Source organism: Coregonus lavaretus, assembly GCF_964263955.1.
Source record: "Coregonus lavaretus genome assembly, chromosome: 33".
NCBI lineage: Eukaryota > Metazoa > Chordata > Actinopteri > Salmoniformes > Salmonidae > Coregonus > Coregonus lavaretus.
Window position 1 is genome coordinate 1,474,283 of NC_140020.1, and position 59,836 is coordinate 1,534,118.

The 59,836-nt window shown below is 42.3% G+C and overlaps 1 protein-coding gene across 3 annotated transcripts; it reads right to left on the reverse strand.

Annotated features, from left to right (window-relative positions):
• Window positions 1–7,172: 7,172 nt before the first annotated feature.
• LOC311108338 (homeobox-containing protein 1-like) lies at window positions 7,173–54,935 on the reverse strand. 3 transcript variants are annotated; one of them, XM_084150967.1, is made up of 10 exons: window positions 54,718–54,935; window positions 53,879–53,993; window positions 43,072–43,719; window positions 37,533–37,618; window positions 32,262–32,372; window positions 31,695–31,848; window positions 31,273–31,355; window positions 29,689–29,784; window positions 24,731–24,909; window positions 7,173–11,915 (listed from the first exon to the last, which is right to left on the reverse strand). In XM_084150967.1, exons 3-10 carry the CDS (start codon window positions 43,716–43,718, stop codon window positions 11,772–11,774), a joined length of 1,500 nt encoding a protein of 499 aa, XP_084007093.1. In that variant the 5' UTR covers window position 43,719; window positions 53,879–53,993; window positions 54,718–54,935; the 3' UTR covers window positions 7,173–11,771. The 3 variants fall into 3 exon arrangements, with proteins under 3 accessions (XP_084007093.1, XP_084007092.1, XP_084007091.1); XM_084150966.1 differs by lacking the exon at window positions 53,879–53,993 and having other exon boundaries at window positions 24,731–24,906; XM_084150965.1 differs by lacking the exon at window positions 53,879–53,993.
• Between the last annotated feature and the right edge of the window lie 4,901 nt (window positions 54,936–59,836).

A 59,836-nucleotide genomic window follows, 5' to 3' on the forward strand; every position in this document is an offset into this window, starting at 1 on the left:
GCTCCCCTGGACTACTGTACCTTACTGATGAGAGCACTGAGCACCCCTGGAATGAGGTCACAAGCAGTGAAGATGGGGATGGAGACAACAATGTAGCTGAGGATATCACCCAGGTAGTCAAAGGTGTTCACTCCAACTGAGAGAGGAGAGGAGGAGAGAAGAGAGCAGAAGAGAGGAGAGGAGAGGAGAGCTGTTTAGAACCATTTGCATTAGGGAACATTTATAGGCCTTAATTTCAGATGAAGGGGAACATTTAATTTGAAACACAATCAATCAGTTGTGTGTGTGTGCATGCACGTGCGTCCTTACTGTGGAGAGTTCTTTGTTCATCAGACTCTTTTGACAGCACAGCAGGGTCTGCAGTCTCCTGTCCGTATTCATCTGCTCCACCTTACCAGCTCTTTATTAAAGTCAAACAGCAAAGACCACTAAGTCATACCAGCTCTGTACTCAAGGCAAACAGCAAAGACCACTAAGTTATACCAGCTCTTTATTCAGTTTAAACAGCAAAGACCACTAAGTTATACCAGCTCTGTATTCAGGTTAAACAGCAAAGACCACTAAGTCATACCAGCTCTGTACTCAAGGCAAACAGCAAAGACCACTAAGTTATACCAGCTCTGTACTCAAGGCAAACAGCAAAGACCACTAAGTTATACCAGCTCTGTATTCAGGTTAAACAGCAAAGACCACTAAGTTATACCAGCTCTGTATTCAGGTTAAACAGCAAAGACCACTAAGTTATACCAGCTCTGTATTCAGTTTAAACAGCAAAGACCACTAAGTTATACCAGCTCTGTATTCAGGTTAAACAGCAAAGACCACTAAGTTATACCAGCTCTGTATTCAGTTTAAACAGCAAAGACCACTAAGTCATACCAGCTCTGTACTCAAGGCAAACAGCAAAGACCACTAAGTTATACCTGCTCTGTATTCAGGTTAAACAGCAAAGACCACTAAGTTATACCAGCTCTGTATTCAGGTTAAACAGCAAAGACCACTAAGTCATACCAGCTCTGTACTCAAGGCAAACAGCAAAGACCACTAAGTTATACCAGCTCTGTATTCAGTTTAAACAGCAACGACCACTAAGTCATACCAGCTCTGTACTCAAGGCAAACAGCAAAGACCACTAAGTTATACCAGCTCTGTATTCAGGTTAAACAGCAAAGACCACTAAGTTATACCAGCTCTGTATTCAGGTAAAACAGCAAAGACCACTAAGTTATACCAGCTCTGTATTCAGGTTAAACAGCAAAGACCACTAAGTTATACCAGCTCTGTATTCAGTTTAAACAGCAAAGACCACTAAGTTATACCAGCTCTGTATTCAGGTTAAACAGCAAAGACCACTAAGTTATACCAGCTCTGTATTCAGGTTAAACAGCAAAGACCACTAAGTCATACCAGCTCTGTACTCAAGGCAAACAGCAAAGACCACTAAGTTATACCAGCTCTGTATTCAGGTTAAACAGCAAAGACCACTAAGTTATACCAGCTCTGTATTCAGGTAAAACAGCAAAGACCACTAAGTTATACCAGCTCTGTATTCAGGTTAAACAGCAAAGACCACTAAGTTATACCAGCTCTGTATTCAGTTTAAACAGCAAAGACCACTAAGTTATACCAGCTCTGTATTCAGTTTAAACAGCAAAGACCACTAAGTTATACCAGCTCTGTATTCAGTTTAAACAGCAAAGACCACTAAGTTATACCAGCTCTGTATTCAGGTTAAACAGCAAAGACCACTAAGTTATACCAGCTCTGTATTCAGGTTAAACAGCAAAGACCACTAAGTTATACCAGCTCTGTATTCAGGTTAAACAGCACAGACAAAAAAGTCTAACTAAAATGCATAAATAGAAGATAGACAAAAGAACATCCCACTGACTAGAACGGCTGACTAGCATGTATACGGCTGACTAGCATGTATATAGTTGACTAGCATGTATATGATTGACTAGCATGTATATGGTTGACTAGCATGTACAGTATGGTTGACTATCATGTATATGGCTGACAAGCATGTATAAGGCAACCAAAACGAGTTAAACTATGTGAACAGAAAACGCTTCCACTCTTAAATGTGCAGGTTAGGTCATCTGATGCGCAAAAAAAAAAAACGCTGCAGAATGTGGTGGCCAGGTGGAAAACGCACAACTCGTTTATTCTGCAGAACAGCAATGTTGGCCTAAACACCTACAGGAGGGAGCTGTTGAGGATGGATGGCTTATTGGCCTGTTGCCTCCTCATTCAACCTGGTCTCAGAGCATTTCGTATTATTATGTAAGTAAATCCGAAACAGTACATTTATACAGAACAAAAATATCAAACGCAACATGAAACAATTTCAACTACTTTACTGAGTTACAGTTCATATACGGAAATCAGTCAATTGAAATAAATTCATTAGGCCCTAATCTATGGAGTTCACATGATTGGGCAGGGGCGCAGCCATGGGTGGGCCTGGGAGGGCAAAGGCCCACCCAATTGGGAGCCAGGCCCAGCCAATCAGAATGAGTTTTTCCCCACAAAAGGGCTTTATTACAGACAGAAATACTCCGCAGTTTCATCAGCTGTCCGGGTGGCTGGTCTCAGACGATCCCGCAGGTGAAGAAGCCGGATGTGGAGGTCCTGGGCTGGCGTGGTTACACGTGGTCTGCGGTTGTGAGGCCGGTTGGACATACTGCCAAATTCTCTAAAACGATGTTGGAGGTGGCTTATGGTAGAGAAATGAACATTAAATTATCTGGTAACAGCTCTGGTGGACATTCCTGCAGTCAGCATGCAAAACTTGAGACATCTGTGACATTGTGTTGTGTGACAAAACTGCTCATTTTAAAGTGGCCTATTATTGTTACCAGCACAAGGTGCACCTGTGTAATAATCATGCTGTTAAATCAACTTCTTGATATGCCACATCTGTCAGGTGGATGGATTATCTTGACTAAGGAGAAATGCTCACTAACAGGGATGTAAACAAATTTGTGCACCAAATTTGAGAGAAATAAGCTTTTTGTGCATATAGAAAATTTCTGGGATCTTTTATTTCAGCTCATGAAACAAGGGACCAACACTTTACATGTTGCATTTATATTTTTGTTTAGTACACTGCTCAAAAAAATAAAGGGAACACTAAAATAACACATCCTAGATCTGAATGAATGAAATAATCTTATGAAATACTTTTTTCTTTACATAGTTGAATGTGCTGACAACAAAATCACACAAAAATTATCAATGGAAATCAAATGTATCAACCCATGGAGGTCTGGACTTGGAGTCACCCTAAAAATTAAAGTGGAAAACCACACTACAGGCTGATCCAACTTTGATGTAATGTCCTTAAAACAAGTCAAAATGAGGCTCAGTAGTGTGTGTGGCCTCCACGTGCCTGTATGACCTCCCTACAATGCCTGGGAATGCTCCTGATGAGGTGGCGGATGGTCTCCTGAGGGATCTCCTCCCAGACCTGGACTAAAGCATCCGCCAACTCCTGGACAGTCTGTGGTGCAACGTGGCGTTGGTGGATGGAGCGAGACATTATGTCCCAGATGTGCTCAATTGGATTTAGGTCTGGGGAATGGGCGGGCCAGTCCATAGCATCAATGCCTTCCTCTTGCAGGAACTGCTGACACACTCCAGCCACATGAGGTCTAGCATTGTCTTGCATTAGGAGGAACCCAGGGCCAACCGCACCAGCATATGGTCTCACAAGGGGTCTGAGGATCTCATCTAATGGCAGTCAGGCTACCTCTGGCGAGCACATGGAGTTCTGTGCGGCCCCCCAAAGAAATGCCACCCCACACCATGACTGACCCACCGCCAAACCGGTCATGCTGGAGGATGTTGCAGGCAGCAGAACGTTCTCCACGGCGTCTCCAGACTCTGTCACGTCTGTCACGTGCTCAGTGTGAACCTGCTTTCATCTGTGAAGAGCACAGGGCGCCAGTGGCGAATTTGCCAATCTTGGTGTTCTCTGGCAAATGCCAAACGTCCTGCACGGTGTTGGGCTGTAAGCACAACCCCCACCTGTGGACGTCAGGCCCTCATACCACCCTCATGGAGTCTGTTTCTGACCGTTTGAGCAGACACATGCACATTTGTGGCCTGCTGGAGGTCATTTTGCAGGGCTCTGGCAGTGCTCCTCCTGCTCCTCCTTGCACAAAGGCGGAGGTAGCAGTCCTGCTACTGGGTTGTTGCCCTCCTACGGTCTCCTCCACGTCTCCTGATGTACTGGCCTGTCTCCTGGTAGCGCCTCCATGCTCTGGACACTACGCTGACAGACACAGCAAACCTTCTTGCCACAGCTCGCATTGATGTGCCATCCTGGATGAGCTGCACTACCTGAGCCACTTGTGTGGGTTGTAGACTCCGTCTCATGCTACCACTAGAGTGAAAGCACCGCCAGCATTCAAAAGTGACCAAAACATCAGCCAGGAAGCATAGGAACTGAGAAGTGGTCTGCAGTCACCACCTGCAAAACCAGTCCTTTATTTGGGGTGTCTTGCTAATTGCCTATAATTTCCACCTGTTGTCTATTCCATTTGCACAACAGCATGTGAAATTTATTGTCAATCAGTGTTGCTTCCTAAGTGGACAGTTTGATTTCACAGAAGTGTGATTGACTTGGAGTTACATTGTGTTGTTTAAGTGTTCCCTTTATTTTTTTGAGCAGTGAATAATATGTTACATTTTGTATGGTATGTATTAATTTGTGGATGTCCATCACCCATTTCGTATGATATGTTACAAATTACAATACGTGTTTTATGTTATGAATTTGCAAAACGTAGAATGTTACAAATTTGCTAAACATACAATATGTTACGAATTTGCAAAAAGTATGATATGTTACAAATTCTATCTAGGTGGCTAACTTTAGCTAGGCTAGGTGTTAGGGTTAAGTTTAGGAGTTAGGGGAAGGGTTAGCTAAAAGGGTTAAGGTTAGGGTTAGCTAAGTAGTTGCAAAAAAGTAGTAAGTAGTTGAAAAGTTGCTAATTAGCTAAAATTGTATGTGGTGAGATTCGAACTCGCAACCTTTTGGTGATACTCACGTCTCTGACACTACCACCTCTATTTCAGTAGTTTGTAGTGAAGATGGGTGTTGTAAAAAAACAAAGTAATCAGCGATTGGATCGTCTCTAACCAATCAGAGTATCAAAGACACATTGGCGGCAGGTAGCTTAGTGGTTAAGAGCGTTGTGCCAGTAACCGAAAGGTCGCTGGTTCTAATCCCCGAGCCGACTAGGTGAAAAATCTGTCGATGTGCCCTTGAGCAAGGCACTTAACTCTAATTGCTCATGTAAATCGCTCTGGATAAGACCGCCGATTTACTCACCTTTGTTCTGGCTCTGGCCCAACCCATTGGTTTCCAGACCAATCAGACGGCCTGAATGTGTTGACGTTTTGGTGAAGTGTCTGGGAGGAACTAACATCCACTCATTACAGTGGGCGTGGCATAGCGTTCGCCCCGCGCATGGAGCCTGGGTAGCTAGGCAACCCAAGGGGTGCCCGTTTTGGTTTTGGCCCTAGCGCTACACAGCTGATTCAAATAGTAAACTCATCAAGCTTTGATTATTCAAAATCAGCTGTGTAGCTAGGTCAAAAACCAAAACGTGCAGGCCTTGGGGTCCCCTGGACCGTTTACTTGAGTAAATTACAAGTAACAGTACTTTAACTTTTTTTTTCTCCCGAAAACCTCTACTCACCCAATGTCCTCTTCAGTCTGGGTAAATATGAAGAACAGACCATCTACACTGACGGAGGTCCCGCTGAACAAGCGAATGCCATTGCTTTTGGTTGATACATTTTGATTTTGTCTCCCTCCTTCAGATTGATCCTGTGATAATCTACAAGCTCACAACCTCTCCCCGTTTCCCGGATATTGACGTGCACTACATAGAGAACGTCGGCTACTACGCGCTGGTCTTCTTCTTCACGTTCACCACCTTAAGAGCACCAAGAACAAAGGTTGTTATACCTACCAAGGTAAAGTCATTATCATCCCATAATACTTTTGCATAATTGCGGAAGAACTCTAAACAAAGGGACCAGCGATGCAAGCAAAAATGACGGTGAAATTAACGGTAGCAGCAAAGAAAGTTCGCCATCAAAGTGGATAATAAACAAAGTGGTAGTGAATTTCGGCTAACTACTCAGCAAACACATAGCATAACCGCTTCAGTGTCACACTTCATTTAAACGGTTTTTCTAAACATCTACAGCCACTTTATTACTAGATTTCCCGAACGCTGGTCACATTATCAATGCTCATCCTGTAGAGTCTTTAGCTAAATTAGCAAAGTCGCTGGTCCCATTAATTAGTAAATTTTTTGAAAACTTCTGCATTGTATACAATTGTCTTAACCTTGTGATGGGCCGTTCTGGCTTGGACAAGGCTTACTTGTCTAAGGTTTATTTAGTTAGTCAGTCAGTAATGAAGTAAGTAGCCTTGCACGAGTCATGGCTTGTTCGAGCTTGGAGGCTTACCTACTACTAACTAACCTTGTGACCCTGACCCTGACCCTAGACCAAGCCGGGCATGGACCAGGCCCAGCAACAGGGGACAGGCACCAAGCTCATAGTGACGGTGGTGGGGCTGCGCTTTCTGCTGGGAATCACCTGGAACTTTGCCTTCTCCTAACCTAGGCCAAAACCACCCTGGAGAAGCCTTGCCCTGACAATAAAATCAGTCTTAGCCTAGACACAGTGCAGAGGAGGCTGGTGAGAGGACGAGGACTCATAATAATGGCCGGAATGGAGAAACAATGTGTGTTGGCTACCATTCCATTCATTTTGTTCCAGCCATTACTATGAGCCTATCCTAGGATTTTGTAAAGTGATACTGGAGAGCAGAGGGAATTAATCCTGTAACTGAATTATTACATTTACGTCATTTAGCAGACGTTCTTATCCAGAGCGACTTACAAATTGGTGCATTCAATTATAGTTCTCAAATGTTTTAACTCAGAGCGTATGGACATCTGTAGCTTTGACTTACATTGTAGCGTAGACCTAGTCTACTACATGACGTGGCAAGGAGTTTGATGGTATCATTAACTTTATCTATAGTTTTTCGGTTCTTAGCATTTGGTATAAAAAATGTTTATATAATTTTATTATCTTGTGTGTGTGTATATATCATACAAAATAAAATAAAAGAAACGGTAGAAAAACTTAAATATACATTTTAATTACAGAACAAAGTATACTGTCCAAAAAAAGGCACTCGATTATTTAATGGGCAATACAGTAATTCAGAAGACTATCGGAGAAAGATTGATAAAACAGCATTCAATCTTGGACTTGTCATTTCAGAGAGCTATATTGACAGTTGTAATTTAATGTAGTTGATTATATTTACTGGGGACAGCAGACATGGAAGGAACTGTAGATATAAGTCTGAGCCTGGACCCTGACACAGCACAAACACCCCCCTTCAGGGGCGGAGTGGGACCAGAAATCGACCCTGGCATTTCCAACACACTGGCCCATTATTTTCCTTGAAGCTCCCACACCGGTAACATTTTTTTTTTTGCTTTAGGCCCTCATTAGTAGCCAAATAATGATTATTCTATGCAATAACCCCAATTTAGCCAGACCCTCTGGGCTAAAGATGGACTGGCCCATCTGGCATTGGCCTGAATTGCCCTATTGCCAGTCTGCCTCTGATCCCCTTGCACAGTGCCCAATGGAGGACAAGGAGAGGGAGTAGAGGTTACTTTCATTTGTCTGACTTATTTATTATTAGTTTGTGTGATCAGACAACCATTAGAATAACATCATTTACATTTTGTACAGGATACCTATTTGGCCTTGACGACTTTGTTAGATCCCTGAGCTAACGCCTAGGCTGTAAGTTGGTGCTTATGGCGTGTAGTGGACCTGGGTTCGAAACCCCAGTCGGTCACACAAAGTAGTAAAATGTTTAACATTTCTAGCATACAGGACCTGTACCACAGCACCACTTCAGGTTGGGAGGCGCTACTACAGGAGTAGCCTTTATAACAGGACAGTTCACCTGCAATAGAGGACTGCATTGCTATTACACAATACAGTATCTAGTCATCTCTTGACATGAAGACGGTTCTTCATCAGGGGATAAACACACAACAGAAGCATAAGAACAATAAGAGACATTGATTGATTTCACAATAAAAGCATAATTTCCAAAACAGTATCATCCTCATAATTTTACACTAAGAACATACAAAATAAATAATATAAATACACTTGTCTTTAAAAAAAAATCTCTTTCTTTCTTCAAGGACAGTGAACCCAGTGCAGGGTTAGGGCAAGACTAGATCCTCTCAAGCACCAGCAGAATTAAATATAATACCCGTCAGATAAATACCCTTTTCACACTATCGTATGTCCACCCTATCGTGCCAAACCAAACTGGCTCAGATATTTTCCTTTGGCATTGTCCTTTCCAGCACGGTTCCAACAAGAATGCTTAGCTCTGCTCAGCTAGACTCAAGTGTGTGAAGGATCAAACTATCTTTTAAAAGCACATGCAGTGCCACCAGAAAGTATTCACACCCCTTGACTTTTCCCACGTTGGTACAGCCTGAATTTAAAATGGATTAAATTGAGATGTTTTGTCACTGGCCTACACACAATACCCCATCATGTCAAAGTGGAATTGTGTTTTTCGAAAATGTGTACAAATTAATTAAAAATGAAAAGCTGAAATGTCTTGAGTCAAGTGTTCCCTTTGTTATGGCAAGCCTAAATAAGTTCAGGAGTAAATATTTGCTTAAGTTGCATGGACTTGCAATAATAGTGTTGAACATGATTTTTTTTTAATGACTACCCCATCTCTGTACCTCACACATACAATTGATCTGTAAGGTCCCACGGTCAAACAGTGAATTTCAAACACAGATTAAACCACAAAGGCCAGGGAGGTTATCCAATGCCTCGCAAAGGGCAGCTATTGGTAGATTTGGTAAAATAAAAAGCAAACATTGAATATCCCTTTGAGCATTGTGAAGTTCTTAATTACACTTTGGATGGTGTATCAATACACCCAGTCCCTATAAAGATACAGGTGTCCTTCCTAACTCAGTTGTCGGAGAGGAAGGAAACCACTCAGGGATTTCACCATGAGGCAAATGGTCACTTTAACAACAGTTAGTCTAATGGCTGTGATGGGAGCAAACTTCGGGACAAGTCTCTGAGTGGCCCAGCCAGAGCCCAGACTTGAGCCCGATCGAACATCTCTGGAGAGACCTGAAAATAGCTGTGCAGCGATGCTCCCCATCCAACCTGACAGAGCTTGAGGATCTGCAGAGAAGAATGGGAGAAACTCCCCAAATACAGGTGTGCCAAGCTCGTAGCGTCATACCCAAGAAGACTTGAGGCTGTAATCACTGCCAAAGGTGCTTCAACAAAGTACTGAGTAAAGGTTCTGAATACTTATGTAAACACAATATTTCAGGTTATTTTTAATACATTTGCAAAAACTTAACTTTTTGCTTTGTCATTATGGGGTATTGTGTGTAGATTGATTGGGGGGGGGGGGGGGGATAATCCATTTTAGAATAGGGCTAAAGTAAAATGTGGAAAGAGTCAAGGAGTCTGAATACTTTCTTAATCCACTGTCTGCCAGTTAATCTAACACAGGGGTGTCAAACTCAATCCACGGAGGGCCGAGTATCTGCAGATATTCACTCCCCCCTTTAAGCAGAGGTGGTCCTCTGTAGCTCAGCTGGTAGAGCACGGCGCTTGTAACGCCAAGGTAGTGGGTTCGATCCCCGGGACCACCCATACACACACAAAATGTATGCACGTATGACTAAGTCGCTTTGGATAAAAGCGTCTGCTAAATGGCATATTATTATTACATACGGCCCGGGGGAGGTTTGAGTAAAAGTAGTGTTGGGTTATTATTTTTTTAAGGGGGGGCGAACTCGATATACTTAAAAATGACTAAAACCAAATGGTAACTGTGTAGAAATAATAATGGAGCTACATTTATACAGTCCCTTGACTGTGTCCAGCTCGCTATTCATTACTGAAATTAAAGCTAGAAAGTCAGGGAGTATCGAATTCAAAACGAGGGTTAGAGGACTATCTTATTGCAAATTTTGACAGCGAGGAAATATACTTTCAGGATATATAAATATACCTCTGGACCTCGTTGAACACCGACTGCGGATCGGGGGGGAAAAATTAGTTTGACACCCCCGACTCAGAGTGACGCTCCGGAACTTTTGTATAATTTCAGCCAGTAGTTTTGAAAGTAGTGCTCATCCAATTGGGTACTACATCATCCATTTCATATGATATGTTACGTCCGCCAATGAGGGTGAGTTACCCAAAAGCTTTGTACGGTCTGTAGCACTGAGATCATCTTTCACAGGTTGCCGCCATTGGACGTGATCTTAGTGCTACCAAACCTTAAGGAAACTCACCCGCTGTTAATTTACTTTTGATAAAACTGAACCATTAAAAAGAATAGACCCACCATCTCTCTGTAACACAGCTCTCAGGTCAGTTTGAGCAGCTCAGACAGCAGTCCATAAAGGGGCAATCTGCAGTACAAACAAAGCATCACCCCGCAACTTTTGGTAAACAGCTGATGGATGGAGCTGGAGAAATGTAAACATAGACAGAGCTACGGATGCAAGGACTGACCGTCCATGAGAAAATTCTAGTTTTAACCATGTTTTGACGCTACTCAGTATTCGTCTACAATTACATTGTTTACAAAGAATTGAGTAAAACATTTTGTGTTCTGATGGGGGTTAAAGCAAGCGCATGAGGCATTTTATAAATTATATTATTCCAAAAACAAATGGGTAAATATATCATTATTTAAGTCAAATGATTTACCAATACCAGATTGTCCCTTTAATACCCAGTGACCTACAGAAGTTAGCCCTGTGTCTCATCTCATTTGGCTTTGGGGTGGTACTGCTTGGTTTCAGATTGCTTTTTGCCACCTGCACGTAACCGTCCGTTACAGAAGGCAACTTCTGTATTTCTGGTGGCCGTTCGATTCAAAGAACACACGGACATGGGGAAACTTCATAACAAAAAAATCAATGTTTACAAACGAAACTTTAAGATTCCAGTAGGAATGGAAGCTCTAGACTGCAGGATACATTGAACATTTAGGGAACAGTCTAGTCCAATCAGAACAGTCCAATCCACAAACAGGTAGTTCTCAACTGACTGTTCTGGGGCAAGGTGATAAACTACATCCATCCATCCCTCTCTATCTCCATCCCTCCATCCATCCATCCATCCATCCATCCATCCATCCCTCCCTCCCAGAATTGTTAGTAAGAGGCCACTGATGCTCTACCAATGCATTGCACAAGGAAAAGGGTTCAGGGCAGCACAAGATTAAGGAGCATGAGAACCATTCTGTGTCTCTGAGATTAGATACCATATATACACACACACACAACTGCTGCTCTCAGGTGGGAAGAGGGGTTGACCAGGGCCCTAGGCCAGCACCACCATGTTGGGGGGGGGGGTCCAGAAAATACAGCCATTTATTTTCCCCCCACTCAACTTTTTCACTCCGAGCAGGGCAGGGTACAGTACACTGGGGCAGTGGAGGGGCTGAGAGCACAAGGGGAACGAGGGGGGCTGGAGGTGGATAGCTTCATTTGGTCATCTTCACATTCCTTGACCTACTCAATCACTCATGCACACACGACATATCCTCTCTCCATTATTACCCTTCGCTCTCCACTCCTTCCTCATCCTCTTCCTCCCTTCCCCAGTCACTGTCCAGTAACCCCCTCCCCTCCTCAGTCATCGTCCAGGGCCTCGGTCTTGATGTCGCTGGGCACCCCTCCGGTCCGGGACAGAGCCAGGATGGTGTGGTTGACTGCAGCCATCTCCACAGCCAGAGAGATGGGGTCCTGGTGGTCCCCGTGACCAGTACCATCGTCCTGGAAGAAAGGGGAGAAACATAGATGTATAGTTCTATTTTATTTCAGTTTTTTTAAGTACATTGAATTAGAGGGCTGAGACTGATTTCTTCATCCCCCTTCATAGCACCCTCGCTGGCTTCTTGTCCGACTCACGCACACTCCCACAAGAACTGGGCCCGAACCCGACTGCAGTCCCGCAATGTTATTTTAGATGTATGTTACTCAGTTCGCTTTGCAGCCCCAGTCCCAGCAATTTTGCCACCCTAGGCAAGATCAAAATGTGGCTAAAAATATTGCCTGAGATTGACGTGGTATTATCAACCAATATGTTATACGTACACTACATGACCAAAAGTATGTGGACACCTGCTCGTTGAACATTAATTCCAAAATCATGGGCATTAATATGGAGTTGGTCCCCCCCTTTGCTGCTATAACAGCCTCCACTCTTCTGGGAAGGCTTTCCACTAGATGCTGGAACATTGCTGCGGGGACTTGCTTCCATTCAGCCAAAAGAGCATTAGTGAGGTCGGGCACTGATGTTGGGCGATTAGGCCTGGCTCGCAGTCGGTGTGTGTGTATATATAGTGTAGTTTGAAAGAGAGCAGTGTATATATATAGTGTAGTTTGAAAGAGAGCAGTGTGTATATATAGTGTAGTTTGAAAGAGAGCAGTGTATATATCGTGTAGTTTGAAAGAGAGCAGTGTGTATATATAGTGTAGTTTGAAAGAGAGCGGTGTGTATATATAGTGTAGTTTGAAAGAGAGCAGTGTGTATATATAGTGTAGTTTGAAAGAGAGCAGTGTGTATATATAGTGTAGTTTGAAAGAGAGCAGTGTGTATATATAGTGTAGTTTGAAAGAGAGCAGTGTGTATATATAGTGTAGTTTGAAAGAGAGCAGTGTGTGTATATATATATATAGTGTAGTTTGAAAGAGAGCAGTGTGTATATAGTGTAGTTTGAAAGAGAGCATTGTGTATATAGTGTGATATGAAAGAGAGCATTGTGTATATAGTGTAGTTTGAAAGAGAGCAGTGTGTATATCGTGTAGTTTGAAAGAGAGCAGTGTGTATATATATAGTGTAGTTTGAAAGAGAGCAGTGTGTATATATATAGTGTAGTTTGAAAGAGAGCAGTGTGTATATATATAGTGTAGTTTGAAAGAGAGCAGTGTGTATATATATAGTGTAGTTTGAAAGAGAGCAGTGTGTATATATATAGTGTAGTTTGAAAGAGAGCAGTGTGTATATATATAGTGTAGTTTGAAAGAGAGCAGTGTGTATATCGTGTAGTTTGAAAGAGAGCAGTGTGTATATATAGTGTAGTTTGAAAGAGAGCAGTGTGTATATAGTGTAGTTTGAAAGAGAGCAGTGTATATATATAGTGTAGTTTGAAAGAGAGCAGTGTGTATATATAGTGTAGTTTGAAAGAGAGCAGTGTGTATATATATAGTGTAGTTTGAAAGAGAGCAGTGTGTATATATATAGTGTAGTTTGAAAGAGAGCAGTGTGTATATCGTGTAGTTTGAAAGAGAGCAGTGTGTATATCGTGTAGTTTGAAAGAGAGTAGTGTGTATATAGTGTAGTTTGAAAGAGAGCAGTGTGTATATCGTGTAGTTTGAAAGAGAGCAGTGTGTATATAGTGTAGTTTGAAAGAGAGCAGTGTGTATATATAGTGTAGTTTGAAAGAGAGCAGTGTGTATATCGTGTAGTTTGAAAGAGAGCAGTGTGTATATATCGTGTAGTTTGAAAGAGAGCAGTGTATATATATAGTGTAGTTTGAAAGAGAGCAGTGTGTATATATATAGTGTAGTTTGAAAGAGAGCAGTGTGTATATATATAGTGTAGTTTGAAAGAGAGCAGTGTGTATATATATAGTGTAGTTTGAAAGAGAGCAGTGTGTATATATATAGTGTAGTTTGAAAGAGAGCAGTGTGTATATATATAGTGTAGTTTGAAAGAAAGCAGTGTATATATATAGTGTAGTTTGAAAGAGAGCAGTGTGTATATATAGTGTAGTTTGAAAGAGAGCAGTGTGTATATATAGTGTAGTTTGAAAGAGAGCAGTGTGTATATATATAGTGTAGTTTGAAAGAGAGCAGTGTGTATATATATAGTGTAGTTTGAAAGAGAGCAGTGTATATATATATATAGTGTAGTTTGAAAGAGAGCAGTGTGTATATATAGTGTAGTTTGAAAGAGAGCAGTGTGTATATATAGTGTAGTTTGAAAGAGAGCAGTGTGTATATATAGTGTAGTTTGAAAGAGAGCAGTGTGTATATCGTGTAGTTTGAAAGAGAGCAGTGTGTATATCGTGTAGTTTGAAAGAGAGCAGTGTGTATATATATATAGTGTAGTTTGAAAGAGAGCAGTGTGTATATCGTGTAGTTTGAAAGAGAGCAGTGTGTATATATAGTGTAGTTTGAAAGAGAGCAGTGTGTATATATATAGTGTAGTTTGAAAGAGAGCAGTGTGTATATATATATACAGTCATGGCCAAAATTGTTGGCACCCCTGAAATTTTTCCAGAAAATGAAGTATTTCTCACAGAAAAGTATTGAAATTACACATGTTTTGCTATGCACATGTTTATTTCCTTTGTGTGTATTGGAATAACACAAAAAAAACAGGAAAAAAGCAAATTTGACATAATTTCACACAAAACTCAAAAAATGGGCCGGACAAAATGATTGGCACCCTTAACTTAATATTTAGTTGCACACCCTTTGGAAAAAATAACTGAAATCAGTCGCTTCCTATAACCATCAATAAGCTTCTTACACCTCTCACCCGGAATTTTGGACCACTCTTCTTTTGCAAACTGCTCCAGGTCTCTCATATTGGATGGGTGCCTTTTCCCAACAGCAATTTTAAGATCTCTCCACAGGTGTTCAATGGGATTAAGATCTGGACTCATTGCTGGCCACTTCAGAACTCTCCAGCGCTTTGTTGCCATCCATTTCTGGGTGCTTTTTGAAGTATGTTTGGGGTCATTGTCCTGCTGGAAGACCCATGATCTCGGACGCAAACCCAGCTTTCTGACACTGGGCCCTACATTGCGACCCAAAATCCTTTGGTAATCCTCAGATTTCATGATGCCTTGCACACAGTCAAGGCACCCAGTGCCAGAGGCAGCAAAACAACCCCAAAACATCTTTGAACCTCCACCATATTTGACTGTAGGTACTGTGTTCTTTTCTTTGAAGGCTTCATTACATTTTCGGTAAACAGTAGAACGATGTGCTTTACCAAAAAGCTCTATCTTGGTCTCATCTGTCCATAAGACGTTCTCCCAGAAGGAATTTGGCTTACTCATGTACATTTTGGCAAACTGTAGTCTTGCTTTTTTATGTCTCTGTGTCAGCAGTGGGGTCCTCCTGGGTCTCCTGCCATAGCGTTTCATTTCATTCAAATTTCGACGTATAGTTCGCGCTGACACTGATGCACCCTGAGCCTGCAGGACAGCTTGAATTTCTTTGGAACTTGTTTGGGGCTGCTTATCCACCATCCGGACTATCCTGCGTTGCAACCTTTCATCAATTTTTCTCTTCCGTCCACGTCCAGGGAGATTAGCTACAGTGCCATGGGTTGCAAACTTCTTGATCATGTTGCGCACTGTGGACAAAGGAACATCTAGATCTCTGGAGATGGACTTGTAACCTTGAGATTGTTGATATTTTTCCACAATTTTGGTTCTCAAGTCCTCAGACAGTTCTCTTTTCCTCTTTCTGTTCTCCATGCTTAGTGTGGCACACACAGAAACACAATGCAAAGACTGAGTCAACTTCTCTCCTTTTTATCTGCTTTCAGGTGTGATTTTTAGATTGCCCACACCTGTTACTTGCCCCAGGTGAGTTTAAAGGAGCATCACATGCTTGGAACAAACTTATTTATCCACAATTTTGAAAGGGTGCCAATAACTTTGTCCGGCCCATTTTTTTAGTTTTGTGTGAAATTATGTCAAATTTGCTTTTTTCCTGTTTTTTTTTGTGTTATTCCAATACACACAAAGGAAATAAACATGTGCATAGCAAAACATGTGTAATTTCAATACTTTTCTGTGAGAAATACTTCATTTTCTGGAAAAATTTCAGGGGTGCCAACAATTTTGGCCATGACTGTATAGTGTAGTTTGAAAGAGAGCAGTGTGTATATATATATATAGTGTAGTTTGAAAGAGAGCAGTGTGTATATATCGTGTAGTTTGAAAGAGAGCAGTGTGTATATATATAGTGTAGTTTGAAAGAGAGCAGTGTGTATATATAGTGTAGTTTGAAAGAGAGCAGTGTATATATAGTGTAGTTTGAAAGAGAGCAGTGTGTATATCGTGTCGTTTGAAAGAGAGCAGTGTGTATATATAGTGTCGTTTGAAAGAGAGCAGTGTGTATATATAGTGTCGTTTGAAAGAGAGCAGAGTGTATATATAGTGTCGTTTGAAAGAGAGCAGAGTGTATATATAGTGTAGTTTGAAAGAGAGCAGTGTGTATATATATAGTGTAGTTTGAAAGAGAGCAGTGTGTATATATATATAGTGTAGTTTGAAAGAGAGCAGTGTGTATATATCGTGTAGTTTGAAAGAGAGCAGTGTGTATATATCGTGTAGTTTGAAAGAGAGCAGTGTGTATATATCGTGTAGTTTGAAAGAGAGCAGTGTGTATATATAGTGTAGTTTGAAAGAGAGCAGTGTGTATATATAGTGTAGTTTGAAAGAGAGCAGTGTGTATATAGTGTAGTTTGAAAGAGAGCAGTGTGTATATAGTGAAGTTTGAAAGAGAGCAGTGTGTATATATATAGTGTAGTTTGAAAGAGAGCAGTGTGTATATATCGTGTAGTTTGAAAGAGAGCAGTGTGTATATCGTGTAGTTTGAAAGAGAGCAGTGTGTATATATCGTGTAGTTTGAAAGAGAGCAGTGTGTATATATCGTGTAGTTTGAAAGAGAGCAGTGTGTATATATCGTGTAGTTTGAAAGAGAGCAGTGTGTATATATAGTGTAGTTTGAAAGAGAGCAGTGTGTATATATAGTGTAGTTTGAAAGAGAGCAGTGTGTATATATAGTGTAGTTTGAAAGAGAGCAGTGTGTATATATAGTGTAGTTTGAAAGAGAGCAGTGTGTATATATAGTGTAGTTTGAAAGAGAGCAGTGTGTATATATAGTGTAGTTTGAAAGAGAGCAGTGTGTATATATTGTGTAGTTTGAAAGAGAGCAGTGTGTATATATAGTGTAGTTTGAAAGAGAGCAGTGTGTATATATAGTGTAGTTTAAAAGAGAGCAGTGTGTATATATAGTGTAGTTTGAAAGAGAGCAGTGTGTATATATAGTGTAGTTTGAAAGAGAGCAGTGTGTATATATAGTGTAGTTTGAAAGAGAGCAGTGTGTATATATCGTGTAGTTTGAAAGAGAGCAGTGTGTATATATAGTGTAGTTTGAAAGAGAGCAGTGTGTATATATCGTGTCGTTTGAAAGAGAGCAGTGTGTATATATAGTGTCGTTTGAAAGAGAGCAGTGTGTATATATAGTGTAGTTTGAAAGAGAGCAGTGTGTATATATATATAGTGTAGTTTGAAAGAGAGCAGTGTGTATATATATAGTGTAGTTTGAAAGAGAGCAGTGTGTATATATATAGTGTAGTTTGAAAGAGAGCAGTGTGTATATATCGTGTCGTTTGAAAGAGAGCAGTGTGTATATATAGTGTCGTTTGAAAGAGAGCAGTGTGTATATATAGTGTAGTTTGAAAGAGAGCAGTGTGTATATATATAGTGTAGTTTGAAAGAGAGCAGTGTGTATATATAGTGTAGTTTGAAAGAGAGCAGTGTGTATATATAGTGTAGTTTGAAAGAGAGCAGTGTGTATATATATAGTGTAGTTTGAAAGAGAGCAGTGTGTATATATATATAGTGTAGTTTGAAAGAGAGCAGTGTGTATATATCGTGTAGTTTGAAAGAGAGCAGTGTATATATATATATAGTGTAGTTTGAAAGAGAGCAGTGTGTATATATATAGTGTAGTTTGAAAGAGAGCAGTGTGTATATATAGTGTAGTTTGAAAGAGCAGTGTATATATAGTGTCGTTTGAAAGAGAGCAGTGTGTATATATAGTGTAGTTTGAAAGAGAGCAGTGTGTATATATAGTGTCGTTTGAAAGAGAGCAGTGTATATATAGTGTCGTTTGAAAGAGAGCAGTGTGTATATATAGTGTCGTTTGAAAGAGAGCAGTGTGTATATATATAGTGTAGTTTGAAAGAGAGCAGTGTGTATATATATAGTGTAGTTTGAAAGAGAGCAGTGTGTATATATATAGTGTAGTTTGAAAGAGAGCAGTGTGTATATATATAGTGTAGTTTGAAAGAGAGCAGTGTGTATATATATAGTGTAGTTTGAAAGAGAGCAGTGTGTATATATATAGTGTAGTTTGAAAGAGAGCAGTGTGTATATATAGTGTAGTTTGAAAGAGAGCAGTGTGTATATATAGTGTAGTTTGAAAGAGAGCAGTGTGTATATATAGTGTAGTTTGAAAGAGAGCAGTGTGTATATATAGTGTAGTTTGAAAGAGAGCAGTGTGTATATATAGTGTAGTTTGAAAGAGAGCAGTGTGTATATATAGTGTAGTTTGAAAGAGAGCAGTGTGTATATATATAGTGTAGTTTGAAAGAGAGCAGTGTGTATATATAGTGTAGTTTGAAAGAGAGCAGTGTGTATATATAGTGTAGTTTGAAAGAGAGCAGTGTGTATATATAGTGTAGTTTGAAAGAGAGCAGTGTGTATATATAGTGTAGTTTGAAAGAGAGCAGTGTGTATATATCGTGTAGTTTGAAAGAGAGCAGTGTGTATATATAGTGTAGTTTGAAAGAGAGCAGTGTGTATATATATAGTGTAGTTTGAAAGAGAGCAGTGTGTATATATAGTGTAGTTTGAAAGAGAGCAGTGTGTATATATATAGTGTTGTTTGAAAGAGAGCAGTGTGTATATATAGTGTAGTTTGAAAGAGAGCAGTGTGTATATATAGTGTAGTTTGAAAGAGAGCAGTGTGTATATATAGTGTAGTTTGAAAGAGAGCAGTGTGTATATATAGTGTAGTTTAAAAGTGTTGGGGAGAAATAAAATAGGAATGTGGACACAGAGCTCTGAATAACTTTTAGGAGCGGGACGATTTGCAGGCAGATTAAAATACGTTATCAATATTTATTTTCAGTCGATGTTGGAGGCTGTAGTTTAGGCTCCATCATTCATTTTCATGGAAAGACAACAGCGCTGTGCTTCTATGCCAGTGCATTCCGAAAGTATTCAGACGCCTTGACTTTTCCCACATTTTGTTACGTTACAGCCTTATTCTGAAATTGATTCAATTGTTTTTTTTCCACCTCAATCTACACACAATACCCCATTATGACAAATCAAAAACATGTTTTTAGAAACGTTTGCAAATTTTTTAACAAAATAAAAAACAGATCATATTTACATATGTATTCAGACCCTTTACTCTGTACTTTGTTGAAGCACCTTTGGCAGAGATTACAGCCTCGAGTATTCTTGGGTATGACGCTACAAGTTTGGCACACCTGTATTTGGGGAGTTTCTCCTATTCTTCTCTGCAGATCATCTCAAGCTCTGTCAGGTTGGATGGCGAGCGTCGCTGCACAGCTATTTTCAGGTCTCTCCAGAGATGTTCGATCGGGTTCAAATCCGGGCTTTGGCTGTGCCACTCAAGGACATTCAGAGACTTGTCCCGAACCTTCGCCCCAGTCTGAGGTCCTGAGCGCTCTGGAGCAGGTGTTCGTCAAGGATCTCTCTGTACTTTGCTCCGTTCATCTTTCCCTCGATCCTGACTAGTCTCCCAGTCCCTGCCCCTGAAAAACATCCCCACATCATGATGCTGCCACCACCATGCTTCACCGTAGGGATGGTGCCAGGTTTCCTCCAGACGTGATGCTTGGCATTCAGGCCAAAGAGTTCAATCTTGGTTTCGTCAGACCGGAGAATCTTGTTTTTTGGCAAACTCCAAGCAGGCTGTCGTGCCTTTTACTGAGGAGTGGCTTCCGTCAGGCCACTCTACCATAAAGGCCTGATTGGTGGAGTGCTGCAGACATGGTTGTCCTTCTGGAAGGTTCTCCCATCTCCACAGAGGAACTCTGGAGCTCTGTCAGAGTGACCATCGGGTTCTTGGTCACCTCCCTGACCAAGGCCCTTCTTCACCGATTGCTCAGTTTTTCTTGGTGGTTCCAAACTTCTTCCATTTAAGAATGATGGAGGCCACTGTGTTCTCGGGGACCTTCAATGCTGCAGAAATGTTTTGGTACCCTTGCCCAGATCTGTGCCTCAACACAATCCCATCTCTGAGCTCTACAGACAATTCCTCATGGCTTGGTTTTTCCTCTGACATGCACGTGCCTTTCCAAATCATGTCCAATCAATTGAACTTACCACAGGTGGACTCCAATCAAGTTGTAGTAACATCAAGGATGATCAATGGAAACAGGATGCACCCGAGCTCAATTTCGAGTCTCATAGCAAAGGGTCTGAATACTTATGTACATAAGGTACAGTACCAGTCAAAAGTTTGGACACCTATTCATTCCAGGGTTTCTTTATTTTTACTATTTTCTACATTGTAGAATAATAGTGAAGACAACTATGAAATAACACACATGGAATCATGTAGTAACCAAAAAAGTGTTAAACAAATCAAGTGTGCAAAGCTGTCAAAGGCAAAGGGTGGCTACTTTGAAGAATCTAAAATATATTTTGATTTGTTTAACACTTTTTGGTTACTACATGATTCCATATGTGTTATTTCATAGTTTAAGTCTATACTATTATTCTACAATGTAGAAAATAGTTTATAAAAAAAAAAAATCCTTGAATGAGTAGGTGTCCAAACTATTTTTGTTTGTTTAAATTTGCAAAAATGTCTAAACCTGTTTTTGCTTTGTCATTATGGGGTAGTGTGTGTAGATTGATGAGGAAAAAAAGTAAATGTACACCATTTTAGAATAAGGCTGTAACGTAACAAAATGTGGAAAAAGTCAAGGGGTCTGAATACGGCGGCAGGTAGCTTAGTGGTTAAGAGCGTTGTACCAGTAACCGAAAGGTCGCTGGTTCTAATCCCCGAGCCGACTAGGTGAAAAATCTGTCGATGTGCCCTTGAGCAAGGCACTTAACCCTAATTGCTCTTGTAAGTCGCTCTGGATAAGAGCGTCTGCTAAATGACAAGGCGCTGTCTAGCCTACAGGCTATATCATTTGATCTCAGCTCCAACAAAAGACAGGAGTGATGGTAGGGCTGGGCGACATTTACATTTTTTTCAAACTTATGGGCGATTCAAGATATCTAAATTTGTTTGTTTTCTCTAAATAAGCTTTGTTGTACAATTTAATAATAATAATAATGCCATTTAGCAGACGCTTTTATCCAAAGCGACTTAGTCATGCGTTTTTTTTTGTATGGGTGGTCCCGGGAGTCAAACCCACTACCCTGGCGTTACAAGCACCGTGCTCTACCAGCTGAGCTACAGAGGACCACATTTAAAGGCCAAATACACTGCATTTCAAACAGTCAGCAATAATATAAAGAATTCAGGGTTTGTGAAATTCTACTACTACTACTAAGAACCATGCATCCTTTTTCTTTTAATGTTTCATTTGGAGCACCATATAAAATTTAGGAGTACCCCAACATTTTTTTAGATATAGCCTACATTGTGCCTATATGAATCCTACTTACTTTAGGAGCACATCTCAGGAAGAAGATATCAAGTTTCCTTTCTGTGCCACCAAATGTTTGCATATACTGGTAAAGATACCAGGTTGTTAGTAGGGCTGCACGATATGGGCAAAAAAATCTAATTGTGATTTTAACCAAATACTGCGATTTCACTTACGATATACAGTCAAACTTAAAATAATAGCCTGTGCATTTAATTGCTTCCCTGAACACAACAGCCGGTTATTAGAGACGGGCTTCTATTTGAGCCAGGCGTCTTATTTCCTTATTGCACACAGCTTTTGCTCATTTGCATAGTTAATTGTTTAATTCCAGCATTTTTATAAATTTCTTCATTTCCACACTGTCACATTTCTTTTATATTCGTATGCCTCTATAAAAATAGTGACTGTGCATTTTCAGCAATTCACGGCTCATTTCTATGGGTCTGTACTTCCAAAGTTGACAGTTTTTGTGCTTGCTAGCTAGCAGTTCTCAGCTGTTAGCAGGTAATGGCTAGCAGTGGTGGGGAGTTAATGATTAATGTGTTGTTCTTAATGCTTCAAAATTGTATCTATCTATCGTTTTAGTATTTTTAATTTTTTTACCCCTGTTTTCTCCCCAATTTCGATCTTGTCTCATCTCTACAACTCCCCAACGGGCTTGGGAGGCGAAGGTCGTGTCATGTGTCCTCCGAAACATGACCCGCCTACCCGCGCCTCTTAACACCCGCCCGCACCAATGTGTCGGAGGAAACACCGTTCACCTGACGACCGAGGTCAGCCTGCAGGAGCCCGGCCCGCCACAAGGAGTTGATAGAGCGCCCCCTGTCCAAACCCTCCCCAGACGACACTGGGCCAATCGTGCGCCGCCCTATAGGACTCCCGATCACGGCCGGTTGTGATACAGCTGGGATCGAACCCGGGTCTGTAGTGACGCCTCTAGCACTGCGATGCTGCGCCAGTCGGGAGGCCAAAATGATATTTTTTACTCTTGATGAAGTACCGTTTGCTCATTTCCGTAATGTGATCTCATCTACAGTAACGTGGATCTGATTACCGACATGCATCAATTAAAATATTCCTAGAATAATATTACAGAATTCAAAATTTTAGCTGTGCATAAAATGTGTAATTTGCTCTTTAGATGTGTACTTTTTTAAATACGAATTTAAAACAGAAATTATATTAACATGTCACAAATTCTGGCAATGAGAACTGATTAAAATAAATACACTGAGTATACAAAACATTAGGAACACATGCTCTTTCCATGACAGACTAACCAGGTGAAAGCTATCATCCCTTGACGTCCCTTGTTAAATCCACTCCAATCAGTGTAGATGAAGGGGAGGAGACAGGTTAAAGAAGGATTTCTAAGCCTTGGGACAATTGAGACATGGATTGTGTGTGTGTGCCATTCAGAGGGTGAATGGGCAAGACAAAAAATTGTACATGCGTTTGAACGGGGTACGGTAGTAGGTACCAGGCGCACTGGTTTGTGTCAAGAACTGCAACGCTGCTGGGTTTTTCACGCTCAACAGTTTCCCGTGTGTATCAAGAATGGTCCACAACCCAAAGGACATCCAGCCAACTTGACAACCGTGGGAAGCATTGGAGTCAACATGGGCCAGCATCCCTGTGGAACGCATTCGACACCTTGTAGAGTCCATGCTCCGACGAATTGAGGCTGTTCTGAGGGCAAAAGGGGGTGCAACTCAATATTAGAAAGGTGTTCCTAATGTTTGGTATACTCAGTGTATTTAAAATCAAAATGTCCTTTTATGAAATATTGTTGTAATGACTCTCCTGTGTCTTAGACAATTAAACATTTAACATTTTCACCTTTTATGTATTTTTTCTAACTTTACAAGTGATACAGTAATGAGATTATTTTGTGCATGGTCTTAGAACATGTGTAAAAACAATTTAAATCTGAACAGTTAAGATTATTAATTTAACAGACAATTAGAGATGGTATTTTATCCATTACAAAAAAAAGTATTTCCAAAATGTACCAAGATTAATACCAAGTTTGTGAGAATCACCCCACACCCTTCTGTCTCTGTTTGAAAAGCCTGTTAGCCTGTCCACTTTGTTCAGATGTTGAAATCAAGAGGCCTACCTTATCGCAGAATGAGTTGCCAATTCCTTATAATTGTGTTTTATGCATATTGCACATTTTTAAAAACAGACTAGACAGCTAGTATAACTGTCTTTTAGCTAGAATGCTGCTACTTGGTACCACAATGCTGCACGCAACAAACTGAGCATTCATTTTCCAGAATCAATGTTCATTGATACATGAAAAGGGTATTGTTTGAAATGTTAACTTCTCCTCTATTACAGTGAAATAATGTGTCCATCCTGACTGATTCTGTTGGACCAAACTTCAACCGCTTGTCAGAGATTAAGTTTTATCTTTGTTGTTGTTGAGTGGCAGGGGGAGGGGCTTTGTGTGTGTGTAATCAGAGAGGAAGAGGCTAAGCAAGACGTTTCACTCTCGCCAAAATCTGTGCGTTTCTATAGGCTTCCCGACTTTGGGACAACGACTCCCATTGTTAGGGCGGAGACATGAGCGTCTCGTCATTTATATACAGATCTCTGGTGTGAATGGGAAGGTGTACACAGCACAGAAGAGCGAAGGAGTCCAGACCAGAAAAAGGAGACCAGACCAACAAGACAACACGAGAACAAGCGGACAAACGATCGTAAAAAAATTAATAAAAGTAAACTTGATTCTTGCGATACAGGCATTTGGAATATCGTGCAAAAATATACATTCAAATTAATCGAATTAATTTGATATATCGCCCAGCCCTAAGAGGTAGGATAGTGAAATGTAATCAGCCTGTGTGACTAAGAGGCGGTTTTAATACACTAGATACATACAAAACAGAAATGCAACTGTTCGAAAAAATCAGTGGGACTAAAATATTTTCTTCCCAAAGTTGTCCCGACTGCCCGCTCCCGCCTGTAGCATGAAAAATGCCAACCGCGCCACAATGATATCTGTCAGGGCCCGTGGGTCCCGTTGACATCCCGCAAGAACGCAGCGCTCTACTTTGAGTTGCATTCGTGTCAGAAATGTGCTAAATAAATACAGTTTGATTTGCCCCTGGTTCTGGCTCCATACCTGTGTGGGTGAAGTGGGCTCCAGCCTGTAGAAGCCAAAGGGTCTGGCCATGGGTCTCTTGTCGAAGTAGGGCAGGTCACAGGCCTGTTCTGTGTAGTCCCCCCCATCGATGTCGTCGCTGTTGGAGTGGCCTCCAGGACTCTGAACGTCTATCCCATGGCTCTCCAGGATTGTGGCTTCTTGGGAAAAAACAGAGCGCCGGTTATTATGACACAAAAAAAACATTCCATACCCCAGGACACTTCAACTGGTGACTGACTATCCAGGAGGACAAAGAAAAAAGGCTTACGTTTCGGCATAATAGCCTTCATCGGAGCCTTATGACGCGTCTGACCTAGTCAACTCCACCACATCTTCCTCAGTGTTACTGTCTGTGACCTCCAGCCAGGTGAAAAGGTCATGACCCCCAGTGGATGGTTGTGTCACTACAATAACAATCTTTTCATCTGTCATGACTCTCCTGGCTGAGGACCCAAAGGCCTCAGATCAGCTTGGCAATTGGCTGACAACAACCAGACCCTCTCACCCACAGAAGAGGGGAAGGGGGGCTGGGCCAGTTTTGACACCTTAACGCTCGGTCGTAAATTAGGCAGGAAGGGTATCTCTCCCTTGCCCCTCAGTATTGGTAAAGGAATGTGCTTTGTCTCCAGAAGACTTTTGCCGCCAAAACTTTTACGTCCAAAAAGTGAACACTGGATCAATATTTCCAACATCAGAATGTGGGGAATGGTCAGTGGGGATCTAAAGAATAATCATGTCATATTTAAATTTTTTGGGAAAGTATACACATTTCTGTCGTTGTGTATAATGAATGAATAATTATGAAAGTATTTTTGGTAAGATAGGAATGTGATTCGTTTTCTAACGAGATCATCAGGTTTTCATGTAAACTATGCACATTGACTAGCCACACACCAAGTGAGCACAGACGGCGTGAAGGAATGCCCCCTTTTTACCCGAGGATAAAAAGCCTTGGTAACGAAATTTTACATTAGACCAGCAGACGTGAAGCGTGAGCTAAACGTTACAAATGGTTGAAACTCAGACCAGAAAGCGTGGAGCTGTGGCTACACGGCTTAAAAAGGGTTAGACCTTTTGAATCTCTACACGAGGTGAAGAAATTCACTAGACCAAAAAGCATGTGCAGTCTGCAGTTTGTGCATGTAAAGTGATCTAGAACTTTGACTAACCACACGGAGGTGGGAGGAAGAAGATCCCATCACAGACAATCACGGGTGCATCCGAGTATCTGTTCTGTGAACCCTCCACTCCAAGCCAGGAGAACTTAAGGACATTGTGACCTCTGGTGGACAACCAGAGCCTTACACCCATCGACCCCCTTTCCCCACAGAAGCAGTGATTTGGTTTCAACAGAGGGAAGACGAACAAAGACACGTAAATACATTCATGACTTCTTCTCCGAACGGGCGGTGGTTAGGGTGCTAAGTATTCTGATTACTGTTGAGCGTAGTTTCCAAATGTATGTACGATAAGTTTGACTCTCTTTGTCCCCCTCTCCCTCCTCTTTTATCTACCCCTCCTTTTCCTTTGATAACTAAGCAGTCATGTTAGTCCACTAGGGACTTTTTCTAATGTATTAAGCATGTATGTATTTCTGTGTTATTATTTAGTTAGCTAGTAAATAAATAATTAAGCCAATTTGTGTAGTGCTGAACCATAAGTAAAGCTGAGGTTCTTGCGGATCCAAGGAGTATGCGAAGTTCAGAATGAGACTGATATGAGGTAATGATTAATAAGTGACTTATTGATATAACACACTACCAGTCAAGTTTAGACACACCTACTCAATAGAGGGTTTTTCTTTATTTTTACTATTTTCTACATTGTAGAATAATAGTGAAGACATCAAAACTATGAAATAACACATATGGAATCATGTAGTAACCAAACATGTGTTAAACAAATCAAAATATATTTTATATTTGAGATTCTTCAAATAGCCACCGTTTGCCTTTGACAGCTTTGCACACTCTTGGCATTCTCTCAACCAGCTTCATGAGGTAGTCACCTGGAATGCGGGGGGGGGGGGGGGTATACGGGGGGTATACAGAGGATAGCCCTATTTGGTAAAAGACCAAGTCCATATTATGGTAAGAACAGCTCAAATAAGCAAAGAGAAATGACAGTCCATCATTACTTTAAGACATGAAGGTCAGTCAATATGGAACATTTCAAGAACTTTGAAAGTTTCTTCAAGCGCAGTTGCAAAAACCATAAAACGCTATGATGAAATTGGCTCTCAAGAGGACCGCCACAGGAATGGAAGACCCAGTTACCTCTGCTGCAGAGGATAAGTTCATTAGAGTTAACAAACTCAGAAATTGCAGCCCAAATAAATGCTTCACAGAGTTCAAGTAACAGACATCGCAACATCAACTGTTCAGAGGGGACTGTGTGAATCAGGCCTTCATGGTCGAATTGCTGAAAAGAAACCACTACTAAAGGACACAAATAATAAGAAGAGACCTGCTTGGGTCAAGAAACACGAGCAATGGACATTAGACCGGTGGAAATTTGTCCTTTGGTCTGGAGTCCAATTTGGAGATTTTTGGTTTCAACCGCCGTGTCTTTGTGAGACGTGGTGTGGGTGAACGGATGATCTCTGCATGTGTAGTTCCCACCGTAAAGCATGGAGGAGGAGGTGTTATGGTGTGGGGGTGCTTTGCTGGTGACACTGTCTGTGATTTATTTAGAATTCAAGGCACACTTAACCAGCATGGCTACCACTGCATTCTGCAGCGATACGCCATCCCATCTGGTTTGGGCTTAGTGGGACTATCATTAGTTTTTCAACAGGACAATGACCCAACACACCTCCAGGCTGTGGAAGGGCTATTTTACCAAGAAGGAGAGTGATGGGGGTGCTGCATCAGATGACCTGACATCCACAATCCCCCGACCTCAACCCAATTGAGATGGTTTGGGATGAGTCGGACTGCAGAGTGAAGGAAAAGCAGCCAACAAGTGCTCAGCATATGTGGGAACTCCAAGACTGTTGGAATAAGCATTCCTCATGAAGCTGTTTGATAGAATGCCAACAGTGTGCAAAGCTGTCATCAAGTCAAAGGGTGGCTATTTTCATTTGTTTAACACATTTTTGGTTACTACATGATTCCATATGTGTTATTTCATTGTTTTGATGTCTTCACTATTATTCTACAATGTAGAAAATAGTAAAAAAAAAAAAAAAAAAACTCAATTGAGTAGGTGTGTCCAAACTTTTGATTCGGGAGATGGTAACTCCATAAACAACTTCTTCTGTGGTGCCCCAAATTCCTAATGAGTTAATTGTTACCCAATTTTAAATGAATCATGTAACAATTAAACATAGTTAGTTGATTCGATAAATAAGTCATCACATTTAATGAAAGTCATGACACATCACAGGTGGAATCTAGAATTCTGAACGGAACACCACAGCTGTATACAGAGGAAAATCTATCAATTACATTTATTTTCTAATGCCCTTTTTACGTCAGAAGTTCACAGATACCCAGCCTAAACCCCAAACAGCAAGCAATGCTGAGGCAGAAACACAGTAGGTAGGAAAAACTCCCTAGAAGGAAGAAACCTGGAGAGGAACCAGGGTCCAAGGACTGGCCAGTCTTCTTCTGGCTGTTCTGGGTAGACCAGAGAAACCAGGCTCTGAGGTGTGGCCAGTCCTCTTCTGGCTGTACTGGGTAGACCAGAGGAACCAGGCTCTGAGGGGTGGCCTGTCCTCTTCTGGCTGTACTGGGTAGACCAGAGGAACCAGACTGAGTGGTGGCCAGTCCTCTCATGGCTGTTCTTGGTAGACCAGAGGAACCAGGCTCTGAGGGGCGGCCAGTCCTCTTCTGGCTGTACTGGGTAGAGATAGATTTCTACGGGGTAGAAAAGGGGCTGTCTAAATACTGAAAGATATGCAGCCAGACTAATAGAACAAATGGATGACAGTAAAACAAATTGATGTTCTACTGAAATCCCCTGGTTTTAAGGGGCTTCATTACCAATGACAACAGACCCAGCCCCCCAGCCCACGTTACCAATGACAACAGACCCCCAGCGTCCCCAGCCCACGTTACCAATAACAGAGACCCAGCCCCCCAGCCCACGTTACCAATGATAACAGACCCAGCCCCCCAGCCCACGTTACCAATGACAGACCCCCAGCGTCCCCCAGCCCACGTTACCAATGACAGACCCCCAGCGTCCCCCAGCCCACGTTACCAATAACAGACCCCCAGCCCATGTTACCAATAACAGAGACCCAGCGTCCCCCAGCCCACGTTACCAATGACAAGACCCCCAGCCCATGTTACCAATGAGAGAGACCCAGCGTCCCCCAGCCCACGTTACCAATAACAGTCCCCCAGCATCCCCCAGCCCACATTACCAATAACAGTCCCCCAGCGTCCCCCAGCCCACGTTACCAATAACAGTCCCCCAGCGTCCCCCAGCCCACGTTACCAATAACAGTCCCCCAGCGTCCCCCAGCCCACGTTACCAATGACAGACCCCCAGCGTCCCCCAGCCCACGTTACCAATGACAAGACCCCCAGCCCATGTTACCAATGAGAGAGACCCAGCGTCCCCCAGCCCACGTTACCAATGACAACAGTCCCCCAGCATCCCCAGCCCACGTTACCAATAACAGAGACCCAGCCCCCCAGCCCACGTTACCAATAACAGAGACCCAGCGCCCCCCAGCCCATGTTACCAATGACAGAGACCCAGCGTCCCCCAGCCCATGTTACCAATGACAGAGACCCAGCGTCCCCAGCCCACGTTACCAATGACAACAGACCCAGCCCACGTTACCAATGACAACAGACCCAGCCCACGTTACCAATGACAACAGACCCAGCCCACGTTACCAATGACAACAGACCCAGCCCACGTTACCAATGACAACAGACCCAGCCCACGTTACCAATGACAACAGACCCAGCCCACGTTACCAATATTAGCACGTCTCTTGATCTCCTTTCGTCGGTTGGCGAACCAATTGTACACTTTAAGAGACGTAACTCTCTCCAGGTCCGATAGCTTCTTCCCTGAAATAAAATAACATTCAGGAGATTAGACAACTCCAGATTATTATTCTAGATTATTCCAAACAGTAAATTATATTGCAAAGAACACTGAACAAAAATGTAAACGCAACATGTAAAACGTTGGTCCCATGTTTCATGAGCTGAAATAAAAGATCCCAGAAATGTTCCATACACACAAATCTTATTTCTCTCAAATGTTGTGCACAAATATGTTTACATCCCTGTTAGTGAGCATTTCTCCTTTGCCAAGATAATCCATCCACCTGACAGGTGTGGCATATCAAGAAGCTGATTAAACAGCATGATCATTACACAGGTGCATCTTGTGCTGGGGACAATAAAAGGCCACAAAAATGTGCAGTTTTGTCACACAACACAATGCCACAGATGTCTCAAGTTTTGAGGGAGCACACAATTGGTATGCTGACTGCAGGAATGTCCACCAGAGCTGTTGCTAGAGAATTTTATGTTAATTTCTCTACCATAAGCCGCCTCCAATGTTGTTTTAAAGAATTTGGCTGTATGTCCTACCGGCCTCACAACCGCAGACCAGGTGTATGGCATCGTGTGGGCGAGCGGTTTGCTGATGTCAACGTTGTGAACAGAGTGCCCCATGGTGGCGGTGGGGTTATGGTATAGGCAGGCATAAGCTACGGACAATGAGCACAATTGCATTTTATCGATGGCAATTTTAATGCCCAGAGATACCATGACAAGATCCTGGGGCCCATTGTCGTGCCATTCATCCGCCGCCATCACCTCATGTTTCAGCATGATAATGCACGGCCCCATGTCGCAAGGATCTGTACACAATTCCTGGAAGCTGAAAATGTCCCAGTTCTTCCATGGCCTGCATACCCACCAGACATGTCACCCATTGAGCATGTTTGGGATGCTCTGAATCGACGTGTACGACGGCGTGTTCCAGTTACCGCCAATATCCAGCAACTTCGCACAGCCATTGAAGAGGAGTAGGCCAACATTCCACAGTCCACAATCAACAACAGCCTGATCAACCCGATACGAAGGAGATGCGTCGTGCTGCATGAGGCAAATTGCGGTCACACCAGATACTGACTGGTTTTCTGATCCACACCCCTACCTTTTTTTAAAGGTATCTATGACCAACAGATGCATATCTGTATTCCCAGTCATGTGAAATCCATAGATTAGGGCCTAATTAATTTATTTCAATAGACCAATTTCCTTATATGAACTGTAACTCAGTAAAATCATTGAAATTGTAGGATGTTGCATTTTATATATCTTTGTTGATTTGTACATTTACATTTTGGTCATTAACATACTCCCATCCAGAGCGATTTAGAGTTAGTGCTTTCAACTTCAGGTTGCCAGGTAAGACGGACAACCACATATCACAATCATAGTAAAACATTCCTTAATAAAGCATCTACCAGCTAAATCAGTGCCAGTAAGAAGAGACCAGTGTAAGAAAGGTACAACAGTTAGGTGGTCGGAAGGAAATACCTGGTTTCTGGATGACAGCGTTGCAGGCGTTAGAGATCTCCTCTCTCTTAGCTTCGTCAGGGTACTGGTTGTCATTGAAGTAGCTGAGGAGAAGAGGTGGCCATCTCAAAACACAGATTTAAACTGCGTCACAAATGACACTATTCCCCAGGTAGTGCACTACTTTAGACCAGGGCCCTCGCTCCTCCCTATCCTCACCCCCCTCACCCCCTCCCACTCTCCTTCTCGCTCATCCCCTCTCTCCTCTCCCCCTCTCTCCTCACCTCAGTCCCCACCTCTCTCCTCCCGCCCTCCCTCTGCGCTCTCCCCTCTCCTCCCTCTGCGCTCTCCCCTCCCCTCCCTCTGCGCTCTCCCCTCTCCTCCCCTCCCCCCGCGCTCTCCCCCCTCACCTCACTCCTCTGTCCTCACTCCTCTGTCCTCACCTCTCCATCACAGCCAGACATTCTTTCCTCCAGGTAAAACGACTTCCTCTGCGTAGCCGGAAGATTCCTGGGGCGTTGCTTAGAGGGGGCATGGTCTGTCTCCACTCCATTTCCTCCAGAGCCATGGGGGAGTGGCGCATGTTTAGAGTGGCACCTGGAAGAGCCAATAGCAGGAAAGTATTAAGTCACAACCTTTATAACATGTCTCGTATTCACTAGACACCAAATTAAACCAAAGAGGCAGAAAAAGGAGGTACTATCTGAACTTCCTTCCAAATAGAAACAATTGTTTTCATCCCAAAATGTAGAATGTTTTGAAACCTTTTGCTGAAATGAATAGGACCCAGCATTGGAGCGGTATTCCTCAGGGACTCCCAACGTGATACCTGCCGTACTAGAGGTGGGATTGAGAAGGACTGTGTGTGTGTGTGTGGGGGGACTAGTTTGGGTTGGGTAGAGGCAGCCAGTCTCTCCATAATAAGTGTGAAGTTAATGCTGAGTAATTTGGCAGAGTTCCATAGAGGAACGTGATTCAGCAGAGGACAAGGATGTTACACACAGGAGTACCTGGGGTGGTCTTCTCTAGCTGGTACCACTGGTAGAAAGCCCTCTTCTTCTGTTCACTGAGGTCAGAGCCGTGTTGAAGCAACCAATGAGAGATCCTGCTCTGACTGATTCCTGGAACACACACACACACACCAGGTTAGAGAGGCAGTAGTCCTAACACCCAATAATAGTGCACCTGCCAGTAAGACTCTAAACACACAGTATAGATATATAGTATACAGTAGTTTCTATAGCTAACTGAGATACACACACATCCAATATATAGTATTACTGTCACCTGCCTGTGACTCTACACACAGCTGTAGTTATTACTACTGTAGCTATCACTACTGTAGCTATCACTACTGTAGCTATCACTACTGCAGCTATCACTACTGTAGCTATCACTGTCTATATCACTACTGTAGCTATCACTACTGTAGCTATCACTGTCTATATCACTACTGTAGCTATCACTACTGCAGCTATCACTACTGCAGCTATCACTACTGTAGCTATCACTACTGCAGCTATCACTACTGTAGCTATCACTACTGTAGCTATCACTACTGTAGCTATCACTACTGTAGCTATCACTGTCTATATCACTACTGTCTATATCACTACTGTCTATATCACTACTGGCTATATCACTACTGGCTATATCACTACTGTCTATATCACTACTGCCTATATCACTACTGTCGCTATCACTACTGTCTATATCACTACTGTCTATATCACTACTGCCTATATCACTACTGGCTATATCACTACTGTCTATATCACTACTGTCTATATCACTACTGCCTATATCACTACTGTCTATATCACTACTGCCTATATCACTACTGGCTATATCACTACTGTCTATATCACTACTGCCTATATCACTACTGGCTATATCACTACTGTCTATATCACTACTGTCTATATCACTACTGGCTATATCACTACTGTCTATATCACTACTGGCTATATCACTACTGTCTATATCACTACTGCCTATATCACTACTGTCGCTATCACTACTGCCTATATCACTACTGCCTATATCACTACTGGCTATATCACTACTGTAGCTATCACTGCCTATATCACTACTGCCTATATCACTACTGTAGCTATCACTGCCTATATCACTACTGCCTATATCACTACTGTCTATATCACTACTGTAGCTATCACTGCCTATATCACTACTGCCTATATCACTACTGTAGCTATCACTGCCTATATCACTACTGCCTATATCACTACTGTAGCTATCACTGCCTATATCACTACTGCCTATATCACTACTGCCTATATCACTACTGTCTATATCACTACTGTCTATATCACTACTGCCTATATCACTACTGTCTATATCACTACTGCCTATATCACTACTGCCTATATCACTACTGCCTATATCACTACTGTAGCTATCACTGCCTATATCACTACTGCCTATATCACTACTGTAGCTATCACTGCCTATATCACTACTGTCTATATCACTACTGTCTATATCACTACTGTCTATATCACTACTGCCTATATCACTACTGTCGCTATCACTACTGCCTATATCACTACTGCCTATATCACTACTGTAGCTATTACTACTGTCTATATCACTACTGTCTATATCACTACTGTCGCTATATCACTACTGTAGCTATTACTACTGTCTATATCACTACTGCCTATATCACTACTGCCTATATCACTACTGTCTATATCACTACTGCCTATATCACTACTGCCTATATCACTACTGCCTATATCACTACTGTCTATATCACTACTGTCTATATCACTACTGTAGCTATCACTGTCTATATCACTACTGCCTATATCACTACTGCCTATATCACTACTGTCTATATCACTACTGTAGCTATCACTGTCTATATCACTACTGCCTATATCACTACTGCCTATATCACTACTGTCTATATCACTACTGTCTATATCACTACTGTCTATATCACTACTGTAGCTATCACTGTCTATATCACTACTGCCTATATCACTACTGTCTATATCACTACTGTCTATATCACTACTGTCTATATCACTACTGTCTATATCACTACTGTCTATATCACTACTGTAGCTATCACTGTCTATATCACTACTGTAGCTATCACTACTGTAGCTATCACTACTGTCTATATCACTACTGTAGCTATCACTACTGTCTATATCACTACTGTCTATATCACTACTGTCTATATCACTACTGTAGCTATCACTGTCTATATCACTACTGTCTATATCACTACTGTCGCTATCACTACTGTCGCTATCACTACTGTCGCTATCACTACTGTCTATATCACTACTGTCTATATCACTACTGTAGCTATCACTACTATAGCTATCACTGTCTATATCACTACTGTAGCTATCACTGCCTATATCACTACTGTCGCTATCACTACTGTCGCTATCACTACTGTCGCTATCACTACTGTCGCTATCACTACTGTCGCTATCACTACTGTCGCTATCACTACTGTCGCTATCACTACTGTCGCTATCACTACTGTAGCTATCACTACTGTAGCTATCACTACTGTAGCTATCACTACTGTCTATATCACTACTGTCTATATCACTACTGTCGCTATCACTACTGTCGCTATCACTACTGTAGCTATCACTACTGTCTATATCACTACTGTCTATATCACTACTGTAGCTATCACTACTGTAGCTATCACTACTGTAGCTATCACTACTGTAGCTATCACTACTGTAGCTATCACTACTGTCTATATCACTACTGTAGCTATCACTACTGTCTATATCACTACTGTAGCTATCACTACTGTCTATATCACTACTGTAGCTATCACTACTGTCTATATCACTACTGTAGCTATCACTACTGTCTATATCACTACTGTCTATATCACTACTGTAGCTATCACTACTGTCTATATCACTACTGTAGCTATCACTACTGTAGCTATCACTACTGTCTATATCACTACTGTCTATATCACTACTGTCTATATCACTACTGTCTATATCACTACTGTCTATCACTACTGTCGCTATCACTACTGTCGCTATCACTACTGTCGCTATCACTACTGTCGCTATCACTACTGTCGCTATCACTACTGTAGCTATCACTACTGTAGCTATCACTGCTGTAGCTATCACTGCTGTAGCTATCACTGCTGTAGCTATCACTGCTGTAGCTATCACTGCTGTAGCTATCACTACTGTAGCTATCACTACTGTAGCTATCACTGCTGTAGCTATCACTGCTGTAGCTATCACTGCTGTAGCTATCACTGCTGTAGCTATCACTACTGTCTATATCACTACTGTAGCTATCACTACTGGCTATATCACTACTGTAGCTATCACTACTGTCTATATCACTACTGTAGCTATCACTACTGTAGCTATCACTACTGTAGCTATCACTGCTGTAGCTATCACTACTGTAGCTATCACTACTGTAGCTATCACTACTGTAGCTATCACTACTGTAGCTATCACTACTGTAGCTATCACTACTGTCTATATCACTACTGTAGCTATCACTACTGTAGCTATCACTGCTGTAGCTATCACTGCTGTAGCTATCACTACTGTAGCTATCACTACTGTAGCTATCACTGTCTATCACTGTCTATATCACTACTGTAGCTATCACTACTGTCTATATCACTACTGTAGCTATCACTGTCTATATCACTACTGTAGCTATCACTACTGTAGCTATCACTACTGTAGCTATCACTACTGTAGCTATCACTACTGTCTATATCACTACTGTAGCTATCACTACTGTAGCTATCACTACTGTAGCTATCACTACTGTAGCTATCACTACTGTAGCTATCACTACTGTAGCTATCACTGCTGTAGCTATCACTGCTGTAGCTATCACTGCTGTAGCTATCACTACTGTAGCTATCACTACTGTAGCTATCACTACTGTAGCTATCACTACTGTAGCTATCACTACTGTCTATATCACTACTGTAGCTATCACTACTGTCTATATCACTACTGTAGCTATCACTACTGTCTATATCACTGCTGTAGCTATCACTGCTGTAGCTATCACTGCTGTAGCTATCACTACTGTCTATATCACTACTGTCGCTATCACTACTGTAGCTATCACTACTGTAGCTATCACTACTGTAGCTATCACTACTGTCTATATCACTACTGTAGCTATCACTACTGTCTATATCACTACTGTAGCTATCACTACTGTCTATATCACTACTGTCTATATCACTACTGTAGCTATCACTACTGTAGCTATCACTACTGTAGCTATCACTACTGTAGCTATCACTGCTGTAGCTATCACTACTGTAGCTATCACTACTGTAGCTATCACTGCTGTAGCTATCACTGCTGTAGCTCTCACTGCTGTAGCTATCACTGCTGTAGCTATCACTGCTGTAGCTATCACTGCTGTAGCTATCACTACTGTCTATATCACTACTGTCGCTATCACTACTGTAGCTATCACTGTCTATATCACTACTGTAGCTATCACTACTGTAGCTATCACTGCTGTAGCTATCACTACTGTCGCTATCACTGCTGTCGCTATCACTGCTGTCGCTATCACTGCTGTCGCTATCACTGCTGTCGCTATCACTACTGCCTATATACATCACTAATGTAGCTATCACTACTGCCTATATACATCACTAATGTAGCTATGACTATATACATCACTAATGTATCTATTACTAATGTAGCTTTCACTACTGCCGCTATCACTACTGCCGCTATCACTACTGCCTAGATATGTCTAGTTAAACAAAGGCTATTCTATTTAATTTGATGTCTGCGTTTGACATAAATCTGATTGCTGTGTGAGCCTTGTTGTGGGAGGGGTTGTCAATTATAGTGGAAGCTTCAAGGTCTTACTGACCTGGGCCACCACAGTGTGTTTGTGTGTGTTACTGACCTGTGACCTGAGCCACCACAGTGTGTTTGTGCGTGTTACTGACCTGTGACCTGGGCCACCACAGTGTGTTTGTGTGTGTTACTGACCTGTGACCTGGGCCACCACAGTGTGTTTGTGTGTGTTACTGACCTGTGACCTGGGCCACCACAGTGTGTTTGTGCGTGTTACTGACCTGTGACCTGGGCCACCACAGTGTGTTTGTGCGTGTTACTGACCTGTGACCTGGGCCACCACAGTGTGTTTGTGTGTGTTACTGACCTGTGACCTGGGCCACCACAGTGTGTTTGTGTGTGTTACTGACCTGTGACCTGGGCCACCACAGTGTGTTTGTGTGTGTTACTGACCTGTGACCTGAGCCACCACAGCCTGAGAGATTCTCCTGTTCCCCAAGAACGACTTGATCTCCTCCTTCACAATGCTGCTGTCTCTCCTGTGTACACACACACGACAGTGCATAACTAGGCTAACCATAGTGTTATTGAATATATATATATATATACACATATATACAGTGGGGAAAAAAAGTATTTAGTCAGCCACCAATTGTGCAAGTTCTCCCACTTAAAAAGATGAGAGAGGCCTGTAATTTTCATCATAGGTACACGTCAACTATGACAGACAAAATGAGAAAAAAAAATCCAGAAAATCACATTGTAGGATTTTTAATGAATGTATTGGCATATGATGGTGGAAAATAAGTATTTGGTCAATAACAAAAGTTTCTCAATACTTTGTTATATACCCTTTGTTGGCAATGACACAGGTCAAACGTTTTCTGTAAGTCTTCACAAGGTTTTCACACACTGTTGCTGGTATTTTGGCCCATTCCTCCATGCAGATCTCCTCTAGAGCAGTGATGTTTTGGGGCTGTCGCTGGGCAACACAGACTTTCAACTCCCTCCAAAGATTTTCTATGGGGTTGAGATCTGGAGACTGGCTAGGCCACTCCAGGACCTTGAAATGCTTCTTACGAAGCCACTCCTTCGTTGCCCGGGCGGTGTGTTTGGGATCATTGTCATGCTGAAAGACCCAGCCACGTTTCATCTTCAATGCCCTTGCTGATGGAAGGAGGTTTTCACTCAAAATCTCACGATACATGGCCCCATTCATTCTTTCCTTTACACGGATCAGTCGTCCTGGTCCCTTTGCAGAAAAACAGCCCCAAAGCATGATGTTTCCAACCCCATGCTTCACAGTAGGTATGGTGTTCTTTGGATGCAACTCAGCATTCTTTGTCCTCCAAACATGACGAGTTGAGTTTTTACCAAAAAGTTATATTTTGGTTTCATCTGACCATATGACATTCTCCCAATCCTCTTCTGGATCATCCAAATGCACTTCAGACGGGCCTGGACATGTACTGGCTTAAGCAGGGGGACACATCTCGCACTGCAGGATTTGAGTCCCTGGCGGCGTAGTGTGTTACTGAAGGTTGGCTTTGTTACTTTGGTCCCAGCTCTCTGCAGGTCATTCACTAGGTCCCCCCGTGTGGTTCTGGGATTTTTGCTCACCGTTCTTGTGATCATTTTGACCCCACGGGGTGAGATCTTGCGTGGAGCCCCAGATCGAGGGAGATTATCAGTGGTCTTGCATGTCTTCCATTTCCGAATAATTGCTCCCACAGTTGATTTCTTCAAACCAAGCTGCTTACCTATTGCAGATTCAGTCTTCCCAGCCTGGTGCAGGTCTACAATTTTGTTTTTGGTGTCCTTTGACAGCTATTTGGTCTTGGCCATAGTGGAGTTTGGAGTGTGACTGTTTGAGGTTGTGGACAGGTGTCTTTTATACTGATAACAAGTTCAAACAGGTGCCATTAATACAGGTAACGAGTGGAGGACAGAGGAGCCTCTTAAAGAAGAAGTTACAGGTCTGTGAGAGCCAGAAATCTTGCTTGTTTGTAGGTGACCAAATACTTATTTTCCACCATAATTTGCAAATAAATTCATTAAAAATCCTACAATGGGATTTTCTGGAAAATTTTTTCTCAATTTGTGTCATAGTTGACGTGTACCTATGATGAAAATGACAGGCCTCTCATCTTTTTAAGTGGGAGAACTTGCACAATTGGTGGCTGACTAAATACTTTTTTTCCCCACTGTATACCGTATTTTCCGCACTATAAGGCGCACCGGAGTATAAGCCGCAGCAGCTAAATTGAATGATGTGTACATATATAAGCCGCACTGGACTATAAGCCGCAGGTGTTTTAATGTTTAATTACCATATGTAAGGGTTCGTGCACAGAGGGGATTGTCGGGAAAGAGATGGCTGCTTGAGGAAGCTCCCATTTATTAACATTTCAACATTTCAATCATCTCGCTCTCGTAATGTCTGTCTGTCTTGCTCTCGTTCTGTCTCTCGTTCTGTCTCTCGTACCACTCTCGGTTCCACTTTTACTTTTGCACGCTACCCGTCTCACTCTTTTCCGGCCTCCAGCTTTTCCTGCTGGAGCCCGCCGCTTAAAGGTGGGGGGCGCGGACCGGTCATAGAGCCCATAGAGTTAAAGTTGGTGGACTGTAACCTGTAAAATCCATAGATTTAGGAGGTCTTCTAGTGGCCGTTAGCTGTAAAAATCCATAGATTAGCCGCACCGTTATATAAGCCGCAGGGTCGAAAAATGGGGAAAAAGGTGCAGCTTATAGTCCGAAAATTACGGTATATATATATATATATATATATACACACACACACAGCTCAAAAAAATAAAGGGAACACTTTAACAACACAATGTAACTCCAAGTCAATCACACTTCTGTGAAATCAAACTGTCCACTTAGGAAGCAACACTGATTGACAATACATTTCACATGCTGTTGTTCAAATGGAATAGACAACAGGTGGAAATTATAGGCAATTAGCAAGACACCCCCAATAAAGAAATGGTTCTGCAGGTGGTGACCACAGACCACTTCTCAGTTCCTATGCTTCCTGGCTGATGTTTTGGTCACTTTTGAATGCTGGCAGTGCTTTCACTCTAGTGGTAGCATGAGACGGAGTCTACAACCCACACAAGTGGCTCAGGTAGTGCAGCTCATCCAGGATGGCTCATCAATGCGAGCTGTGGCAAGAAGGTTTGCTGTGTCTGTCAGCGTAGTGTCCAGAGCATGGAGGCGCTACCAGGAGACAGGCCAGTACATCAGGAGACGTGGAGGAGGCCGTAGGAGGGAAACAACCCAGCAGCAGGACCGCTACCTCCGCCTTTGTGCAAGGAGGAGCACTGCCAGAGCCCTGCAAAATGACCTCCAGCAGGCCACAAATGTGCATGTGTCTGCTCAAACAGTCAGAAACCGACTCCATGAGGGTGGTATGAGGGCCCGACGTCCACAGGTGGGGGTTGTGCTTACAGCCCAACACTGTGCAGGACGTTTGGCATTTGCCAGAGAACACCAAGATTGGCAAATTCGCCACTGGCGCCCTGTGCTCTTTACAGATGAAAGCAGGTTCACACTGAGCACGTGACAGACGTGACAGAGTCTGGAGACGCCGTGGAGAACGTTCTGCTGCCTGCAACATCCTCCAGCATGACCGGTTTGGCGGTGGGTCAGTCATGGTGTGGGGTGGCATTTCTTTGGGGGGCTGCACAGCCCTCCATGTGCTCGCCAGAGGTAGCCTGACTGCCATTAGATACCAAGATGAGATCCTCAGACCCCTTGTGAGACCATATGCTGGTGCGGTTGGCCCTGGGTTCCTCCTAATGCAAGACAATGCTAGACCTCATGTGGCTGGAGTGTGTCAGCAGTTCCTGCAAGAGGAAGGCATTGATGCTATGGACTGGCCCGCCCGTTCCCCAGACCTGAATCCAATTGAGCACATCTGGGACATCATGTCTCGCTCCATCCACCAACGCCACGTTGCACCACAGACTGTCCAGGAGTTGGCGGATGCTTTAGTCCAGGTCTGGGAGGAGATCCCTCAGGAGACCATCCGCCACCTCATCAGGAGCATGCCCAGGCGTTGTAGGGAGGTCATACAGGCACGTGGAGGCCACACACACACTACTGAGCATCATTTTGACTTGTTTTAAGGACATTACATCAAAGTTGGATCAGCCTGTAGTGTGTTTTTCCACTTTAATTTTGAGGGTGACTCCAAATCCAGACCTCCATGGGTTGATACATTTGATTTCCATTGATTAATTTTTGTGTGATTTTGTTGTCAGCACATTCAACTATGTAAAGAAAAAAGTATTTAATAAGATTATTTCATTCATTCAGATCTAGGATGTGTTGTTTAAGTGTTCCCTTTATTTTTTTGAGCAATATATATATATATTAATTAAACATATGCGATTTAACAGACCCTTTTAAAGTCCACAGCAACTTAGTCTTAAGTATATACATTTTCAAATGGTTGGTCCCAGCGGGAATCAAACCCACAATCTTGGCGTTGCAAGTGCCATGCTCTACCAACTGGGCCACAGATAACATTAGTTTGCTGTGTAAAATATGGACCTGTGTTTCCACTATCACATACAGTGCCTTCAGTATTCATACCCCTTGGATTATTCCACATTTTGCTGTTTTACAGCCTGAATTTAAAATGGATTAAATATTTTTTTTAAATCTCACCCATCTACACACACAATACCCCATAATGACAAAGTCAAAACATGTTTTTAGAAATGTTTGCACATTTATTGAAAATGAAATACAGAATTCTCACACTTACATAAGTATTCCCACCCGAGTGAATACTTTGCAGAAGCACCTTTGGAGCAATTACAGCTGTGAGTCTTTCTGGGTAAGTCTAAGAGCTTTCCACACCTGGATTGTATTTATATTTGCTCATTCATCTTTTCAAAATTCTTCAAGCTCCATTTTCAGGTCTTGCCATGGATGTTCAAGGCGATTTAAGTCAAAACGGTAACTCGGCCACTCGGGAACATTCACTCAATTCTTGGTAAGCAACTCCAGTGTAGATTTGGCCTTGTGTTTTAGGTTATTGTCCTGCTGAAAGGTGAATTAATTTCCCTGTGTCTGGTGGGAAGCCGACTGAACCAGGTTTTCCTTTAGGATTTTGCCTGTGCTTCGCTCGATTCATTTCCTTTTTTATCCTGAAAAGTCCCCCAGTCCTTAACGATTACAAGCATACCCATACCATGATGCAGCCATAGCCTTTTAGATTTGATGATGTTTAAATGTTGAAGTTGAAATGGTGCTGGAATAGCAGAGGCAGTGATCCTGTTGTCTTTGTGATGACTTGCGGTAACGCCGTGGTTCTAAGTCAGTGAACTGTGAAACGTTAAGTTGCTTGACCATGCTGCAGGTCATGTAACTGATTGTTACATGGAATATTTGCTTTGTGGACTTCAGACAGATGTTGCGCTCCGGTTTTGTGATGAAACAAAATGTACAGTATGTGTAGTTGAATCTCTCTCTCTGTCTCGGTCTCTGTCTCTCGCAACCTGAGGGAGATTTTACTGTAATTCTTTGTATCTGCACAGTTCTTTCAGTTTTTGTCAAATTTGCCATGTGGTTGTTAGCCTGACCGCTGGGCTCTCAATCGGTTCATTAAGCTCAGGATCAGGATGGTCAAACGAGGCTGTGTTGTATCAGATCAGCAAGACAGCCTTAATCGTGAAAGTGGTAGCCTAAATGTTGTCATGCTTTTTTAGGTGTGATTTGATATAGTCCTGATGGTGGTGGACTGCTGTATAAAATTACATATTGAATAGGATCCCTGTTAGCCTGGGTACCATTCTGTTAATCTTTCATTTCACTCCTTGTACTCCATATCATGCCAAATCCTTGCCACTCCTATGTTTGGCATGACACGGAGTACAAGGAGTGGAAAGTTAGCACAAAAAAGGGTTCTGGATTTCAGGCTAGATCTCTATAGGCTGGTGTGTGACTTTGACCCCGCCTTGACCCCATCATCACTGACCTCATGAGCTCCTCCACCTTGTCATCGATGTCCAGCTCCTCCTCCGTGGCCTCGAACCCGAACGCCCTGGCGGCCGCTGCGCTGTTCACAGGGTATCGCGGCGGTGAGAGCTTCCCATTGGGCGTCGCCACCAGGCTGTCCCGCCCCCCATTCTGCGCCATGGTGACCAGCGACACTGGGGAGGGCAGGATGGCGGAGGGCGGGCCGGGCGGTGGGGAGGTGTCGTAGCTGTTGCTAGGGGACGGGGACAGCCCCCCGCGTGGTGAGAGATACTGGGTGTGTGTCACGGTAGAGTTGGTGGAGGAAGAGGCCAGGGCGGTGTTGGTAACATTGCTGCTCCCACTACCACTGGTGGCATTATTATTAATAACACAGGAAGAGGATGATGTAGAGGAGGTGGTGGCGGCAGAGAGAGAGGCAGTGTTGTTGTTGTTGGTGGTGGTGCAATTGGGGTCTGACACAGAGCTGCTTGCTCCTCCCCCATAGGAGGTGCGATGGCCAAACTTGTCCCCGTGCTCGCGGTCCAGCCGGTCTAGGGTCTCCATGGCGTGGAGGATCTCCTGCTTGGTCATGCCCGTACGCCGCAGCCTCTGGAGCAGGTCGATCTGCTCGATGGTGAAGCGAGGCTCGTCTGTGTAATGAGACATCCTGAGGGAGAGAGAGGGAGGGAGGGAGGGAGGGAGGGAGGGAGGGAGGGAGGGAGGGAGGGAGGGAGGGAGGGAGGGAGGGAGGGAGGGAGGGAGAGAAAAAATAAAGTGAGAGGTGAAGGGGATAGAAGGCATGAGGGAGAGAGGAAAGAGAACGGGGAGGAGAGAGGAAAGAGAACGGGGAGGAGGGAGAGGGAAGAGAACAGGGGAGAGGGAGAGGGAAGAGAACGGGGAGGAGGGAGAGGGAAGAGAACAGGGGAGAGGGAGAGGGAAGAGAACGGGGGAGGGAGAGGGAAGAGAACGGGGTAGAGGGAGAGAGTGAGGAGGAGGGAGAACAGGGGAGAACAGCAGCAATAGCAGTCACCTTGAAAGCAGCAGCTGATGCTCTCAATCATTCTGCTATGCTTTAAGAGCAATAACAAATGCACTTCCCCCGCTGTATGATTTCCTATAGGCTAAGCATTTCTCTGTTTGGTTTCCTATAGGCTAAGCATTTCTCTGTTTGATATCCTATAGGCTAAGCATTTCTCTGTATGGTTTCCTATAGGCTAAGCATTTCTCTGTATGGTTTTCCATAGGCTAAGCATTTCTCTGTATGGTTTCCTATAGGCTAAGCATTTCTCTGTTTGATATCCTATAGGCTAAGCATTTCTCTGTTTGGTATCCTATAGGCTAAGCATTTCTCTGTATGGTTTTCCATAGGCTAAGCATTTCTCTGTATGGTTTCCTATAGGCTAAGCATTTCTCTGTATGGTTTCCTATAGGCTAAGCATTTCTCTGTTTGATATCCTATAGGCTAAGCATTTCTCTGTTTGGTATCCTATAGGCTAAGCATTTCTCTGTATGGTTTTCCATAGGCTAAGCATTTCTCTGTATGGTTTCCTATAGGCTAAGCATTTCTCTGTTTGGTTTTCCATAGGCTAAGCATTTCTCTGTATGGTTTTCCATAGGCTAAGCATTTCTCTGTATGGTTTTCCATAGGCTAAGCATTTCTCTGTATGGTTTCCTATAGGCTAAGCATTTCTCTGTTTGGTTTTCCATAGGCTAAGCATTTCTCTGTATGGTTTTCCATAGGCTAAGCATTTCTCTGTTTGATTTCCTATAGGCTAAGCATTTCTCTGTTTGATATCCTATAGGCTAAGCATTTCTCTGTATGGTTTTCCATAGGCTAAGCATTTCTCTGTATGGTTTCCTATAGGCTAAGCATTTCTCTGTTTGGTTTTCCATAGGCTAAGCATTTCTCTGTATGGTTTTCCATAGGCTAAGCATTTCTCTGTATGGTTTCCTATAGGCTAAGCATTTCTCTGTTTGGTTTTCCATAGGCTAAGCATTTCTCTGTATGGTTTTCCATAGGCTAAGCATTTCTCTGTATGGTTTCCTATAGGCTAAGCATTTCTCTGTATGGTTTTCCATAGGCTAAGCATTTCTCTGTATGGTTTCCTATAGGCTAAGCATTTCTCTGTATGGTTTTCCATAGGCTAAGCATTTCTCTGTTTGGTTTTCCATAGGCTAAGCATTTCTCTGTATGGTTTTCCATAGGCTAAGCATTTCTCTGTATGGTTTCCTATAGGCTAAGCATTTCTCTGTTTGGTTTTCCATAGGCTAAGCATTTCTCTGTATGGTTTTCCATAGGCTAAGCATTTCTCTGTATGGTTTCCTATAGGCTAAGCATTTCTCTGTATGGTTTCCTATAGGCTAAGCATTTCTCTGTATGGTTTTCCATAGGCTAAGCATTTCTCTGTATGGTTTCCTATAGGCTAAGCATTTCTCTGTATGGTTTCCTATAGGCTAAGCATTTCTCTGTATGGTTTCCTATAGGCTAAGCATTTCTCTGTTTGGTTTTCCATAGGCTAAGCATTTCTCTGTATGGTTTCCTATAGGCTAAGCATTTCTCTGTTTGGTTTTCCATAGGCTAAGCATTTCTCTGTATGGTTTCCTATAGGCTAAGCATTTCTCTGTATGGTTTCCTATAGGCTAAGCATTTCTCTGTTTGGTTTTCCATAGGCTAAGCATTTCAGTGTAGTAGAGATCAATAGAATCATAACCAGGCTGCAGCACATTTTCCATCTTGTGAGGCATTGGCCGGTAATGTACGACTATTGACTAGATCTGATCAATGCTTGCACTTTACATCCCTAGTTCTAGAACCACCACACTACTACAGTACAGCCTGGTTCTATAACCACCACACTACTACAGTACAGCCTAGTTCTAGAACCACCACACTACTACAGTACAGCCTAGTTCTAGAACCACCACACTACTACAGTACAGCCTGGTTCTATAACCACCACACTACTACAGTACAGCCTAGTTCTAGAACCACCACACTACTACAGTACAGCCTGGTTCTAGAACCACCACACTACTACAGTACAGCCTGGTTCTAGAACCACCACACTACTACAGTACAGACTAGTTCTAGAACCACCACACTACTACAGTACAGCCTAGTTCTAGAACCACCACACTACTACAGTACAGCCTAGTTCTAGAACCACCACACTACTACAGTACAGCCTGGTTCTAGAACCACCACACTACTACAGTACAGCCTGGTTCTAGAACCACCACACTACTACAGTACAGCCTGGTTCTAGAACCACCACACTACTACAGTACAGCCTAGTTCTAGAACCACCACACTACTACAGTACAGCCTGGTTCTAGAACCACCACACTACTACAGTACAGCCTAGTTCTAGAACCACCACACTACTACAGTACAGCCTAGTTCTAGAACCACCACACTACTACAGTACAGCCTGGTTCTAGAACCACCACACTACTACAGTACAGCCTGGTTCTAGAACCACCACACTACTACAGTACAGCCTAGTTCTAGAACCACCATACTACTACAGTACAGCCTAGTTCTAGAACCACCATACTACTACAGTACAGCCTAGTTCTAGAACCACCACACTACTACAGTACAGCCTAGTTCTAGAACCACCACACTACTACAGTACAGCCTAGTTCTAGACCCACCACACTACTACAGTACAGCCTAGTTCTAGAACCACCACACTACTACAGTACAGCCTAGTTCTAGAACCACCACACTACTACAGTACAGCCTGGTTCTAGAACCACCATACTACTACAGTACAGCCTGGTTCTAGAACCACCATACTACTACAGTACAGCCTAGTTCTAGAACCACCATACTACTACAGTACAGCCTGGTTCTAGAACCACCATACTACTACAGTACAGCCTGGTTCTAGAACCACCACACTACTACAGTACAGCCTAGTTCTAGAACCACCACACTACTACAGTACAGCCTGGTTCTGGAACCACCACACTACTACAGTACAGCCTGGTTCTAGAACCGCCACACTACTACAGTACAGCCTGGTTCTGGAACCACCACACTACTACAGTACAGCCTAGTTCTAGAACCACCACACTACTACAGTACAGCCTAGTTCTAGACCCACCATACTACTACAGTACAGCCTGGTTCTAGAACCACCATACCACTACAGTATAGCCTGGTTCTAGAACCACCATACTACTACAGTACAGCCTAGTTCTAGACCCACCATACTACTACAGTACAGCCTAGTTCTAGAACCACCACACTACTACAGTACAGCCTGGTTCTAGAACCGCCACACTACTACAGTACAGCCTGGTTCTAGAACCACCACACTACTACAGTACAGCCTAGTTCTAGAACCACCATACTACAGTACAGCCTAGTTCTAGAACCACCATACTACAGTACAGCCTAGTTCTAGAACCACCATACTACAGTATAGCCTGAATTTGCTTTTTTAAAGTCTGCTGCTATTTAGGCTGAGTCAGGGGTAGGCTAGTAAACCATTATTAAACCATCACACCTTGGAACCTAACTGCTACTAGCTACAGTCCTAAACAATTTCAATCATGTAGTACAACTTACTTTTCTAATCCATAGCCCATCAATAAGAGTTATGCAATAGGACCAAAGCTGAAAAGGTGTTGTCAGGTGTTGTGAATGAACAATTTATTAGCAGGATTCTTACCTTTCTCTTTGTTGACAGACAGTTTGCCTAGAGCAGCTGAGGCTCAAATCACTGCTATTGTATCCATTACCTACCCACCTGAGCCTGAGCTATTTACGCAGTTATCTGGGCCATGAGTTAGCGGTTAGCTAGCACAGCTTGGTTAACCATAAGGAGTACAAAGCTAACAAAAAGGTGAACTGCTAGTTAGACCACAAGACATGTTTTTACCACATTGTATCAATGTACGTGTGCGCGCGCGAGAGAGACCCTTTTGCGTCCCTTTGATATTTTAAGTGGCCTTTAATATAGAACACATGGAAAATTCAATAAGTGATATTTTTGTTTTATACGAATAAGACTTGCTAAAGTTCCAAAATTCTACATTTTGACACGTCCCTCTGACTTCAAAGATTTTAACCACTTAACCCTAGTCTCGCATTGCCATACCTCCAAAATCACATCGTTGATTTTGTATTGCAAAAAAGGTTTGAATGGTCCTCTGGCTTCCAGCGGCAAGATTTTGATTGGTTGTTACATTTCAAGAACCCTCCCCCCACGTGTCCGTAGAAGGGCTGCTGGGAGTTATGTGCGTCACTGTTTTCTATCCGGGTAGGACACATTTAGTAGAGAGTTATTGCCTATGCTAGTAGTTTGGCCGACAGTCTTCTATTTAATTTTTACTGAAATTGGATTACCCTGGTAAAGTCAACACGTTCTAAACTGCTCTGGTGACACTTTTTTCCCCCAAAATACTGTGAAGATTGCCCATTATTTTGTTTTTGGAAGGACCCAAAAAACTGAGGCAGTGGGAGAACCTATTCAAGTAAATAAATATGTTTTTTAAATGTAAAGAAACAATGTATTATTAGCTAGCTAGCTGGCTACAGTAGGTCACTTTGTAGGCTAACTCAACTTTAGCTAGCTAACTTTACACACTATTTAGCTAAGTAAATTAAAATGTCATCAGCTAGCTAACTTCCTATTAGCTATCTATCTTGATATAACCATTGTAAATTAAAAAAGTATCCAAATGCATTTCTAGATAACAACCATGGAAGAGGGTGAAATTGCAGCTCCAGCTGTCAGTAAAGGGAGAGCGTAGGCTACTGAATAGGGCAGGTCATTTTGTGGGAGGACATTACGAGAAGAATCTCCAGTTCCTAGAGGGGAAAGCTTTTGAAGGCAGAAAGATAATAGCGAAAGCTGAAAAACATCGGCCCATCCAGGTATTTTCCGCAGGTGCTGGAGTTGTAGGTGAACTCATGGAAAACAGAAAGGAAAAAAGCCTGCTCATGCTCCCAGGTGATATTTATTTATAACAACGTTTCCACCCTTAGGAAGACCTAAGGGTCGAAACAAATATCACCTGGGAACACGAGCAGAAATATCTAGTCAATAGTGTAGTCGTACATTACCGGCCAACGCCTCACAAGATGGAAAATGTGCTGCAGCCTGGTTATGATTATATTGATCTCTATTACACTACACTTTTATGCCTATACTAGACTGAGATAGATATATATATATATATATATGCTTCCGCTCAGTGTTTGAGATTTATTTTAAAACTACAAAACACTTACACACCATTGCACTTTATATAACAGGGTTGGCTGGCCTTCTTTAGTCACTTGTAGGCTCAGTCACTGGTATACTTTTATTTACAAAGCCATTTTGGATTTACTACCATTTTATCTGGGCATTTTTTATTCTTCAGAAATATGGTTGGTACGCCCTTCGTTGGCAGGACTTTATCCTGCTAACTGTTCCAAATGTCCGAACTGAAATTTGGTAAAAGGGCTTTTATGTACTCAGCGCCATGGGTTTGGAACGCCTTACAACATACATTTAAAACTGGAAGAACTTGTCCTGATTGGTGTCTTTAAATCATAGATAGATGAAGGATTTTGAGGCTGATTTCTTGACCTGTCAATGTTTTTTTTAATTGCTGTTTTATGATTCTGTTATGCTCCTGTGATTTCTATGGATGTTTACTAGATCACTTGTAGTTTTTCATGTTGTCTGTCTGTAATTGTGTAATGACATGGTGCTGCCCATCTTGGTCACGACGCTCTTGAAAAACAGATCTCAAATCTCAAATGAGCCCTTAAAAATAGTTAAATAAAAGGTTAAATTAAAAATGAAGACCTAAGGGTGGAAACGTTGTTATGAATAAATATCACCTGGGAGCATGAGCAGAAACATAATAGCAACATAATATTCAGTGCTGTCTAATTTGAGTATAATGAATCCTGTTTCTTTGTGATGTTTTCTGTCCTCAGATATGTAAAGCTGTGAAAGCCTGTTAGCAGATGAAGAGACGTCCCAAGACACTAAGGGTTTATCCTGTATGCCCTGGGTTATGTGTGTAGACCTGCATACAGTACTAGTCAAAAGTTTGGACACCTTCTCATTCAAGGGTTTTTCTTTATTTTGACCATTTCCTACATTGTAGAATAATATCAAAACTATGAAATAACACATATGGAATCGTGTAGCAACCAAAAGTGTTAAACAAATCAAAATATATTTTGTATTTGAGATTCTTCAAAGTAGCCACCCTTTGCCTTGATGACAGCTTTGTACAATCTTGGCATTCTCTCAACCAGCTTCATGAGGTAGTCACCTGGAATGCATTTCAATTAACAGGTGTGCCTTGTTAAAAGTTAATTTGTGGAATTTATTTCCTTCTTAATGCATTTCAGCCAATCAGTTGTGTTGTGACAAGGTAGGGGTGGTATACAGAAGATAGCCCTATTTGGTAAAAGACCGAGTCCATATTATGGCAAGAACAGCTCAAATAAGCAAAGAGAAACGACAGTCCATCATTACTTTAAGACATGAAGGTCAGTCAATATGGAACTTTCAAGTGCAGTCGCAAAAACCATCAAGCGCTATGATGAAACTGGCTCTCATGAGGACCGCCACAGCAAAGGAAGACCCAGAGTTACCTCTGCTGCAGAGGATAAGTTCATTAGAGTTAACTGCACCTCAGATTGCAGCCCAAATAAATGCTTCAGAGTTCAAGTAACAGACATCTCAACGTCAACTGTTCAGATGAGACTGTGTGAATCAGGCCTTTATGGTCGTATTGCTGCAAAGAAACCACTACTAAAGGTCACCAATAAGAAGAAGAGACTTGCTTTGGACAAGAAACACGAGCAATGGACATTAGACTGGTGGAAATCTGTACTTTGGTCTGATGAGACGCAGAGTAGGTGAACGGATGATGGAGGAGGAGGTGTAATGGTGCTTTGCTGGTGACACTGTCAGTGATTTATTTAGAATTCAAGGCACACTTAACCAGCATGGCTACCACAGCATTCTGCAGCGACACGCCATCCCATCTGGTTTGCGCTTTTCAACAGGACAATGACCCAAAACACACCTCCAGGCTGTGTAAGGGCTATTTGGCCAAGAAGGAGAATGATGCAGTGCTGCATCAGATGACCCAACCTCAACCCAATAGAGATGGTTTGGGATGAGTTGGACCGCAGAGTGAAGGAAAAGCAGCCAACAAGTGCTCAGCATATGTGGGAATTCCATCAAGACTGTTGGAAAAGCATTCCTCATGAAGCTGGTTGAGAAAATGCCAAGAGTGTGCAAAGCTGTCATCAAGGCAAAGGGTGGCTACTTTGAAGAATCTAAAATATATTTTGATTTGTTTAACACTTTTTTGGTTACTACATGATTCCTTATGTGTTATTTCATAGTTTATGTCTTCACTATTATTCTACAATGTAGAAAATTGTAAAAATAAAGAAAAACCCTTGAATGAGTAGGTGTCCAAACTTTTTATTGGTACTGTATGTTAGCAAATGTATACAAAAATACAGTTAACCATCACACACAATGTATAAACCTATTACAATTGGAGCAGGCCAACCCTGCTGGAGGTCTGCAGGGTTCTGTTTCAGCCCAGCATTAACACAACTGATTCCACTTATCAAACCAAGGATCAGTTGAGCAAGGTTGACCACCACTGGTATGGAGGTTCTCTTGTTCACCTGAAATTATGCTTTAGTAATAATTGTCTACTTGTTACTAATCAATTATCTATTGTTTAGACTAATACAGTGAGGGGAAAAAAGTATTTGATCCCCTGCTGATTTTGTACGTTTGCCCACCGACAAAGACATGATCAGTCTATAATTTTAATGGTAGGTTTTTTTTTTATTCACTTTGTCAGTGGGCAAATGTACCAAATCAGCAGGGGTTCAAATACTTTTCCCCTCACTGTATGTCTAATCTTCACATACCAGTTAGCATATTTGTACATTTTGAAGTGATGAAGTGTTAATTATTTGAAGTGAAGTATTTAAAAAACTTGTTTTTATACTTTTAAAAAGTATTTAAAATGAACTAGTGTCAATGTTGATTAATCACATATCACAGTCCTGCAATAAAGAGGGGAAGGGTTCTGTCTCTAATGTGTCTGTGTTGTATTCTCAAATGAACATTTCCTTTTTGTCTAGTTGTAAGATCTCCAAATCGGTTTTATATGACTGTCACTCTCAGTATATCAGCTATGTGAATCCATTTTGTAGCTTATCATATGGCATGCGTCACCAATGCACCAGAGGCCTACAGTATGTCATTACTGGCCTAGTGGGCATCTGGCATCTGAAGCAGAGAATAGCTAAACTCACACATTGTTAACATGTTGAGCTATATGTTCTCCATTTAAAATGATACCAGCAGACAATGTATGAGGAAAACCATATACCAGATTTTGTACATGCCTTTTAAGTGCTGACATATAAAATTGTTTAGTACAAATCCAACCCTTGTAATTTAGGTACAGTATGAAAATAAGATGATGACAATTAGGCTACAGGAGATGAGTATCAGCGCTAACAGTTTATGTTCATTTTATTTCATTCATTTTAACAATGTTGCTTACAAAATGATTGCAGTTGTTCCCATAGCAACCAGGTACCGTCTATACATCACTGACCCTGGATAAGCTAGCGACTGGGCTAACACGGCTAACCTGTTAGGTCAATAATGTTGTTTTTATTAAAATGTTGTTGGCTTCATAATCGTGAGAGAAATTGAACTAGCAACTAACTAGTTAATTATACCTAGGTAGCTTACAAGGTTAGCTGGCTTGTCCCACATGCTAGCCTTTACAGACAAATATCACTTCAGAAACGTCAAAATATCTATACGGTCAGCATTGTATACCATTTCTTTCCTCTTGTTGCAGCTTTACCTAATCTCGAAATAACATAAATGCTGTGAAAACCAGCGTGCTGCAAACGTTTTTGTCACCAGTGCTTGTTTTGTTGAAATGTTTAGTTCATATGGCACTAAATCTGGTGACCAACTTTGGAGCAAGGCGTTTAATTAGTTTGACGTGTTGCGAAGCATCACTGATTTACACCGGGTTCCCAGGCTGGCGACGAGGCTAACTTCACCCCAACATGTCTTCAAGTTTTCACCATCATTGTAAAGCCCTTGTTTTTTTTTCCTTAAAAAAGTCTTTTCTGAAGATTAAATAAATAATTTTTATTGGGACAACGTAGTAAAAATGTTGGCTAATCACTGACTCGCTACTTGTAGGCTAGGCTGTCTGTAATTTTTCTCAATATAATTCATGAAGTGTAGCCTAGCATGTGATAAACCTGTGATTTAATGCATTTTTATTGGGTAAGCATTAGAATAAGCCACGTCAACATTTGCAGCCGTAGGCGGTGATATTTCTCTAGGAGCTGATCCGTCGTCAGTATTGTGAATAACATTATAATGTTAAAAAAGGTAAGATTTGAATGGAGAAAGCTGATCCGCGAACAGCGCTCCCTTTTTACATATCAGTGGACATTGCTCCAATGATGCACTTAGTGACCGTTCTCTCTGCATGGTGTTTTTTTGCAAACAGATGTTACGATATACCGGTATTATTGCACGGACCGGTTTGGGTTTATACTTTACCTTATAAAGATATTTGAATGTTTGGTTTGTTAAATGTGATACGCCGTGTGTAACGTCCATTTGTATAGTTTACGTCGCTACTTGAGTCATCTCTCTCTGCTCTCTCTATTTCAATTCAATTTAAGGGGCTTTATTGGCATGGGAAACATATGTTTACATTGCCAAAACAAGTGAATTAGATAATAAACAAAAGTGAAATAAACAACAAAAAATGAACAGTAAACTCACAAAAGTTCCAAAATATATCTCTCTCCATGCCGCTTTCCACACAACCTAGCACCGCCCCGCCACTCAAGGAGAGCGTTTGTTGTTGCTCAAGCATGGGACTTGCGTTCAGTCAATGCTGCACATGCAACAATCAGAGGTATACAAATAAATAAAAACATGGGAAAAAATTACAGGAAAAATTCTAATATTACATTAAAAAAAGTACAATAAGGCTGTTTTCATTTTGCTTCTTAATATAAATCGACTAGCGTTCTATAATTACACTATTTGTTTGTGTTTACATCTGCAAACAGCTGGGAGCGTAAATTAGGTCAATAAAGTTTTATAATTCTAATATTTGTATGGTTAAAGCTGTACATCTGCGGAACTCCCAGATTCAATCCCCAAATAATTCACACAAACATTCGTTTACATGACAGTGATTCTGCAATGCATTAGTTACTTCGCTGGCAAATATGGCAAACAAAGGGAGTTGCTACAACTGCTACTGTAGCTGAAAACAGAGCTAGCGAACGTAGCCCTTCGGATAGACTGACCTACTAAGTAAAAATAGACTGGCATAACGACGTTCGCTAACTAGCTACTGCTTTGGTTATTGGCTAGCAAACTCAAAATACAAATTCAACTATCTGACTTTTAGCCATGCACTTAGCCAGTTAATTAGCCAACGACAACTGTTTCAGTTACATATAAATGGGTGTTTGGCTATTTTACCAGATTGCAATATAGCTAACTGCTAATCCACCAATGCACCACTGAAAATAATTTAGCTATAGGCTAGCTAGTTAACGTTAGCTAATTCAAGGTCTAAAGTTAACTAGGTAAATATCACATCTTACCTTAGCTCTTTATCTCGATGTGCCTCTGTACATTTGACCATTTAAATCGCACCCCCACAGAACAGTGTGTGGGGAAATGCCACTTATTAACAGTAGCAACAACAACACATCGACCGCCAGATTGTAGTAGGAGTGCTAGATTTCAGTCCCGTTCATACTGTCAAGAGTTTCTAAACCCACAGGCGCAACATCGCGACACTTCCGGGAACGCTTGCGAAACATCGCGACACTTCCTGGAACGCATGCGAGACTTCTGGGAACGCTTGCGAAACATCGCGACACTTCCGGGAACGCTCGCGAAACAGACTAGGTCTGTGAAATCAATGAGAAGTGAACAATTCTTCCTGAGTTGTTAATTTTCTCGAAATCGAAAGGCACAACCTAGTTTCGAGCCAATGTCTTAGGTAGTTGAACATGTTGTTACTCTAACCTCGTGAAATTGACAAACTGACACATCTTCGTCAAAAAAATATTTTATATCGAAGGAGTGCCAATGATTTGACGGCATGCACATGCCGTAGTTCGGTACGAGACGACCGTTTGACCCGATAACGTGCTTCTTTCTACGCATGAGGTTAGCTGCAAACGTCACCATGGGCATCCGCCTACAAGTGCGATCGGGGATTTCTGTTGGAGAAGTAGTTTTAGTCTTTCTTGATACTGCACTGTCTTTGGCACTGTTTTGCCTTTGCAAGAATGGTGTCTGAAAGTGGGCGCGTCAACAGAAGTGCGCGGTTCAACTGCGTTACACCAGCGCTCTATAATTGGTTAGCCGGCTTTGATTGAGCGTGTTGTTTTTCCCGTTTTTTAAAACGTTTTTATTGGTCAGTTCCTGACCGTGTGAAACAAGACTGGGAGAGCTAAAAGCCACTCTATTCTTGATAGAGAATCATACTGTGCCATTTGAATGTTAACAAAATACAGAAACACCTCACTTACAGCCTAAATATGAAAATAAAAGTAATTGACATCAGTTATTAGTCTACCAGATTTTTATTTATTACTAATACACCATCATTATTAGGCCTATAACTCAGTCTGTTCAGGTATCATCTGATGACAATAAAATTGTGTTTTGTGAATAAGGCTCATTATAATTACTTTAATGACTTCTACATAAAGTTTGACTAACATTATTTCTCTGCCAAGTGTGTTAACATGCTCAACACCATTGTTATTGATGGCTGTGACCCCATTTTAGAATTTAACCCTAGAGAAGCCACAAGAGTCTTTAAGCAAACTGGCAACAGGCCCCGATAGGCATCTATGCTTTGTGCAGAGGAACTTACACCAGCCTGTGTCCCGGTCTTTCAGAGGTCTGTACATTCCCACACGGTTCCACGTTGATGGAAGAAGGCAATCATCACCCCTCTTCCCCAAAAACCTTCTCCCAAAGAAAACGACAACTGTAGACCTGTTGTTCTGACCTCCATTGTAATGAAGTGTCTTGAAGACATCATGGTGTGTAAGCGTCAGTCAAACTAAACAGTGTTGGACCTGTATCACTTCGCTTACAAACGCAAACATGGCACTGACGAAGCAATCCTCGGGATAATGCATCTCATCCTGCAACATCTGGGGAACCCCCAAGGCCTGTGCCCCACTGCTATTTGTGAATTTTAGTTCAGCGTTTAACATCTTGCAGCCACACGTCCTCCTCAGTAAGCTCAGACAGATGTCAGTCAAACCCATCAGGTGGAATCGCTTATTTCTGACCAATAGGACCTAGTGAACGAGAGCCTGCCTGAGCCCAGGGTCAGGCAGGTAGCTTAGTGGGTAAGAGCATTGTGCCAGTAACCGAAAGGTCGCTGGTTCTAATCCCCAAGCTGACTAGGTGAAAAATCTGCCGATGTGCCCTTAAGCAAGGCACTTAACCCTAATTGCTCCTGTAAGTCGCTCTGGATAAGAGCGTCTGCTAAATGACAAAAAAATAAAAATAAGGTACCTCCCAGGGCTGAGAGTTCACCCATCCTATTCACACTGTACACAAGTAGACACCCTGATAACTATATTGTCCAGTTTTCTGATGGTACTGCCATTCTGGGTCTAATGTAAATACACTGACACTACTGTGTATAGCGCAGAGATATAATGTATAGAAACTGACACTACTGTCTATAGGTCAGAGGTACAGTGGTGTGATGACCACACTCATCCTAAATGTCAAGCAAAGTGAGGAAATTGTTTTTTTTGACCCCAAATCTGTTGACCACTCACCTTTGTGGTGGTCCATAATGTGGACATTACTCAGGTCCACTCTTACAAATGCTCTAGGGTCCAACGCCTTTATTTCCTGTGTAGGTTCAGTTTTTTTTTGGTGTCAAACGGACGGTCATGCTCCTATTCTACCAGGCTGTCATAGAGAGCATTCTATTCTATGGCATTTCAGCCTAGTTTGGCTACTTGTCAGTTACCTTAAAAATCACAAATAAATTGCTTGGTCCAGACAGCCATGAAGGAGATAGGTGTGAGGTAGCACCCGTCGCTGCAGACTGTCTTTGGGCTCCCGAGTGGCGCAGCGGTCTAAGGCACTGCATCTCAGTGCTTGAGGCGTCACTACAGAACCCCTGGTTCGATTGCAGGCTGTATCACAATCCGGCCGTGATTAGGAGTCCCATAGGGCGGCGCACAATTGGCCCAGCGTCGTCCGGGTTTGAACGGTGTAGGCCGTCATTGTAAATAAGAATTTGTTCTTAACGGACTTGCCTAGTTAAAAAAAGGTAAAATTAAAATTAAAAAAAAGACTGTCTTTGAACAAACAATCATGAGACACCCATCGTTTCAGCTTCTCCCCATCAGGAAGATGCAACAGGGTTCCTCAGCGGAAGCTGAACAGATATAAGCACTCCTTTTTCCCTGTCAGTCAAACTCCTAACCAGCAGTATGTAGGGCAGGACTGCCCAACCCTGTTCCTGGAGAGCTACCCTCCTGTAGGTTTACATCAGGACTGCCCAACCCTGTTCCTGGAGAGCTACCCTCCTGTAGGTTTACATCAGGACTGCCCAACCCTGTTCCTGGAGAGCTACCCTCCTGTAGGACTGCCCAACCCTGTTCCTGGAGAGCTACCCTCCTGTAGGTTTACATCAGGACTGCCCAACCCTGTTCCTGGAGAGCTACCCTCCTGTAGGTTTACATCAGGACTGCCCAACCCTGTTCCTGGAGAGCTACCCTCCTGTAGTTTTACATCAGGACTGCCCAACCCTGTTCCTGGAGAGCTACCCTCCTGTAGGTTTACATCAGGACTGCCCAACCCTGTTCCTGGAGAGCTACCCTCCTGTAGTTTTACATCAGGACTGCCCAACCCTGTTCCTGGAGAGCTACCCTCCTGTAGGTTTACATCAGGACTGCCCAACCCTGTTCCTGGAGAGCTACCCTCCTGTAGGTTTACATCAGGACTGCCCAACCCTGTTCCTGGAGAGCTACCCTCCTGTAGGTTTACATCAGGACTGCCCAACCCTGTTCCTGGAGAGCTACCCTCCTGTAGGTTTACATCAGGACTGCCCAACCCTGTTCCTGGAGAGCTACCCTCCTGTAGGTTTACATCAGGACTGCCCAACCCTGTTCCTGGAGAGAGCTGTAGGTTTTTGCTCCAACCCTAATCTAGCACACCTGATTCTAATAATTAGCATGTTGATAAAATGAATCAGGTTAGTAACGCCTGGGGTTGGAGCGAAAACCTACAGGAGGGTAGCTCTCCAGGAACAGGGTCGGGAAACCCTGATGTAGGGGGAGACCATGTGCAATGTGATATACACTGAGTGTACAACACATTAGGAACACCTACCTAATATTGCGTTGCACCCCATTTGCCCTCAGAACAACCTCAATTCATCGGGGCATGGACTCCACAAGGTGTCAAAAGCATTCCACAGGGATCCTGGTCCATGTTGATTCCAATGATTCCCACAGTTGTGTCAAGTTGTGTCAAGCTTTTACCTGGATTCACCTGGTCAGTCTATGTCATGGAAAGAGCAGGTGTTAATGTTTTGTATATATATATATATATATATATATATATGATTTGTGTATGTATGATAGGGACACATGCAATGTTTGTGATTGAATGACCTTTCATGTTTGTATTGTTACTGTATGGAGCAGCTGTGTGTGTCCAATACATTTTCCCTTGGGGACAATAAAGAACATCTTGAATTACCTTTGGAAACTCAATGATTTGTCCTGAATGATAAACCTAGATATTGTACTGATATATAGCCTATTCAACTTAGCAAACATTAAGCACTACACCTGATTAAATGTTGTTAAACATATGTCTGTATGTCCTGATCTATGGTTTTATATATCTGTTTGTACATAATGTTGTCATGTGTTGCCCAGGGACTGCAGATGTAAATTAGACGTCAGCTAAATCTGGTGCAACACATTACTTCTCATATTCTGAGATTTACAGTACCAGTCAAAAGTTTGGACACACCTACTCATTCAAGGGTTTTTCTTTATTTTTACTATTTTCTACATTGTAGAATAATAGTGAAGACAACAAAACTATGAAATAACACATATGGAATCATCTAGTGAAGTAAAAAAGTGTTAAACAAATCAAAATATATTTTAGATTTTTCAAAGTAGCCACCCTTTGCCTTGATGACAGTGTTGCACACTCTTGGCATTCTCTCAACCAGCTTCATGAGATAGTCATCTGGAATGGATTTCAATTAACATGTGTGCCTTGTTAAAAGTTCATTTGTGGAATTTCTTTCCTTCTTAATGCGTTTCAGCCAATCAGTTGTGTTGTGACAAGGTAGGGGTGGTATACAGAAGATAGCCCTATTTGGTAAAAGACCAAGTCCATATTATGGCAAGAACAGCTCAAATAAGCAAAGAGAAACGACAGTCCATCATTACTTTAAGACATGAAGGTCAGTCAATATGGAACTTTCAAGTGCAGTTGCAAAAACCATCAAGCGCTATGATGAAACTGGCTCTCATGAGGACCCCCACAGGAAAGGAAGACCCAGAGTTACCTCTGCTGCAGAGGATACATTCATTAGAGTTAACTGCACCTCAGATTGCAGCCCAAATAAATGCTTCACAGAGTTCAAGTAACAGACATCGCAACATCAACTGTTCAGAGGGGACTGTGTGAATCAGGCCTTCA

What these genes read in the sequence shown, in the direction of transcription:
- LOC311108338 (XM_084150965.1), bottom strand. Translation starts at nt 54,758, where the DNA reads ATGGTCAAATGTACAGAGGCACATCGAGATAAAGAGCTAAG. An exon ending in GCTAGAGAAGACCACCCCAG is followed by an intron (nt 31,849 to 32,261) that starts GTACTCCTGTGT and finishes TGGCTCTTCCAG; the next exon opens with GTGCCACTCTAAACATGCGC. An exon ending in TGTCTGGCTGTGATGGAGAG is followed by an intron (nt 31,356 to 31,694) that starts GTGAGGACAGAG and finishes TCTTCTCCTCAG; the next exon opens with CTACTTCAATGACAACCAGT.